The 60,948-nt window shown below is 41.3% G+C and overlaps 2 protein-coding genes across 10 annotated transcripts; one reads left to right on the top strand and one right to left on the bottom strand.

The window, feature by feature from the left end:
• Positions 1 to 529: 529 nt before the first annotated feature.
• PIAS2 (protein inhibitor of activated STAT 2) lies at positions 530 to 54,893 on the top strand. 9 transcript variants are annotated; one of them, XR_012158838.2, is made up of 16 exons: positions 542 to 644; positions 5,380 to 5,535; positions 12,690 to 13,164; positions 25,668 to 25,752; positions 27,216 to 27,266; positions 27,390 to 27,480; positions 28,584 to 28,718; positions 33,634 to 33,739; positions 34,395 to 34,468; positions 35,636 to 35,796; positions 36,549 to 36,682; positions 37,391 to 37,562; positions 39,825 to 39,964; positions 42,086 to 42,123; positions 44,181 to 44,833; positions 54,322 to 54,340. XR_012158838.2 is itself a non-coding variant. In XM_073343475.1 (16 exons), exons 2-16 carry the CDS (start codon positions 5,413 to 5,415, stop codon positions 54,585 to 54,587), a joined length of 1,932 nt encoding a protein of 643 aa, XP_073199576.1. In that variant the 5' UTR covers positions 542 to 644; positions 5,380 to 5,412; the 3' UTR covers positions 54,588 to 54,893. The 9 variants fall into 9 exon arrangements, 8 of the variants coding, with proteins under 8 accessions (XP_073199571.1, XP_073199576.1, XP_073199569.1 ...); XM_073343475.1 differs by lacking the exon at positions 44,181 to 44,833 and adding an exon at positions 54,552 to 54,893 and having other exon boundaries at positions 54,322 to 54,432; XM_073343468.1 differs by lacking the exon at positions 44,181 to 44,833 and having other exon boundaries at positions 54,322 to 54,893.
• On the bottom strand, positions 17,850 to 54,360 carry LOC140911119 (uncharacterized). The gene is made up of 4 exons (XM_073343478.2): positions 53,513 to 54,360; positions 51,916 to 52,048; positions 51,635 to 51,751; positions 17,850 to 18,736 (listed from the first exon to the last, which is right to left on the bottom strand). Exons 1-4 carry the CDS (start codon positions 53,672 to 53,674, stop codon positions 18,537 to 18,539), a joined length of 612 nt encoding a protein of 203 aa, XP_073199579.1. The 5' UTR covers positions 53,675 to 54,360; the 3' UTR covers positions 17,850 to 18,536.
• Positions 54,894 to 60,948: the final 6,055 nt, after the last annotated feature.

Raw genomic sequence — 60,948 nt, 5'->3', positions numbered from 1 at the left:
GGGGCGGGGGATGCTGTCGGGTGGGTGTGAGGGGGCAGGGGGTGCTGTGGGGCGGGGATGCTGTCGGGTGGGTGTGAGGGGGCAGGGGGTGCTGTGGGGCGGGGGATGCTGTCGGGTGGGTGTGAGGGGGCAGGGGGTGCTGTGGGGCGGGGATGCTGTCGGGTGGGTGTGAGGGGCCATGCGGTGCTGTGGGGCGGGGGATGCTGTCGGGTGGGGGTGAGGGGGCATGGGGTGCTGTGGGGCGGGGATGCTGTCGGGTGGGTGTGAGGGGCCATGCGGTGCTGTGGGGCGGGGGATGCTGTCGGGTGGGTGTGAGGGGCCATGCGGTGCTGTGGGGCGGGGGATGCTGTCGGGTGGGGGTGCTGTGGGGAGGGGCTGCTGTCGGAGGGGGTATAGGGATGCTGTGGGGCGGCGATGGCCTGGGCACGGAACCACCCCTTCTCCCCACCCCCTGCGGGGCCCGTGGCCGAGCGCCCGCCCCGCCCCGCCCCGCCCCGCTCCGCCCCCGTGCGCAGCGGGGCCGGATGGGCTGCGGAGCCCGCCCCGTCACGTGGGGAGCGCACAGAGGGTGCAGGATGGTGGCGGCTGCGGCGGCGCCCGGCGGCGGCAGCGGGTAGAAAATGGCGGATTTCGAGGCGCTGAGGGTGAGGACAAAACTCGTCGCTACCCCGAGCGCCGGCCTCCCCGCGCCCACAGCTCGGGCTGGCCCCCTGAGCCGGGGCCGGTCACTGATATAGAGTCTACCCCCCCTCCCCCGCCGGCTCCCACTGGCCTTTTGGGGGTCACCACCTCCTCTGCCAGCCCCCACCAGGGTCTTCCCTCCCCCGCGTCCTTCCAGCCCCTCAGGGTCTTGACCCACTAGCCCGGATCTCCCCCCCCCCCCACCGCGTCTCCTTCCCAATCTGCCGCCTCAGGGTGTGCGCCCCCCCCCCCCCCCAAGTGCTCGCACACTGCTGAGGGCCCAGGTTACATTCATACTTCCCAAACGGGGATCGGGGGCGGGGGCAGTCTAAGTGGAGGTGTCCTGCCCTTGCTCCCCAGATTTGGAGCTTTCTGTGATTGCATGCCCGGGCATTGATCTCTCGAATTGTTATTTGCCAAAGTTAGGTGGGGGAGAGGAGAGGACCCCCCGCCCCCTTCTCACACACACACACACACACACAATTCATTGTGAATGTGGCTTTTTTTTTTTTAATCTAAAAAGGGAGAACACTTAAGCTGTCTTTTAAATGTGACTTGAAGTTAGAGATGAATGCAGGCCTCAAGTTAAGGCGCTTTGTGCGGGCACACACACTATCTTTCATTAGCACATCTCAATGACCTTGTAGTCCTCACCTGTATGTTCTTTGACTTCAAGAAAAATGCTTTCTATTGTCTTACTTTTTTTAGAGGTAGAGGAGTGGAAAACTTGTAAATCCTGGTTTCCATTTTCATGTTGAGATTGTTTTCCGACATCTTGAAATCATCCTTATGATTACATCCAGTTTACACTAGTATAGAAAATTTCTGCCTACTAAGTGAGATGATTTGTAATTGAGATCTGAAAGGAGACAATTATGCAGTCACGTATGGTACCTTTTTTCTCTATTTCACAGAAATGTGTATCATTTTGTATTGATTGGGGGCTAGGAGGACTCTCAAACTGATTTTTAAAATCAGATTTGAGAGGTTAAATTTGCCATCCAAATATATTAATTGAATGAATTTGTGAACAGTATACCAATTTCCATAGCCCTTGCATTTGTGTATTTTTTTGTGGCAGAACTATTCCATTTACCCTTTTTCACTCGATATCTTTTTACACCATTACATTGAACTCCTATAAACACTTTCAACATCAAGCACATTTCTTCCTTTGAAATATCTGTTAAAAGTCTAATACAAAGAGCTTGTTTTTTAATATCTTTTTAATTTCCTTAAAGCATCTGCAAACATCTTTTTTTGGTATATGACATTTTCCTTCATATTCTTATTTTTAGTAAATACAGCCCAAGTCTGCAAGAGTGCCATGCTTGCAGTGGGAGTTCTGTGTGTAGGTTTGCAAAACCACTCTTAAACTTTGTCTACGGTAGGGATTTCTGCTGTCACCAATTAACATGAACCCCAGTGCTAGCACCAGTGGGAGCCCTGGTGTAGAGAAGACTCTAGTAGGTAGGCTCCTTTTCACCAGGCTTAACTAACATGTGGGAAATGCTGGCAGTTGCCAGAGCTCTGCCTGTGTTAGGGCTCCCGCCAGTGCTCACATTGGTTCAAACAAATTGGTCACAGCCCTGGTGGGGAATTTTCCTAATCCAGATAGGATTTGAGGGAAGAGCAGAGTTTGGTCTTCCTGAATATGAGCTTTCTTTCTGAATTGATTTAGTAAGATTTTTTCTTTTTTCTCTTTTTTTTTTTTTTTTTTCAGGCAATATAGGTGTGGTTTGGTTTTGTTGGCTTTTTTGGGTTTGCTCGTTTGGTGTTCCAACCCCCCTTCCCATGTCCTACTATTGATGGTCTTGTCTCCCTGCAAACTCTACACCAGGGAACTTCAGTCTCTTGTTTTAGCTCACTTGCAGTTTGCAATAGAAAGGAGGATATAGCAAAATGGGTGTTGTCTCAAAGGAGGTATAAGATAAAAGGTTCCCATAAAGTTCATTCCATCTAGCCCCTAATTACATTCCGAATGAATTGGAAATATACATCTGAAATGTCCAGTGTAGAGGTGGACATCCTGAATTTCTTCACTAGACAATGTAGGTTTTGACACGGCTTAAATTGTCTGGAAGGGACTCTTCCTTCTCCATACTTCTATAGATAGAAACTTCTGTAAATTCTCCCCTTCTACAATTTGATTGTTGGTTGTGCTGCTTTATCTTCCCCTCTATTTTTATCTCCTCATAACGCCAGATAGCAGGAAGTAAGTTATATGTGGTCTTTAAGCATATTACTACTGTGCAGGAGCATAGCTAAAGTAGCTTTAACTGTAAGCCCTTTGAGGGATGTGATTTGTATGGTTCATTAATAAACTATACACATCTATGTAGATTGTCCCTTGCTATGGCTGATAGAGGGCTGTATGATCCAAGAAAGCTTTATATTATTACTAGTCTGGTGAATTAAATGATCCAGGAGAGCAGTGGTTTTCAAACTGGGATACGCATACCCTTTAGTGGTACGTAAGATTTCATTGAGGCATGTGAGAAAGATCCTGTATTGGCAGACACGCATGATGTTATCCCTTACAGACCGTATCTCTCTTCTCTCCCCCCCCCCTTCATAGGTATATGGTGACCCTATCTCCAATGGGGGTACACAGTAGACTGCATTATTTGGAAAGCAGGATACACAGTTTAAAAAGTTTGAAAACCATTGCAGTGGAGAATAGGGGCAGGATCACATTCATTGTAAATTATAGGAGCCTCCAACTTCCATGATGAGGGTAGGATTTGATGAGGAAAACTATGCTTTCCCTTATCCTCATACCCAGTTTATATTCCTGCCTCAGTTATTGGTTTAGATAAGATATATTGCTAGGGGAAAAAAAAAATCCCCATTGTCGAGGCACCTCAGTGACTCTCAATCCTCAATGTAGATATTTTCAGAACACTTCCTCTGAGTGGAAATGTTGTTACCCCCATTTTACAGATAAGACAGTGGGGCCAGAAAGACTCAGGCACAGATTTTTAAAAAGAAAAGGACTACTTGTGGCACCTTAGAGACAAATTTGTTTGTCTCTAAGGTGCCACAAGTGCTCCTTTTCTTTTTGCGAATACAGACTAACACGGCTGCTACTCTGAAACCAGATTTTTAAGAAGTGTTTCAGCATTGCTCTGCTCAACATTGCAAGACCTAAGTACCATTAACTTCAGTGAGACTTAGGCTCCTAAGTGACATAGGCCTTGCATTGCTGAGTGAGTAATGTTCATATTTTTAGAGGCATTTAGGTCGTAATGACTTGCCCAAGGTCACACAAGAAGTTTGTAGTGGAGTAGAGACCTGGGTCTCTTCAGTTCCAGGCTAGTGCCTAACCCCTGGATTGCCCTTTCTTTGTAAGAGTTCTAGGGTAATGCTAGATAGTGACTGTTGGTCCAAAGTGATGGCTCTGATGTTTCAATTTCTATTTATCTTATTTGTAAACTAGGCTGTCTGTGATCTGGATCCTCTAGTCCAGAGACTATCTTGATGTCTGTTTAGCACAGGGAAGGTGGTGGTTTATGAGCCCTTTTTGTGATCCCATGTTGCTGCTGGAGAGAGTGCAATGCAGTGCATGTCTAGCCATTAAGGCCTTTATTCCCATTGATAGATCACAGTTTAAAAGACGGAGCATGAAGCTCACCTGTTTGGATTAGTGATCTGAATTACAGAAATTCAATTCACAGATATCCTTTTCTTTTAGACAGTTTCTTTTTGACAGCCACTCCTGCATGCCCCACAGTCAAGAAGGAGAATGTCGTCTTCTCAAACTGCTTTTATGGATAAACCTCCAAAAATTTCCTCCCTAAATTACTGTTTTGTGGATTAATCTACAGTATTGTCTGTGGCAGAGTTACTTGCTACACTGATGCTGAGCAAGCTGTTCACTTCAATATGTGGTCTCTACCTGTCTTGTGAAGGGACATTAGGGCAGCTTGGAAAGCTCAATTTTTATAAGTAAGGTCACTGGCAGTTTAGAAGCAGCAGATCAGAGTTCAGGCTTCAAGCTTGATTCTGGGGTTTTTTAGGCCAACAGAGTGTGAGAATGCTGTAGAGGCAGTGTGCTCAGCTTTCTGGGGTGAAAAGGCATTTTTATGTTGTGTTTTATGATTGTGGTATTAACATACTGTGTGGGGAACCATTACCAAAAGGTTGGGGGCAGTAAGCCTTTCATTGTGGTTAAAGAAAACCAGGAGATCTTGTAGCCACCATATTCCCAATTTTTTTGGAGGGGTGTCACGGATTGTCACGGTACTCTATTTGTTTTGTAAAATTGAATGCTTTTTATTATACTTTGGTGTATTTGTATAAAGACTATTGCATTAAAGTATAAGCTTTTGTTGTCTCTCATACAAATGGTCATTGTCGTTCCTGAGCAAAACAATGCTCTGAACGTAGTTTCAAGAAAGTCTTGAGAAAAGTTGTTACCAAAAACATCCAGAGTAAGCCTTACCGTTCACAGACCTTAACATTGTGGAAAGATAAGGTGAATATTGATCAAGATGGTTTAACTGCATAGTGTATAATGGTATTTCTTTTAAAAGCATTGTGGCAATCTGAGGAACTCTAAGGTTTAGGTTGAAAGAAGCACACATTTGTGCTTATCTCTTAATATTTTGTGTTTTTAGAAGGAAGACTTCCATCTGTGTGGACAATAGAAAAGTTTTAGGTGAACAAGAATATACATGTTCATTCCTTTTATATTAGGAAACAAATTAGGTGTGACATTGGGAACCTGTCATGCCATTTGGAAGGAAAGAAGAATGTGCCAGCAGAAAGAAATTCAAGTGGATCCACATTTCTGTACCTAAAAAGAAGTTTGAATCCACATCAGGTTTCGTTAGGGCTTGTAAACAATGGAAAGTAAGTAGCATCTCATTTTAATAACTACATCTGCTTTCTGACTGGGTAATACTTGCTGAGACGCATCTAATCAGTGAACAGAGCAAGGGACTAATAATATCCTACTCAAAAGACACAGTGGCTGAGAGGAGTGCATGCAAGTTTGGAAGTCTCAAACTTCTGAGTTTTAAACTTCAGTTCCACAACAGAATCCTTGTGCAGCCATAGACAAGATACTTAACTTTTCTGCATCCATTTCCACACTTTGTAAAATGGGGAGAATAGTTGCCTACTTAACGAGAATATTGTGAGGATTAGTTAGTATTCGTACAATGTTTACAACATGTAAAGTGCTATATGTGTCCTTAGTATTAAGAAATAGAGGAAGAAAATGGTAATAGGATGTGCAGGTATACAAAACATTTTTGTATATCTACAGTAAACTGTACTATTGCCATACTGTGTAACATTAGTTGTTCAAGTATAAAATTAAAACCACTGCACTTAACCCATTTAATTTTATCCAGTATAATAATGCATTTTAAAGCATGGGTTCTCAATTGCTAGCTAGGAAGGAAACAGCATATTATAAAGTGGATGAATTTTGTTTATCTTATGTCCCATTGTGCACATCTTTCAGTTTTTGTCATGTATTACTTGCATCAAGGGCTCTGGGTTTATGATTTCTAACCCAAAGCCAATGTGTAATTCTTGATAAAACTTGAGTGGTGGAATGCAGCTGTGACTAGACAGTGAACAGTTGTTTGTAACTATATGATGGAGAGATCTCAACATTGTTTAGAACATTCCATTCATTCAGTTTAATAAAATAACTGATTAATTGTAGATGGAAGATAATCTGTAATACTTTGGACTTTATCCTGCAGTCCCTGCACACAAGTATCCCACTGATTTGAACGGATTTTGTGTTACAGGTTTGGTACCTTAGATATTAAATTGCAGGGCGGGGCGGGGGGGAAGATGAATGGTAATACTCCTAGATTTTTAAAATCCAGTAATGCACACAAGCGATATTTAAAGAATGTTAACGGGGGGGAAAAAAGTGAGACAATCCATTTCATAGGGTAAAAAAGCTATGGGTTGCTCCTTAATACCTGAGTGGTGAGCATGTAGGGCCAAGTTTTCAGAGATTTGTGGGCATCCAACACAAGCATGCAATTATGGTTTACAATACTATGCACTGGGATGCATGCAGCTTTGAAAACCTAGTGCTTAATTTCTGCATTTCCTCATTAGCTATACATTGCATTGTTTTTCTTGCCCTCCCTATTAGGGCTAGATAATCAGATGGTGTAAACAAGAATAGCTCCATTTATTTCAGTGCACGTACTTATTTTTGAGTTAAACTTGCTAACATAATTTTTGTTACATGAGTGTAGAGTAGAGAACTAGAATGAGGAGGCCTTGTTCTGTTCATGAGTCTGTCACAGTGTTGCTGAGCCACCTTGGCCAAATCACGTAAACTCTCATTGCTAGGGCCCTTCCAAATTCATGGCCATGAAACATGTCACAGACCATGAAATCTAGCTATTGCAGGGGAGGGGCAGTGATGGGGGCACCCCAGCCAGGGGCTCCTACTGGGCCCGTGGCTCCTGCTGCTAGTCCACCCCTGGACTGGGAATAGACGAGACTTAATCTTCCCCTGCACAGCTGCTCTGGGCAGGGAGATCAGACCCACCTCGGGCTACCTACCCCAGCTGCAGGAAGCTCCGGGGCTGGGCAGAGAAGAGCAAGTCCTGTCCCTCCCCAGCCCGGCTGGGACTAGCAGCTAGGAGCCCCTGGGGCACCCCCAGCAGTATGGGGGAGATCAGACTTACCTCCACCTCCGGTAACCTCCTGTGACTGCAGGAAGCTCCAGGGCTGCTGCCTTCAGAACCTAGCTCTGAAGGCAGCGGAGAAGTGAGGATGGCAATCCCATGGATCATGCCTTCTCGTACTTACACACACACATGCTTTGCCACCTTCCCCCATGACTCCCTTTTGGGTCGGGACCTCCACTGTTACAACACCCTGAAATTTCAGATGTAAACATCTGAAACTGTGAAATTGACTAATTTTCAAATTCTGTGGCCATGATATTGACTAGAATGGACTGTGAATTTGATAAGGCCCTACTCATTGCCTGTGACAGTCTTGAGATCTTTGGCTGAAAGGTGGTATGTAAGTGCATTAGCAGCACTATTAGCAGTCTGCAGAGTAAAAGATGAGTTGGGAAAAAGAATGTAGAGATTCAAGTACTACTTGGTTGAGTTTTTTTCCAAGTGGAGTAGTGGATTTAGACATGTGCTTTCCATTAATTTCAGTGGAAAATACCTAAATTCCCTAGATTACTTTGGAAAGCTCAGTCACTGTTCACCTGCTACACTTAAAGCTTGAATTGAAACAACCATGTCTAGTTTTTGAATAGTAACTACTACTTAGGAAAAGGAAGAACTACTTTGATTTCAACTTCTTTTTAAATGGGTGAAACTTTCCTGTCTATATTATTTGGATCTATTGACCTTCAAAATCTTGTTTTTGCAAAAACACACTTGAATTATAAAAGCACAGGAAAAACCACTTGAAGTTCCCAGACTATTTTTCCTGTTTTAAAACTTAAACATGGTCCAACAGAACTTCCTTCAAACTTTCTCCTGCCCGCCGCAACACCCTCCACCCTCTCCCCTCCCCCCCAAAGAAAAAGGAAAGAAGCTGATCGGGTGCAACTTTGACAAAGCATGAAGTCATAGCTGGAAGAGATTTGATTTTTACATCTGAAGCTTGCATCCGTGTTTAAAAAGGGTGATGGTGGTTATATGTAAGAGAGACTAGAAATTAAAACTAAATCATGAAAACACCATCAATAGCCCATATCAGATCAGTAGTGTGAAAAACACACTGGTAACTAGGCTATAGTTTTGCAGTGTCTAGAGAACAAACAAAAAATGAAAACAACTTTTTGGAACCTACATTAGGTATAACTTGTAAATGGAAATATTTACTGGAAATTACTAAGGCATGATCTTGCAAATAGATCCACAAGAGTAGATGCTTATGCCCGTACAGTTCCTGTTGATTTTAATGGGAATCCATAGAAACATAAGGTCCGTTCTGATGGATCTGTTTGCAGGATCAGGAAGTAAATTATGAAATAGGGACTTGATCCTGCATTCCTTACACATCCAAAACTACTGTTGACTTAAAGGGAAAGCAGAATCCAGCTCTAAGTGGGATGCTCTGTTAATGAGAGTGTTTAATCACTTGCAGTAAAATCAGTGTTAGCAATATTTTTCTTCAAAAGCACAAGTTTCGTACATCAGTGCAGTGTACATATTTTTCTACTTACAAGATGTATCTGAGGTGCATTGACTCTCCATTTAACATGGGGGTTGTGACATTGATACCAATATGCAATAGCAAAATCTAGTCTTTAGAATTTCCACATTAAGCATGAGTTGTTTCTAGACATGCTTGACTGCAAATTTTGCCTTGATTAATTTTCAGGAATGCACACAAGCAGCAATAAGAGAAATGGAAAACATACTGCAAGACATAGCCAGTTTCTTTAATCCTTGATCAAAAGAGTTTCCACATTACATTTTGGTTTAAATTCTGTTAGTATTTATGGAATCCATTGTGACTAGGTTTAGGGAACAAAACTTTTTGCTGATAAAGTAAGAATTTCACAATGCTATAACATTTCTTTGTTGCATTTGGTATATAAACAGTCTGACCTCCAAGAGCATGTTAAGTCAATAAAGCATTTTTCTTTTTAATATTAAAATTTTATTATTTTCTTATATTTTTCTAAATTTCAAATACATTGCAAGACTCTTAATTATACTGTTAATGTAAGCTAATTTTTTTAAAGCCCCAATGTTTTCTTTAAATCTCCATCCCAGGCCCAAAAATAAACCTTAAAAATTTTACTTCATAGGGAGCATGATTGGACCTGAAGGAGGGAAATATGTCAAAGGATTTAAAATGTATATGTCCTTTTGACAGTTTGAAAGTCATTTCTGGATGGCTGGATATGTATATTTATCTCGAATCCATTTTTTTCATGTTCAGTTTTTGGAGATTTTCCGCTTTAACTGAAGGGAGTGAGAATTTGAGGTGACACTTTTTTTTTTTTGGGCAGTCAACTTGAGAATTCTGAGTGTGCTAATTTTAGCAGATGTATTATACTGTATAGTGGGAGAATAATTGCATATCTACAGTAAAATTGTTTGAAAAATAGAAGTTCAAAGATCATGTCAATACCTGCAATATGGCTAATAACTGCTGACAGCCAATTTGATTACAGTGATTCTAATACCAAGTTGTTACGGAGAAATAACTGTATAGTGCGTGATGTGAATTGGACATACAGAGCTGGGAACTATACAACCATGGGGTTGGGGGGGGGAAGACTAGGATAACAAATCAGTAACTCGTTTCAGAGTAGCAGCCGTGTTAGTCTGTATTTGCAAAAAGAAAAGGAGTACTTGTGGCACCTTACAGACTAACAAATTTATTTGAGCATAAGCTTTCATGAGCTACAACTCACTTGCTGTAGCTCATGAAAGCTTATGCTCAAATAAATTTGTTAGTCTGTAAGGTGCCACAAGAACGCCTTTTCTTAAATCAGTAACTGTGTTACATCTCTGCTCTGGTGGAGGCAACTGTGGTTTAGACTAAAAATAACTTTTTCCCTACTTACCTAGTCCACAATTATATGATGGATTTATCTGCTCTAATACCAAAATAAGGGATAAAACTATCTTGAAATGTATTGTCAACAGTTTCCAATATCAATATTTTATTTACTTTCAAAAATTCCAAGACCATTTAGGAGTTGGCAGTAAACAAATAACATTTTATAGAATCCTAGGTCCCTGTCATTTCAAACTCCTATTTAGGTCATCTGGTTATCTCCCTGGCTAGTTAGTATTGTTACTTACAGTACATTTATGGCTATCCTGGACAAAATACTAGAATGTGTCAGATCATGGGACTTCCTCTACTTCCTCTGGAAGACTTCCACATTGCACACCTTACTGTGTTTCAGTCTCATGAAATCTCTCCTGTTAGTCACCCTAATTCTTCCCTTCAGCAGTTTTTTGATTCTGTAACTTCTAGCAATATCATGTATCATTCTACATAATTCCTCTCCACCTTTTACTGTTCAAATAACTGTAGCCAGTTATCATAGTACCTTTAGATGGCATCTGTTAGCCAAGTATTAATGGGAATTCCCACTAAAAAGATGTATCAAGACTGTCCAAGACTTTATCACACACTTATGAGAAACTACCTTTCCAATCACAATTACTGTCAACTGCTAATAGTCTAGGAAAAACACACCCCACTTCAAACATTTTAGATTGTAAATATTCAAGATGAGTAATTAAAGGATAATTGTTTAATGGTGATGGGAAGAAATAATAGAAACGTATGGTCTGATTTTCCTGTTTTCCCTTCATCTTTCTCCCTCAATTCCAGCTGAAGTCAATGGGAAGTGTGGGTGCTTCACACCTTTGAAAATGAGGCCCTTAGTTGTGATCATAATAAGATAGAAGGGCGTGGTTTACAGAACATTGTCTGGGAACCAGGAATAAACTACAGTAGAACCCCATTTAACTGAGCCTCCATTATACAGCTCTCCATATTTATCAAAGCACCAGCTGCCTGGGGCAGACAGTGGCCAGGGCTCAGGAAACCATTCTCTGGGTTATTTGGATTTTTGGTTATCTGATCTGGCCCCAGTCCCAATTAGATCGGATAATCTGGGTTCCACTGGAATTTTAACACCAGCTCAGCAACTGGTCCCCCTGTTGTGTTGAGTGAATCTTTTCAAGGAACTCTCAACTTTCAATTTTTTGTTAAACTGACTAGATTTCAAGTAGCTTTATGTATTAACCTGCCTCTGGCAGGGGGGAAATAAATCAGTCTTGTGGTTTTGCATACACATTTTCCAGTCATGTTTCCCTCTTTCTCAAAATTATCTTCTCTGTGGAATAGTCCTCTACAAACAGGAAAACTGACCGACTAGCTGAATATACAGGTGAAATAGTAAACGGTCTAAATACAGAGAACTCTCAAATTCACAGAGTAAACAAGCTGAAGAAAGACTTTATTTTTTTTAAAAAGAAAAGGAGTACTTGTGGCACCTTAGAGAATAACCAATTTATATGAGCATAAGCTTTCGTGAGCTACAGCTCACTGTAGCTCACGAAAGCTTATGCTCAAATAAATTGGTTATTCTCTAAGGTGCCACAAGTACTCCTTTTCTTTTTGCGAATACAGACTAACATGGCTGTTACTCTGAAACCTTTATTTTTTTAGGTGCTACTTGTGATAATAGGAGGGGAAAGGTCAGGTGGGTGTGAAGTTTTAAGTTGACAGTATCCTTTTAATTTTCTAAAGCATGAAATCAGATCTGAAAATTAATGAGTTAATTATGAAATGGCATGTAGTAACTATTGTTTGGGACCTAGATGCACTTTAGAAAAAAAAAGGTAATCAAAATTACCTTTAAATGAGCACTAATCCTTTTTAAAATGTTGTTTTACTTTGAAAAAATCAGTGACGTTGAATAGTAACAATTCATAATTCATATAAATTTTTGCAAAATTAGTTATCTATCTAGTTCATGGTTTCCCTAACTCTGGAAAGCTGAGCCCTTCTTCAGGAGAAGAAACCAACTGCACCTCCTTTTGATCCTACCTGAGGAAAGAAAAGGAGTACTTGTGGCACTTTAGAGACTAACAAATTTATTTGAGCATAAGCTTTTGTGAGCTACAGCTCACTTCATCGGATGCATTCAGTGGATTCCATCCGATGAAGTGAGCTGTAGCTCACAAAAGCTTATGCTCAAATAAATTTGTTAGTCTCTAAAGTGCCACAAGTACTCCTTTTCTTTTTGCAGATATAGACTAACACAGCTGCTACTCTGATACCTGAGGAAGTGATCCCGCTCTTTAGCAAATACTGGTCTAGTTGAATAGGCAAGATCATACTCAAATTTTGGAAATGCGCAAGGGGCAAAGCTATACTTAGGGAGAGGCACTACTGGTTTTTAAAGAATAAATACTAAACCTGAGCAATAAAAATCTATGTACTTGCAGAAATGAATTTTATATGCTGTACATATTGGGAGTACTGTGCTAACCTTAACTTTTTTCTCCCTTTAGAATATGGTATCAAGTTTTCGAGTTTCTGAACTACAAGTGTTGTTGGGCTTTGCTGGACGTAATAAAAGTGGGCGCAAACATGACCTCCTGATGAGGGCACTGCATTTATTGAAGAGTGGCTGCAGCCCAGCCGTTCAAATTAAAATCCGAGAGCTCTATAGGCGTCGGTACCCAAGGACAATTGAAAGTCTGTCTGACTTGTCACCTGTAAAACCTTCAGTTTTCAATTTGGATAGTAGCTCCTCTCCTGTGGAACCTGACTTGGCTGTTTCTGGAATCCACCCACTACCTTCTACTTCAGTCACCCCTCAATCCCCTTCGTCGCCTGTTGGTTCTGTGCTGCTTCAAGACACTAAGCCTCACTTTGAGATGCAGCAACCATCACCTCCAATTCCACCTGTCCATCCTGATGTTCAGCTAAAAAGCCTCCCATTTTATGATGTGCTTGATGTTCTCATTAAACCTACAAGTTTAGGTAAGTGTTAAATTAAGCAATCTGTAGAGTTTGTTGTTAAGACTGACTAAAGCAACCATCATTTGATCATTACATCTGATCAGTAAATCCAGATCCATAAAATAGTGAGCTTCCCACATTAGACACTTGTATAGAGGTCAACATTTCCACTTTTTGAAGACAGACAGTGCTGCTTGTCATTTTATAAATTGCTCTAATTTCCACTCCCAGAAGCAATAATGTTCTTTACCTGCAGCCAAGTGACACTCAAAATCATGGTTCTCTTCTGCCTTTGAAAATACTAAAGAAATGACTTCCTGTATGATCTTTGCAGCAAAACGTACCTATGATCAGTATAACCAAGAAGCAAACCTATCAGGGCCAGTAGAAAATGGATTTTGGAAATAATTTTTGATCCATGTGGGTGATCACAAATTGCGCCGTCGTGTTGCTAGAAGGAAGTTGTCAAGGCTAGCAAACTGTCCTCCAGCTACAGAAAATTTGAGATGTTTGTTTTCAGGGTAGGCTATGAAGAGCCCAGCTCTTCCATAATGAATGTGACATTATACCAAATGAGTGAAGTAGATTTAATCACTTGATGAATGTTGGTTGTGCAGAAATGATTGTTCACCTTACCTGTTGTTGACTGAGGCTGTGGCTACATTTGCAGAGTTTTTACACGGTCAGTTTCACCAGTGGTAGGGAACTGGTAAAAGAAAAGTGCTGGTTTGTGTTCTCGCTTACTTCCACAGGCATCAGATCATGTTCACATTTGTAACACTTACATTGCCAATGAGAGCAGTGCATTGAGGGCAATTATCCCACAGTGCAGCTCTCTCCATTTTGAGGATAGGTCTGGTGGGAAGGAGGGGTGATCGCGGGGCATCCTGGGTCTCTGCACAGTCTCCTCTCCCCAAACACTGGTCAGCTCCAGTAGCTCAGCACTGCTCTAAGCAGGGGATCATTTGCTCTGATAAGTGAGCATGTGCCAAGAAAACAGGAAGGGGAGTTTTAAAGGTCCTGAGGCTTTACAGCGGGAGGGGTAGGACATCTGTTTACATGGTGTCAGAGCTGCTGGCCAGAGTGGTCACCTTAGGCACTGTGGGATATCCTCAGGAGGCTAAAAGCCATGTGAACAGGAAGAATGTGTCTTCACTTGCACATCACCACAAAAGTGTCACCTGTAAGAACTGTACGCCTCTTGTGGAGGTGGTTTTCTGTTTGCGGTGAAACGTCTGAGTTTCACAGCAAAAAGTCATTGGCAAGTGTAAATGCTCTCGTGGTTTTTGCGCAAAAAAGGGACTTTTTGCGCTTTAAATGACAAGTATAGACATGCCGTGACTGTTTTTATTGGAGTACAGAATAGAACTGTTGTGTGCACTTCAGCAATTTGAAGTCCTGCTTATCCTCAAAGGCACAGATTTTAAAGGTATTTAGGCCTTGGCGCACTCAGTGTTGCAATGCTTATGCGATTTAGGGACCTAAATCTCATTTTCAGAAGTGTTGTAGGCACTTATAGCCTTAGACTAGATCACTTCTGAAAATGAGATTTAGGCTCCTAAATGATGTAGGCATTGCAACGCTGAGTGCACCAGTGCTTAAATACCTTCAAAATCTGGGTCTAAATTCAGCTCCTGTAAAACATATTGTATCTTTATGAATGTTGGTTTCTGCTTTTTTTTTTTTTTTTTTTTTTTTGAACTTCAGTTTGTTGCATCACATTTAATATTCATGCCTCCGAGACTGCGCATAAGATGGTCCCTACCTCCATCTTTGCTCTCATTTTCTCTCGCGCTCACTGCTAATTGTGGGCATTTTTCTTGTCCTAATTCCTTTGTTTTTTCCCTTCACTCTTCTGTACCTGCCCCCATGACTATGATAGACTTTTTTATCATTTGTTAGTAGCTCCCTCTTTCCTTAAAAACCCATTTCTTCACACAATCTCTTATAAGTGATCACTATACTCTTCCCTCAGTTGAACTTAATCTTTTGGATTGTAAACTCCACAAGGCAAGGATTGTGTCATTTTCTGTTTTTGTACAGTACCAAGCACACTGGTGTTGAGCAAGTAATATAATAACTAGGGCTGTTGATCACAGTTAACTCACACAATTAACTCAAAAAATTGCGATTAATTGCAGTTTAATCACACTGTTAAACAATACCAATTGAAATTTATTAAATATTTGTGAATGTTTTTCTACATTTTCAAATATATTGATTTCAATTACAACACAGAAAACTAAGTGTATACTGCTTACTTTATTATCATATTTGATTACAAATATTTACACTATAAAAATGATAAAATAAATAGTATTTTTCAGTTCAGCTCATACAAGTACTACAGTGCAATTTCTATGGTGAATGTGCAGTTTACAAATGTAGATTTTTGTTTGTTACAGAACTGCATTCAAACAAAACAATGTAAAACTTTAGCGCCTACAAGTCCGCTCAGTCCTACTTCTTGTTCAGCCAATTGTTAAGACAAACAAGTTTGTTTACATTTACAGGAGATAATGCTGTCCGCTGCTTCTTTACATTGTCACCTGATTGTGAGAACAGGCCTTCACATGGCACTTTTGTAGCCTGCATTGCAAGGTATTTACGTGCCATATATGCTAAACGTTCATATGCCCCTTCATGCTTCGGCCACCATTCCAGAGGACATGCTTCTATGCTGATGATGCTTATTTAAAAAAAAAAAATGCATTAAATTGGTGATTGAACTCCTTGCTGGGAGAATTGCATGTCTCCTGCTCCTTTTTTACCTACATTCTACCATATACTTCATGTTATAACAGTCTTGGATGATGACCCAGCAAATGTTATTTGTTTTAAGAACATTTTCACTGCAAATCTGACAAAACGCAAAGAAGGTACCAATGTGAGATTTCTAAAGATAGTGACAGCACTTGACCCAAGGTTTAAAAATCTGAAGTGCCTTCCAAAATCTGAGGGATGAGGTATGGAGCATGCTTTCAGAAGTCTTAAAAGACCAACACTCCGATGCAGAATCTCTAAAACCTGAACCCTCAAAACAGAAAATCAGCCTTCTGCTAGTGGCATCTGACTCTGATGATGAAAATGAACATGCACTGCTTTGGATCGTTATCGAGCAGAACCCATCATCAGCATGGACACGTACTCTGGAATGGTGGTTGAAGCATGAAGGGACATACGAATCTTTACCGCATCTGGCATGTAAATATCTTGTGACACTGGCTACAACAGTGCCATGCGAACGCCTGTTCTCCCTTTCAGGTGATATAAACAAGAAGTGGGCAGCATTATCTCCCGCAAATGTAAACCGATATAAACAAGAAGTAGGACTGAGTGGACTTGTAGGCTCTAAAGTTTTACATTGTTTTATTTTTGAATGCAGGGGGTTTTTTTGTACATAATTCTACATTTGTAAGTTCAACTTTCATTGATAAAGAGATTACACTACGGTACTTGTGTTAGGTGAATTGAAAAATACTATTTCTTTTGTTTTTTACAGTGCAAATATTTGTAATCAAAAATAAATATAAAGTGAGTGCTTGTACACTTTGTAGTTTGTTGTAATTGAAATCAATATATTTGAAAATGTAGAAAACATCCAAAAATATTTAAATAAATGGTATTCTCTTATTGTTTAACCATGATTAATGACACGATTAATCACAGTTAATTTTTTTAATCGCTTTACAGCCCTAATAATAACTGTTAATTTTTCGGAGTTGTGAACATGTCTTAATGATTTAATAAATTTGTTGATTGTAAATAATGGCTTCTCCAGTAGTGTGAATAACTACCAGTTAGATTTTTAGCATGATTGTGTTCAACTGGCAAACTTCAGAAAAATACTTCTATATGGGTACAGAATTACTTTACACAAGGATAGGTTTCAGAGTAGCAGCCGTGTTAGTCTGTATTCGCAAAAAGAAAAGGAGTACTTGTGGCACCTTAGACGGATGAAGTGAGCTGTAGCTCACGAAAGCTTATGCTCAAGTAAATTGGTTAGTCTCTAAGGTGCCACAAGTACTCCTTTTCTTTTTACACAAGGATGTAAGTGTAATCGAGCTATTTATATATCACTATAGCATGCTTTATTGGGTTACTACTAACCAGGTAGTCTAAAGCACTTTCTCTGTATATTGGTATAGCCTGGAAGAGAGTAGTGCACCTGTCTTGATTTTTAGCCAGTGGCTAGATCTAGTTTTGGAAACTTTTTGGATGTTCCAGGTGTTGGGGTTGGTTTGTATGGTAGCATACGTAATTTTTCTGGGTTGGTTTGTTTTTTGAGGAGGAAGGTGTGACGGGTTGGATCACAGAAGACCCCTTGGGAACTGCCAACTGATGTGCTTAGACTACCTCTAAGCCTGTGTCCCCTGCCAGCTTGGGACTTCAGAGCCCTGCCTGGTTTGAGCCAGACACGCTTGCCTGCTACAGACCCAGACCCAGGTCTGAACAACGTCCCACAAAAGCTGCAGGCTAAACTGGAAACCGCTTAAGAAGTGTTCCTGTCTCTAACACTCAGATGCCCAGCTCCCAGTGGGGTCCAAACCCCAAATAAATCCATTTTTATCCTGTATAAAACTTATACAGGGTAAATTCCTAAATTGTTCACCCTCTATAACACTGATAGAGAGAGATGCACAGCTGTCCCATCCCCCAGTATTAGTACATACTCTTGGTTAATTAATAAGTGTAAAGTGATTTTATTAACTACAAAAGGTAGGATTTAAGTGGTCCCAAGTAATAACAGACAGAACAAAGTAAGTTACCAAACAAAATAAAATAACAGACAAGTCTAAACCTAATACAGTAAGACAGTGATTACAGATTAAATCTCACCCTCAGAGATGTTCCAGTAAGCTTCTTTTATAGATTAGCCTCCTTCTAGTCTGGGTCCAGCAATCGCTCTCACCCCTGTGGTTACTGTCCTTTGTTCCAGTTTCTTTCAGGTAGCCTCTCCACCCCGAAAGGATATCTCTTGAGACAGCTGAAGACAAAATGGAGGGGTTTCCAGGGGCTTAAATAGACTTCCTCTTGTGGGTGGACACCCCTCCCTCCCCCTGTGTAGAATCCCAGCTACAAGATGGAGTTTTGGAGTCACATGGGCAAGTCACATGTCCATGCATGACTCAGTTTCTTACAAGTGGCAGCCATTGTTTACATGCTACCTTGAACATCCTCAGGTAGACTTCTTATGTGGATTGGAGTCTTCCAAGATCCATTGTCCATTTAAGTGTTTGACTGGGCACTTAACTTGCAAATTCCTTTCTAAAGAAGCTGACCAAATGCCTTACTAAGGCTGCTTAAAATCAAACAAGTAACACAGCCAATATTCATAACTTCGAATGCAAAAATGATACACGCATACAAATAGGATGAATATATTCAGTAGATCATAACCTTTGCAGAGATATGTTACATGGCATATGTAGCATAAAACATATTCCAGTTATGTCATATTTACATTCATAAGCATATTTCCATAAAGCATTATGGGGTGCAACATCACAGAAGGTAGCAAACCTGCATGAAATTTTTGTTTTCCAATATTTCAACCAGCTCTGGCAGTGTCCATATCTTCCAGGGTGCACTGCTGTAAGTGAAAAAAGAAAAGGAGTACTTGTGGCACCTTAGCGACTAACCAATTTATTTGAGCATGAGCTTTCGTGAGCTACAGCAGTTTGCTGACAGAGAAACGTGAGGCAGTGAAAATGCTAAGTTTTTGAATCTACGTAAATGTGAACTGTTGCTCTACAATGGCTATGATTAAAAAGGAAACTGATTAGGTTTTGAAAATGACTTGATAATTGAGTATTACAAGCACTGAACCAAGAACAAACAAATCAACATACTGCAAGGAAGTTGTAATTGAGATTTGGTGGTTGTGTCAAATTTTCTTTTAAGACATTTATTAATATAAAGTTTGCTTAAAGTTTTGTGGATTCTTTGTTTATAAACCATCTATACATGTTACTATTCTTAAATGGCAGGGTACAGGATAACTTCTGTTTTTTCATTGTTGTATAACATGAACCAAAAGTTTAAACTGGTCTGAAGTACTCTTCAGGAAAATATGGCTATATGCAGTAGGTACTCTAGCCATGGCTCAAATGAAAGTCCCCATGTAGATTGAAGACGGATGTCCTAGTCTTTGTATATATTGGATGCTTATATACTATGGTGTTGGGTGCCAGTATAAGGACACAATAACATAAGAATGGCCATACTTGATCAGACCAATGATCTATCTAACCCAGTATCCTGTCTACTACCAGATATTGAGGGAATGAAGAGAGGCAATTATTGGGTGATCCATCCCCAGTCATCCAGTCCCAGCTTCTGGCAGTCAGAGGCTTAGGGACATTGGAGCATGGGGTTGCATCCCTTACCATCTTGGTTAATAGTCGTTGATGGACCTACCCTCCATAGAATAACCTAGTTATTCTTTTGACCTTCACAACATCCCCTGGCAACGAGGTCCATAGGTTGACTGCATTGTACAAAGTACTTCCTTATGTTTGTTTAAAACCTGCTGCCTATTTATTTCATTGGGTGACCCCTGGTTCTTGTGTTATGTGAAGTGGTAAATAACACTTTCTTATTCACTTTCTCTAATCCATTCATGATTTTTTCAGACCTTTCTCAAGACCTCTTCTGCCACCGCTCCCTCAGTTGTCTCTTTCCTAAACTGAACTGTCCCAGTCTTTTTAATCTCTCCTCGAATGGAAGCTGTTCCATACCCCTAATAATTTTTGTTGCCCTTCTCTGTACCGTTTTAAATTCTAGTATGTCTCTCTTGTCATGGGATGGCCAGAACTACATGCAGTATGCAAGGGGTGGGCATACTATGGGTTTATATAGTGGCATTATATTTTCTCTTCTTACGTATCCATTTCCTAATGGGCTCTAACAAGGACCACTTTTGCTTTTATAATAGTAATGTCAGTTAGTAGCGTCAGCATAGGAAACCTTTCCAAAGAGATCTGGGGTCAAATTTTGATGTACATGTGCATGGCTTGTTGGCGGGGATAGCATTTTCCTCACAGAACTCAGTACGTACTCTTTTAAAAAATGACTCCAATATTAGAGTGAAATTTCACTTTTTTTTTTTTTTTTTTGCATCTGTATACCCTTGCAAACCATGAAAGTGAAACCATATTTTGCAGCTGCAATGAGTTATGGCATCCCAGCTGTACGTTTTGAGCAATGCTAGTTAAGTACCTCTGTATCTTCTAGTGGTATTGAAACTTCATTTTGTTAGTATTTCTGTAGGGCATTAAATTTTAAAAGTACTGTGCATTGTGCCTCTAGTGATCTCCACTTTTGGGTGGCTTGTGGAGCTGCTTTTGTTTTAGTCATGATGAAATACTTAATTTTGATTTAGGGATATTCTTTTGTAACCAAGTGCAGATTTCATACACGATTTTTAGAAGGCTTCTTTACCATATAAACTACCTAAACCAGAACACGAACCAGGAGTTTTTCTATCTGTTGGAGGTGTGTGTTTGTAAAAGCAACTGATAGTCTTGAAAGATAATGTTAAATTAGACATAGTATAGAACCAAACCGTAGAATTTCCTTGAATGATTACTACAGTGGGAACTGCCAGCAATAAGGGGAGACTTGATAAAAATTAATGCTAAATCCAGGAAGAGGAAATGGACAAGTATTCCCACCTTGAGAATCTGGCCACAATATAAAAGCACAATTGTGCTACATGTTTGCATTCCTGAAGCAATTAAACCCTTCTCCTTGCTGGGTATCATGCTTATGAATTCACTTTTTAAAAAATGTTTTCAACTGCAATATTTTTCAGCCTTTCAAAGCCATAAGCATCCGCAAAGATAGGGTGAGACGGGCCAGTAAGACCCTTTCAATTAACTTGCAAATTGTGAAGAGGAGTGATATTGAGCAATTGTTGGCAGTATCATTTGTTGGCTTCCCATGTTTGAAGAGGGCAATGACTGTCACTTCATGACAGCTTTTTAGGCTTGTCACCTGCTAAGTATGACTGTCTTTTAAGAGTTCTCAAGGTGAATAACGATGATGATCTACTAAGAAACTCATGCTGCAGACTACAAGCAAACTGCAAGATGCAATATTAATGGTTATGAACTCATTGCTGCTGTGAATGATGTTCAGTGCGGCCTGGGCAGGGTCTTAAAGATGTCTCAGTCCTGAAGGATCCCAAGACCATGGGAATTTCTATTGCTGCAGTAAGAACTTGGACAACTGACCGTAATGAATGCGTGCAAACCTCCAAATCTTGAATGGCTGAAGCCTGCATTTCCATTTTTTCCCCATTTGGCTGTGTACCTTGGTAACTTAAATAGCCACCACTCAGAATAGGGCTATAGCAGACATGATGCAGCTGGTGGACCTCATTTTGCAGATGTCTACCATCTTTGTTTAGGTTCAAAATCAGGGACTTCTTGCTTTGGCAGATAGAACACTGAACGCAAACTGGACCTCTGCTTTCTGATGAAAGACAATAGTGGTTTTCCTCTGAAAACTCAGACAGTGCTTGGAGACTTTGCTTGCAGCCAACACTGTTCTGCTATTCTGCAAGTCAGTTTAGATGTGCATTGCATATGCCGCAGTAATTGTAGAAAGGATACACCATATCTGATCAATCCCAGGACTCTCTGATCGCCTTGTTTATGTTCTTACCAAAGGTGCTGTGAAACATATTTCTCACAGCTATCACATGGTCTATGCTCCTTGTGGCAGCTGAAGAGTATGAGAAGAACTATGATCTGGACACAGCAAAAGCACTAATTGTCATGGAACGCTGCATGCCTGAAAAGATGGAACAAAATAATGGAGGGTCTTCGCTACGCTCATTCTAGTAGTAAAGCCTGGGCACTCCTCTGTGAGCTTGAAGTCACTGACCTGGGAAAAACACTGTCAACCAAAAGTGACAGCCAATGCGACCTCTTGTAGTTCGAAAACCAAAACTGACCTGTTTGGCTAGACAGAAGGTTTAGAAAGAGCTCTTTCTAAACATCCAACAAAGTTCTGCCACTTAACCTGTATATCCCCGTATTCCATAGTAGAAAAACTGAAGGGTCTTGTGGCTACTAAAAAAGGAAAAGCTGCTCGCAAGGATAGCATTGTTAGCATGTTAGAGTAAGGCTGTAGAAGTGATTTTGGGCAGTTGGGAGGAACATCACCACTTTTTACTTAACAGATGTGTTCTCTGTGCATATTCTGATTTAATAGAAGTCAATAGAAGTGTTTTACTTCTGTTAGTCCTGCACAATTGTCAGTGAGTCCAAGAATTTTGCCTGATGAATTATTACCAGTGATGACGCAAAAGTCAAGAATTTTTGCTTGATGTTCAGATCCCAGGCTGTTTGCAGGACTGACAGGAAAAACACTTAAAATAAAATAAAATTTTAAAAAAAAATTTGTAAACCAGGCATGCTTGAGCTAGCGTTTTATTGAGAGAGAGTGAACCCTTAAAACGCCATTTTTACTGTCAGTTTGAAGTACACATCAAGCTCTACAAATTAATATTTAGAGGTTGGCTGCAGCCAAGCCCTAAACAGAGCTTTACTTGGTGTAATTAGTTCCATATGAGTTTTTTACATGAAATATATCAAGATAATTAACTACTGATTTTGTGTGTGAAAGAGAACTGGTTTTAAAATAAAACAGACTTGGATTATGCATAATCCCATTTAGTAGACCCAGGAAGGCTCTTGAGACTGAAAACAAACAACTCGCTGTGTGTATTTGAGAATTAAGGATTTGGAGGGCAAATAGACTCTTATGGTTGATTTTAGAGTAACAGCCGTGTTAGTCTGTATTCGCAAAAAGAAAAGGAGTACTTGTGGCACCTTAGAGACTAACCAATTTATTTGAGCGTAAGCTTTCGTGAGCTACAGCTCACTTCATCGGATGCATCCGATGAAGTGAGCTGTAGCTCACGAAAGCTCATGCTCAGATAAATTGGTTAGCCTCTAAGGTGCCACAAGTACTCCTTTTCTTTTTTCTTATGGTTGAGCAGCTAAGGAGTATAGTTATTTCCATATGACTTTTTGAAGGGATGAGTAGTTCATATATTTGCATACTAGCAATGTAGTGGTTTTTTTTTTTTTATCTTAAAAAACCAAACCACATGTAGGCTAATGTAATACTCCTGCCTTTCCAAATGATCATGAGACTTTTACCAGCTCAGGCTCCCCCTCAACCCCCCCAAAACAAAAACAGCCTATGGGCCCACCCTTGGCTCCCTTTCTGCATAGTAAGAAAAACTTGTTTATTATTTGTTTAATATTTAATAAAACTTGTTTAATATTTTATGGATCCTGATCCTTCCCAAAATCTGAGATTTCTGGACTACTGCCCTCTTTAGATGCTGGCAGCCCAGGCTGTTATGCGGCTCAGAGACTTGGCCATGCCACTTATGACCTTGCCCCCAAATTCTCTGCCTCCAGTGGTACAATCAACATGGCAGTTCAGGGCTTCCAAGTTGCCTGTTGCAATCCTAGTTTTTATAGGCAATCTTTGGAGCCATAGCGGCAAAACCCACACCCACTCTTTTCTACTTTTAAGAGATGAAAATTTCATGGGCCTTTTCTCACTGACAGGGAGGACAAATGGAGAGCCCCCAGACTTGTAAACAAGTCTGAACTGCTTCAGTATTATGGGTGAGATTGGTCCCAGAAAAGAAATCCATAAGGTAACACATTTTGCACCCTGTTCTCATGTTAAAATAATTACCACCACAAATGGCCAAGTAGGAGTCAGTAAGAGGATTCTGCCATTAGTCTGATTTCCTCCCTGCCTCCTTAAATATTCATAAGGGGGATCTCCAGGCATATTTAGGCCTTGTCTACACTACAAAGTTTTGTTGGCAAAAGTTATGCCGCTTTAATTAAAGCTCTGTGGCATGTCTACACTAGCTCCTTGTGTCACCAGAGTGCATCCACATTCTTGCATCAACAGAGAGCAGTGCATTGTGGGTAGCTATCCCACTGTGCAACTAGCCGCAGGGTGCTTTGGGAAGGGTTTGCAATGCCTCGGGGGGAGGAATAGCTCAGTGGTTTGAGCTTTGGCCTGCTAAACCCAAGGATTGTGAGTTCAATCCTTGAGGGGGCCATTTAGGGATCTGGGGCAAAAATTGGGGATTGGCCCTGCTTTGAGCAGGGGGTTGGACTAGATGACCTCCTGAGGTCCCTTCCAACCCTGATATTCTGTGATTGGGCAGGTACAATGTCACATGACACAGATTTCTCAATCCCATGTTCCAGGTATCCTAGTAGATTGTCAGCTGCTTTTCAATTGAAATGTTGGGGGGAGGTAGAGGAGAGTGGTGTGTGTGGGGCAGGGGAGACATCAGGCTGACTGACCTATCCTATCAGACCCCAGCTCGGCTAAGCAGTCTCTTCCCCAAGTCTCTTCTGGCCTGCCTGCCTGGGGTTTTCTGTGATTCCCTCCGAATTCTCCCACAGCCTCTTCAGCTGCTGGAAGTGACATCCTGAGCAGCTCTGTGAGCTCTCCCTGCTGAGGAATGTCAAAGCAGCACAGCAGTTGTCCTGTTCTCCCCCGCTCCCCTGTGTTCCTAGTGCAGGGCAGAACAGGAGCATTCCACATTAATGATTTGCTCTTTGTTCCCCAAAGGGAGCTGCACGCTCAGCTGTCAGATACTTCCTGGAGCTTTGAAAGGGAAGGGGCGCAGGGCAGCAGAGTTCAAAACAGTGAGCAGAGAGGTCACGGCAGGCATTGTGGGATACTGGTGGAAGCCAGTTATGTCGACAAAACAAACAGCAGTGTCTACACTGATGCCTTGTCACTTTGCCACAAAAAGCTTTATGCCTCTCGTTGAGGTGGTTTTATTTTGGCTGCAAAACAGCTGAGTTTTGCCACCAAAATAGCTAAGTAGTGTGTGCATGCCTCCCGTGTTGTTGGCAAAAGCTTTATATTGTAGACAAGGTCTTCGTATAGATGGTTTTCTTTAGCATTGAGGTCTGGTAGTTTCCAAAGGTGTAACTTTCTTCACCACTCCTGGGATTAAAGCAGTTTTCCAGTGAATCGTTGTTCTCCACCTGGCCAATAACAGCTTGTGCACATGCTTGTCTGATAACTACTTACTGTAATATCTCAAACTCTACTTATATTTTTATGAGGATATGTGGGAGGAAATGCAGGGTTGATGTTTGCTTTGCATGTTCGCCTGACACCCAGCGAAAATTTTGGGACACTTCAACCCTGTATAGTCCCTTGTAAAATCTAGGAATAAAATAAACCTAGTTTTCCAAGCTTCTGAAGAGGGCAAAAATGTCATTTTAGTATTAAATGTAATTTTAATATTAAGCTATCTGACTATAATTGAATGATTCATATCCATTTCTCATTGATAATTGCATGCAATCAGCAGCAACTCCATTATTATGTGACCTTTGTTTTGTTCAAGAAAGCAGAGTTGTGGACTCTATTAACTCACCACCCATGCAATCATTTGGACTTTTATTAGTGGACCATTCTGTTTTAAAGCTGCTTTGCATGTCTTCTCTCAGTACAGAGCAGTATTCAGAGGTTCCAAGAGAAGTTTTTTATCTTTGCTTTAACACCTCAGCAAGTCAGAGAAATCTGCATTTCCAGGTAAGAGGGAGTGCCTGGCATTCATTTGTGAGCATGTGTTAAATCACTGCTTTTGCAAAGTTGCAGGGGAGTTTCAGAAAAATCTTCCTTCACATCTCTTCGCCTGTGGAACAACCTTTCAAGTAAAGTGGTGGGTGGGAGCCTATTATTCAGTACACCTAAAACTAGTGTTTGTACAAACACATAATGGTTATGTTGGGGGACAATCCTACATCATCAGGGAGTTAGATAAGAAGATGGGACCTGATTATTTGAAATCAAATAGCCTTCATGGCTGCTGCAAGAGTGGCAGACTGTTTTCTTCCCATGTTCCCTGGTTGCTGGTAGGGATGTAAAATATTAACTGGTTAACCGGTAAGTATTAGTCTAACCGTTAACCCACCCTAACCATTAACCCCATGTGTGCGGGTCTCGACCAGGTTCTGGCAAGAGGTGATTATGGCAACCAAGAAAGGGTAGGCATCACGAGGGTCAGTGGGAGCCTACCCCTGTCTTAAAGGGGCTGCGTTGATATTAATGCTCTAGCCCAACAGGGTTTTTGTCCCAGGGGCTTTGCAGGGATGGGGGAGGGTGGGCACGGCCAGCCAGGCAGGGTGTGCGTGTTTGGCCAGGGAGGTGGGCAAGGGCTGCGGGCCCTGTCGGAGGGGGGTAAAGTCGTCCCCTGGCTTCTCCCTGTGCCACTGGAAGGGGTTTGGCTGCAGAGGCAGTCTGCACACTGGTAAGGAAAGCTGCTGCTGGGGTGGCATGGAGTGTGTGCGGACGCCGCATCGGGACAAACTAGGTACCTGTGGCCCCTATCCCTTTTCCTGGGTACTGAGGATGTGAGGGAGGTCCTGGGCCCCCTCAACTACTCTAGGCTCTCTTGGCTAGGCCTGTTGTCACCCCTGGTATGAGCTCAGCTGCCCTTCCCATCTGTCTGGGGCAAGGCAGGGAGGGGAGATACGCCATCCTCGGAACAAAGGTGCTGCCTGAAATGGAGAGAGTCCTGCACATGAGGCCCGAATCTCTGTTTAAACTATTAAATCTGTTATCTTTTAAAACGATATTTACATCACTAGTTGCTGGGGTGGGATGCTGCTTCTACCCTCTATCCTTGTTTGTCAGTGGAGTGCGGTAGGGAGGACCTCCTTTGGGCTGGTTTTCCCGCCTCAGGTGGCATCGGATTTTTTTTTCTCCCCTCTCTCTTCACGACTTCCTTGGAGTCCCAAGACCTTGCACAGACCTAGTTTATCCTTTTAATTAATACAAATAGATTGTTTTGGTTACAAGTGCTTTGTTCTTGTACTACATGGGTAGTGTAGTAATGAGAAACTTCAGAGTCTTGAAAGTAACTAGAGATGTTGGAGCAGGTCTGTCCTTTTTTAAAATGTGATAAATTGGGGTGTGAGATTTTGTTTCCCCTCCAATCCCTGCCCCTCTCTTTCTCTCAATGGACTTCCTTTTTTTTCTTTTTCCCTCAACAGGGACTTCTTGCCAGGGGGCAGGAGGGACTACACAGTCCAAGTTCAGCTAAGGTGATATAAGGTTTTTCTTACATTAAGTTTGTACTTGATTATTTTAATTCAAATATATTTTAACACATATAAATAGTTTTGAGTGTAACTCACTTAAAAATGAAATTTCTCTTTTGGAAATAGGTTATGCTTAGCAGAGACTAGCTGCCCTCAAGAAGATAACTATCCCAATAGTTTGTGCATTAAAGTAAATGGGAAGTTATTTCCATTGCCGGTAAGTTGTTGAAATTCTATTCAATATGTAGCTTTTGCTGATAGATTTGTGTCCTTAAAGTCTAAAGTGGGGGAGAAAAAGGGCCTGACTTTTTTCAAAAATATGCTCACAAATTTATGCCTAATTTGCCTGTACAGTTACTGATCTATACATCGGGCATTTTTAGGCACTGATGATCACTAAGATACCAATGCTAATATTTATCATTTTACATGTTAAAAGTACTATGTAGATATTAATTAATTTTGGTCCATTTGTGACAAAGATAAATTGCAGCATAAAGATTCATCTTAAAAATTCTGACTGTGGCTGTGAGGGAAGCCTCTCTACTTAGCATCTGCAAAATCTTATCAGGTTTGCTTTGGTTGTATGCAGTCTGTTTTTAATCTGAGTGTGCTTTCTTTTTTTTTGTGCTCAGTAGATGGCTTGAATTCCTGGAGTTGTGAGGAAATTTGGCTCCAAAATTTGAGCCATTTATAGCTGTTGGTATATAGCAATATTCATGGTGAGGATGAAGGACAGACAAATACTAGGCCAATAGACAAATACAAACATTGACAAAAAGTGGTGGAGCCAAACAATGTTAGCAACTGTGGGAAACTTTTTTTGCAAAATCTCCCAAGCACAAAGAAGGCTAATGTGAGACTCATTTCTACGGGCAGGTGTTTTCATAACAGTTAACATTTGGGCAAGGTCGTGACTTGTATGCACTAGAACTCTGAAGCTTGAGGGTAGATGAAAATGGAGGAGAACATTTCCCATTTACAGATGATCTTTGTACAGCTCTGTAAAGCTGTACAGAACTTTTCTATATTGATAACCGTTTCGGGACAGAGCATGGAACTTGATGCATACCCAATCACTAGACTGAAGTAAAGATCTCTTTGCTAGTGATTAAAAGAGACTTATTGGGATGGGAGAGAAGGGTAGGTTTGTAACTGATTTGTGATGGCAAAATACAAAATGAGTGCCAAAAAATAACTCTGTATAAAAACTTCTGTTTTCCAAAAACCTTGTAATGGTGTCTCTTTGGTAGATTTCAGAGTACAGTCAGAGGAGTTCCTAAAATTTTAGAGAGACATTTCTTTTCTTCCTTATTGCAGGGATATGCTCCACCACCAAAAAATGGAATTGAGCAGAAGCGACCCGGCCGCCCGTTGAATATTACATCTCTAGTTAGATTATCATCAGCAGTGCCAAATCAGATCTCCATTTCTTGGGCATCTGAAATTGGAAAGGTAAACTATGTTCTTTGAAGTATGAGATTTCCACTCTCTTCCCATCCAGTAGCTTGCTAGGAAGAAAACATTTATCTTAGAAGCTTTAATAAAAAGTTAAATAGTTTACAGGAATGTAGGGCTTGCAGAAAAGTTCCATAGAGCGTGTGCATGATTAATGACTATAGGAGAAAATCTGGTGCCGTTGAAGTCAATGGCAAAACTCCAATGAGTTCAGCAGTGCCAGCATTTCACCTGAAACTTATTAAAGTAAAACAATAATGTAAAAGGATTTAGAATTCCTTCAGAGAACAGTTTTTTTATTCTTCACTGTTTGTAGTGAGATGAATAATAAAAATGACTAGTAATGAAAGGAACTTGCCATTTCCTAACTTGATATAGTTTGTGACAAAGAAAATGCTCTGTAGCATGAGTCTTCTATGAGGCAGTTGGCCATTAAGATCAGTGAGAGAAATCAGTGGGCACAGGAGCAGACATTTTGAAAATGACCAGACATGCCTTGTCTCCAGCCACCCTCATACAGACATGCATTTGAGTTTCCTATTTTCTACCCAAATGCTGTTCATTTTTCAGTAATGTTTTCATGAAACCAATTTTAATTTCACAATTTAGTAAATAAAAGAAGTTACTTGAACATAGCTAAGTCTCCGGTTTTTCTCTCACACTAAGTTCAGTGGCACTGCTCATGATAAAACTGAGCATGTGCATAATTATCTGTGGTTATAATGAGTAGCATATCATCCTCTGTTGCAAATAGAGCCTGGTCCCTCAAGGGGCTGAGTGACTTCAGGGTGGGTGGAGAGGAAGAGACTCAAAGTAATTCTCTCCTTTCCCTAGTCTCCATTTTTCTAAGGGAGCTGTGGTATACCTTTTAATTTATATAAGCTTTAATTGTTTCTAGTGGAAAAGAGTATTTTGAACTCCAAGTGGCAGGGAGGCCAGCGTGCGTGAGCACCACCACCCCCCGCACTCCAGCCCCCCCCACCCCCCCCCCAAAAGCAGCTCTAGAAAATCTCACTTTCTTGTGAAAATACAAAGGCCACTGTCAAGTAATTTAGGATTTAAGATTTTTTTTTCAAAAGAGACATATATTAATAGAACTGTTTTCATGATCCTTTTTAAAAATTCACATGAAAACTGTTTGTTAGAATTGAAACTTATCTTCAGTGTGTGTGCAGTTCAGATATTAAAGCATTCTACCCATGCATGGAAACCAGAAAGATAAACTGATCAGTTTATTTTCACTGCCTGTGATGAAAGTGGAGTGCAATAAGTAAGCCACATAAATTGTGTAAAGTAAAATGAGACTAGGAACTGCTGAAAGATGAGGCTTTTTTAAAAAACAAAACACTGCAAGTGGAAAAAGAGGGAGTCAGCCATACAAAGTTATAGACTCATGTAAATTTTCATGGAGAAGACAAATAAGCAAAAAGAACAGACTGAGTTTGAGCTACGCTATCAAAAAAAGTGTGCTTACGGTGGGTTTGTTAACCTATACTAGCTAATGTAAGTTAAAGTAGCAATGAAGACATGACAACTCTGACTTGATCTTGGGTTAGTAGCTCAAGTTCAGCCCCAGGCTCCCATATGGGCTTTAGCTTTAAGTTGCTACCTCGAGTTAAAAGCAGAGTTGCCATGTCTTCATTGCTTATTTTAACCCGAGTTAATACATTTATTTGTAGTGTAGACATACTTTCAAGAGGCTAAAGGGAACAAGGGTGTTTTAGAAAAAAATGTATTAGAGGAAAAATTAGTTCTAAAAGGAATTTGGTTTTAATAAAGGAGGGAAATCAATGATGGCTGAAAGGTTGATACTGAATTTGTTTTTTAAAATGTCTTTGACAAGAAAGCTAAAGGAAAGAGTTCGGACAACTAGGAGGTGAGGAAGACCATATTAAAATGGCTATTGATAAAGAGCAGGTAAGGGATACTTGAAAAATTTCAAGATCTATAATTTAGTTGGTGTGGAAGATAGTCGCCCTGTGATTATTAAGTGAAGTTAGCAAGGAACTTGCTGTATGACTGACACCCCAGTTCTAAAGTTGGGAAAACTGATGAGATGCCAGAAACATGTAGTATCTTTACTCAAAAAAGGAACAAGGTTTGATCTTGACAACTACATTCTGTAAAATAAATATTAGAGAGGAAGACAACCTGTAATGATTCCCTCATAGTATTCAGCATTTATGTGAAGCCAGTGGGAAAGCTGGTTAGACAACTTAGGTCTAGTGACATTATAGCCCATCTCATTTCAAATATACTACAACTGATGCTAAACGCATCAAGCCATCTGCATAGCAACATGGATTGCTGCAGATACATCAATGCGGTATTCTCTGTGCACTGGTTCCCAAGGCTCCTTTTGTGCAAAGTGTGAAGTACTCTGACACTGAAGCCTGTGGGACTACTTATAAGATGTAATCTAAGCACACGGTGAAGTCCTTTGCTAGATCCAAGTCAGAATGCTCAACATCTTGCAGGATTGAGCCCTGAATTCAGTAGTCTGGTTCAAGGTCTCTGTCATGAAATTAGAAACCTTTCATGGTATTGATCCCAGCTTCTGAGAAATCCCCTCTCCCTCAGTGATCATAACCTCCCACAATAGCTACATTCACCGGTGATAAATCTGTTAACTGATAGTGGAAGTCTTGTGAATGCAGAACTTTCACAGGAGCTGGATCTACACTCTGGAAATTGTGCCTGCAAGAGACAAGTATGATCACAGACTGCTTTAGAACTCATTCAAAAACTCTCTCTCCCCCTTCCCCCCGGCTTCCCTCAGTCCCCTCACATGCATGTAGACAACTTTTGTGCACCCAGACATGACTATTCCTTCAACAGGTTTCAAAGGAAGAAATGTTTTTGTTTCTATTTTTAAATACTTAGGAGTGTTTCTGTATTTAAATAGGAGGCACTCTGATACTACAGTGATGGGAGCCATAAGACCACAGCTAAAAGAAAAGAAAACTGGCTGTGAAGAACTGTAAACAAAGGGTTATAAGCAGCACATTTTGTTGGAGGGGAAGTGTCTTTTGGGGGTACTGTAGTGTCTTAACCTTCATCAGTGAGCTGAAAGAAGTGATAAGTGAGTTAATGAAATGAGCAGATGGTATGAATTAGGGAGCAGTGGTAAACACCAGTGAGGACCGAAAATTGCAAACTGAGATCTGATTTAGAAAATATAAGCAAGGAAAAATAGACCAAAACAGGTCAATAATGGAGAAACCTCAAAAGTAGTAATAGTACAAGAATACACCAGACTAGGCTTGATTTTGCTATGAAACAGTAGTAAATAGACCAATACCTTCACATATGTGGCGCAAAGTTATATCATAGCCCAGGAAGGTAATGGGTGTGACCACACCTGAAATAGTGTGCTCTGTTCTGAGTTTGACCAAAAAGATGGTGACAAATTGAAGGGAGTTCAGAGGAGAGCATCTAAAGTTATTTGAGGCCAAGAGTGCTAAATTTGCAGGAAGAGTGAGTTAAATATTGTTTCATTCATTTGAGTGATAGTTATGTGTGGGATATGCCTTCTAACATTGCCAGCATATAAATAACAAGAACAGGTGGAGGTATTGTTTGACATTGTAAAAGGAAGTATAACTGGGAGTACAGGGTTGCAGGTAAGAAGGGGAAAACTTAGGGTAAATCGGGGAAAATTTTCTGCTGGTGAGATCTGTAGTACTGAGGAATAGTCTTTCAAGTGAAGTATCAGAGTTCAGTTCTTCTAATACAATTTAGACAATACGAGATATTAATAACTACTACAGAGAACTATTGCACACTGGAGGTAGGATAGAAGAAATTAAATAATCTATCTCTACATTATTACTTTTTCCCTGAAGCAAACTCCCGTCTTGAGCTCTGATCCACTCTGCTACTGGTATTGGAGATGTCTAGACATATTACTCTCCTGCAGTTGTTCATTTGGGAGCCTGCTAAAGAGATGTGGGAGAAAGTAATAGTGTTAGAATTAGTCTGAAATCTGCACTAATAATGATTATGTGGGCAGGCATGTGCTTTTGTATAAACAGTTTTATATTCTGTTTTGGGTCACCTTTTGAGATACCTACCATAAAACTGACAAACACATGACTTGACATTTGGCCAAGTTCTCTGTTGGTGTAAGAGGGTGGAACTTTGTGAAGAGGTGCACTGTCTTGAACCAATTGTGAATTTATCCCACTGATTGCAATAGCTTCAAACTTTGGTCAGCAAATTAATAAATGGCTTTATTTAGGAAGAAATTCCATTTCTGCACCATCATTAATCTATAGAAATATTTCAAAAAGGTGTGACCAACGGAGAACTGATTTACATTTAATTCTACTAGCATATTTAAATCTTACTGTATTGTGAGGTATGTCTGTTACTGCATGAAATAAAACTGGTTGTTTTTGTATTTTTTTTGTTTTTGATTTAAAAGGCAGGGAAACAAAAATGATTAGGGGACTGGAACACATGAGTTATGAGGAGAGGCTGAGGAAACTGGGGATGTTTAGTCTACAGAAGAGAAGAATGAGGGGGGATTTGATAACTGCTTTCAACTCCTTAAAGGGGGTTCCAAAGAGGATGGCTCTAGACTGTTCTCAATGGTAGCAGATGACAGAACAAGGAGTAATGGTCTCAAGTTGCAGTGGGGAGATTTAGTTTGGATATTAGGAAAAACTTTTTCACTAGGAGGGTGGTGAAACACTGGAATGCGTTACCTAGGGAGGTGGTGGAATCTCCTTCCTTAGAAGTTTTTAAGGTCAGGCTTGACAAAGCCCTGGCTGGGATGATTTAATTGGGGATCAGTCCTGCTTTGAGCAGGGGGTTGGACTAGATGACCTCCTGAGGTCCCTTCCAACCGTGATATTCTATGATTCTATGAAACTTTTCCATCCTTAATCATATTTTTCTTCCTTTGTAGAATTACTCCATGTCTGTATATCTTGTTCGGCAGCTCACTTCAGCCATGCTTTTGCAGAGGTTAAAAATGAAAGGTATCAGAAACCCAGACCATTCCAGAGCACTAAGTAAGTTGGTTGAATTTTTCTAATTTTTTGGTTTTTTTTTTTTAGAGAGATCTAGAATTGGTGAAAGGTACCAGATTTACAGAAGTCTTCTATCCCCAGTAGAGAGAGAGCTTGCACTGCTTTTGCTCATTCCAGACCATGTGGGAACACCTACTCAATGCCTGGATACTCTCCTGATATTGCTAAGAGCACCTCTGCAGTGGTGGGCTGTAAAATATAGCACTTCTGTTGGCATCAATATCCATTAATCTCTCCACATGTATGAGGTGCCGTTCACCTTCCTGTGACGTGTAAAGAATTTTTTGGAGGCCCCCTTCAAAGGTTGTACTTGATTCAGCCTATATATAGGTTAGGGCCTGCTCTTGCAAACAATACTGTGTCTAGTGCTAACTGCTGTGGGTCATCGGTGGGATTACTCTTGATGGCAGTAAGTACTCTGCCTGCCAGTGTTTGCAGGTTTGGGCCTTAAGCAAGGAAATCAATGCAAATTTGATACTTGCTGCAAGCAGATTTCCCAGCTTCTCAATATAGATGGCTTTACATGAAAATTAAACCGTATATTAATGAGTATCTACTCAAACACCTGAGTGGTAAGAGTGGCATTTTTAAAAATGATTATGTAATATAATTTAAATTGTGTTTTTCATTGTACTAGTTAAAGAAAAGCTTACTGCCGATCCTGATAGTGAAATTGCCACAACCAGTTTGCGGGTATCTCTGATGTGTCCTGTAAGTAAAGTTGTGAAGTATAATATGCAATTAAATTTTGGGGGGAATCATTCTTTATTTTCGTTCATCTTAAATTCAAAGTTGGATTATTGTAAAAAGTACCCACAACTCAGAACTCTGTAAAATAGCTTTTACTGTAAGAGGGATTTCTATAATATAGTAAGTGGTATGTTGTTTTTTAAATACAAACAGTAGTCAACAAGTGAGAGCATTAAAGTGCTGTGAGAGCATCCAGTGCAACATACTTGATCATGTGTACCTCTCAAGACCTTTTAAACAGGAGAAGATGTATTATCATCTCTCCCCACCCTTACCCCCCCTTTTTTTTAAGAGGGTGAAACTGAGGCATTAAAATTGACATGACTCATCTAGAGTTTCTCAGCAGATAAATGGCAGAGCTGAGCATAGAAATTAGATCTCCTGACTCAAATGTTCTACCTACTATACCACACTACCACCTTTTTATAAGAATAAGCCAACTCTTGAGCACTTTGTCACTGAATGTTACCCAAGCATAAGACCTACAAATAACTTTGGGATTCTCTTTCAGCCTATTTAAATTGAAATCATGCAGGAAATAATGCTTCAGTCTGTAGTATTGTAATCTTTTTAACAAGAACACGATGCCTGGGAATCAGAACTCTTTTTAAGTTTTATTCTCGGCTCAGTCATGATTTGTTTGTGTGACTGTGACCAGCTGAGTGATCTGCTTTGTTCAGTTTACCCATTATAAAGTGGGTATAATACCAATTCAGAAGTCAGACTTCACTAATCAGTGTTCATAAAGCACTTTGAGATCCTGGGATAAAAGGTACAAAATATTATGACTACTTCAAACATTTTACCATAACAAAATTTTAGCAATAGAACACGGACATAGGGCCAGCACAATCTGCTATTAAAAATGTCTGTGCTGGGCCTTGACATTTAGAAACATTGGTTTTGCCTCTGTGAATGACACAATCCTGTATTCTTTCTGCACATGCAACTCCTGTTGATTTTGATAGGATTTATGGGCATACCAGGACCTTGGGACTGGGCACTTATTTACCAACAGGAAACCATTCTTATCCCGTGATTGGTTTATTTCATTGTTATCTCTGAAAATGTATTTCAGTTCCCTCTTGTCTGTCATGCTGATACTTGTTTCTATTGCATCTCTTGCAGCTGGGAAAAATGAGACTGACAATCCCATGCCGTGCTGTTACCTGCACACATCTGCAATGTTTTGATGCTGCTCTTTACCTACAAATGAATGAAAAGAAACCCACCTGGATTTGTCCTGTCTGTGACAAAAAGGCAGCTTATGAGAGTTTAATATTAGATGGGTAAGAGATTGAGTTTGTCACTTAGCTTTTTTACAGTAGTTCTGTATCTTAGAATGTGAATATAGCAAGTACAAACCTATGCTATGCTTTCAACATTGAGATTTTCAGTTTCTGGCTATCTTATTTCAGTGTTACTTTATTTCCTTGAATATTCAGAGATGTCAGTGCCAGAAGGGACCATTTATGATCATCTAAGCTCACCTTTTACATAACACCAGACCACAGAGCCTCCTCCATAATTCCTGCATGAAGCCTATAACTTCTGTTTGAGCTATAGCAGATCTCTTAGAAACACATGAGTCTTGACTTAGACATCAAGTGATGGAGAATCCACCATGTCACTAGGTGTTTACATAGGCAGGCTGTACTTCTGAAATCTTTGCATGGAATTGGACTGTAAAATATTCTGTAACTGCTTCAATCAATGTCAAGCATTTATTCCAAGGCTATAATTTTATCTTTAATCCCTATTACTCCCCTGAAAAGGTTCATAAATACCAGTAATGCTCCCCAGGTGGAGTGGGTGTAGGCTGTGGTATTCTGAACAGAGTTGAAATCTATAGAGAAGGACAGCTGTAGTGGTGTGATTGTAGAATAATGTTGTAATACCCCAGGTAGATGAAATTTTTTTTTTCTCTCCGTAGCTTCCTTGATGTAATTCACACTCCATCATAGCTGGCTTTTAACTTCATTACTTCTGATTTAGCTCAGGACTGCAAACAAAACCAAAGCAACTCAACTTTATTTTCCAGGCTCTTTATGGAAATCCTCAATGAATGTTCCGATGTGGATGAGATTAAATTTCAAGAGGATGGTTCTTGGTGTCCTATGAGGCCTAAGAAGGAAGCCCTGAAAGTGTCCAGTCCTCAGTGTACCAAAATAGAAAGTATGTATATTTGGGTACTGAATATCAAACGGATAAAAATATCCAAACATTATAGACTCTCAGATGTAATGAGGATAACCCTTTTAGCTACCAGCAAAGACTATGGGAGCTTAGTATCCTGGCCCTTCACCCATTCAGATTTTAAAAGAACATCCCTTTCTCTCTCAGAATATTCTTTCATGTTGATTCTTTTGGGAAATGGACCGTTCATTATTCCTGGGAGAGGCCCAAGAAGCAGTTTGTTCCCCTCGGTTTAACACAGAGATGCACTGGATGATCCAGGTCTTTCTGGGGCTGGTCTTCACTATGGCACTAAATCAGCACCACTGCGATTGATTCAGTGGCGTCAATTTAGCGGGTCTGCTGAAGACACAATAAGTCAATGGGAGAGCGCTCTCCTAGCGACATAGCATGGTGTAGACACTGCAGGAAGTTGATGTAAGTTACGTCACTTGAGTGTGGTCTTTTTACACCCCTGAGCGACGTAATGTACGTCGACTTAGGCGGTAGTGTAGACAAGCCTTTGTAGCACCTAATCTTTGGTGTAGGGAGTAGAAATCCCAAGGTTGCTTCTGAATTCTGATTTCATATATAGAGGCCAGAAGGGCAATGTTTCAGGTCAGTAGGGTAGAATTTGAGAAGCTATTCGTACCACAAATGGAAATGGCTTATGTTAACATCGCTTAAACAATCATGCTTTTTCTTTAGGTTCCAGTGTTGTCAGCAAACCATGTTCTGTGACAGTGGCCAATGAATTAAACAAGAAGAAAGTAGATGTTATCGACTTGACAATAGAAAGCTCTTCTGATGAAGAGGAAGATCCTCCTGCCAAAAGGAAATGCCTATTTATGTCTGAAACACAAGGAAGCCCAACCAAAGGGTTTGTTAATTTTAAAGTTAGTTGTTATTCTGTAATGTCTCAGATAAGCTAACATGTGGATGGACTTATAAATATCTCTTCTGGATGCAGTTCCAAATTTCCACATCAGAACTTTTGTTAGCCTTCTGCAAGAAGTAGCCTGTATTAATATATGGTATCTTCGTACAGGTGATTATTTTATATAGTTTTACATCACACAGAGATTTGCCCTCACTTGCTGTGTATGCAGTAATGTACTCTCTTGGTGTGATAGCTGTGGCAGTGGGGGTTCCCTGTGCAAAATGCTAATGCGTTCCTGCTAAACTAGCTTTCGTTTAAGGGTTGAAAATACCACAAATAGTAAAGGGCCTGCCTCCTGAATATCTGTAGTGCTGTTTCATTGATATGCTTAAGTCCAGCATGTCAGCCTTAGAAGGGGAAACCCTATACTGTGTTGAATCAACTCCTAGATTTTCCTTCCAAAGTCTGCATGCAGCTGAATTTCTTAAACCTGATAATCAGCCAGAAGAGAGACAGGGAACACTGTGTGTGAGAGAGAAAAGTTAAGTGGGATAGAAGAAGCAGCAATGGGAGTTAAGGACCAAAAAAACAACCACCACCCCAGAAGATTGGCGAAGATGGCAAAAAGCCATCCTGCTAAAAACAAGAAGGCCATATTCACTCCTGGTTACAATTCTGTTGCTTGAGTAGAGTTACAAGGGGGATGGATTTTGTTCAGTGGCTCTTGTCAGGCACAGTCAGAAGTGCTGCTTCCTAAAAGTTCTCTTATCTCCTCATCTCCACGTTTTTCCCAGGTAGACACAGGATTCCTAACTTCCAGTGAAGTTCTTACCATTACCAACATTTCTTTCTCTTCTGGGTCCCTCCCATTTTTTACATCACTCAACTGCAGTCCCTGACTACAACTTCCCATCAGGGCTTTTCAGTTGGAGTACTCTGGGGTCCTGAGAGACTTTCAGTTACTCATCTAAAGAAGGGGAGTATTTGTTAGGCTGACCATTATTAGAGCTGAGCATTGCTCCACCAACCCATTCCAGAGGGTCAACCTTCTGGCATTACTGACTGGTCACAATCAAATTTCCTACAACATTTGAGAGTCACAGCATAGTCACTCATGTCTTTCCTCAAGTCAATTCTTCACCCCATGCCCAAAACTTACTACTTTTCTCCCTTCTGCCACCTGATGAAATATTGAGCATGCCCTGTTCACACTGCAGCAACGGGTGTTTACTGCTCTTTTGCAAGTCTATAGTTGAAATTACTTTTTCATAGATTTCCAGTGGAGACCCTCTTTGAATTCCCATCACTTGTTGTGAGAGCAGCAGAGGAGTCAGACTTCTTCCCCTCTCAGTACTGATTGCAAATGTAAATAGTCCTAAATATCTTCAGGAAAGAATAGGTTTAATAGTAACCTCAGATGCCAGTGACTTCCTTTCATAGTGCTGCTGCTGCCACTTTTTGGCAAGATGGGTGGAACCAGCCATATGTTTATGTCCTATGTTGGTCTGAAGTATTCCTGTCTGTTTTCTGAGCACAAAAACATCAGCTCTACTTCTGTAGAATTAAGGTGTCTCTTAAGCCATATTTTCAGTGTCTAGAAATGTGTGCATTGTGGCATCTTTCGTGTGTAAGTTTCTATCACTGACTTGGGGTTACAAAAAGATCTTCAAATATTTGAGGGGATAGTTGGCCCTGTGAGTTACTGTACTGTCTTGGACCTTTGGAGAGCTGAATTTAACTCTTGCTTTAAGTTGTGAATGAAGATGAGTTTGGTCTTTTCATACCATACATTGGTAAGAGAGGACTGATAAATGCTGGACCAACTTTGTGGCACTAGAGATCAGCATTGAGAAACATGGGCGTAGCGATACGTGGGGAAGCTTAAACAAGTGCCAGCTTGGTCGTGGCTCCAGCTGGTTCTGTCAGTTCCTCACTTCCCCAGAGTACTTAATTCACTTACAAATATCCATTTATATTCCTGGATGATAGTGTTATAAATGACCTGAAGCCCTGTACTTTGTTTTAATGCCAACTTGCTCCTATGTCACAGCTGCTGTTGAGAGCCAAGATACGTTCATGTTATAATGAAGACTGTTATGAAAGAGGAGATTAGAGTGGAATACTGTGTAGTGAGTAGCCACACTATAGTTGTGTTGTAACATAGTGACCTTGTGAATGAGAATGCGCTGTGGTGCAGAATTTCTCTCCTCTTAACTAACAGCCAGATTGTTTGTTTGTAATTTCCCATGTTGTTTAAAACAGGGTTCTCATGTATCAGCCATCTACTGTAAGAGTGCCCAGTGTGACAACAGTTGATCCTGCTGCTATTCCTCCTTCGTTAACAGACTACTCAGTACCATTCCACCACTCACAGATATCCAGTATGTCATCAGACTTGCCAGGTAGGTGGTGGTGAATTTTTTTTTTTTAAACCTGTTCCAACACTCTGATAACTGAGGTATTGCCTTACTGAGCCAGATTACACTGAGTGCTGCACTGATGCTACATCTAAACAAGAACAGTGCAAGCAGGTCACAAGGGTGTCTTTCCACACTCAGATTCCAGGCGTATAGCTTCCAAAATGGTGATGTCAAAAACAATGCTCTAATGAGCACAAACTCGAGTTTGTGTGTTGGTAAATCAGCTAGAGGAGAAGCCTCACCATGATGGATTAGGTTTTGTTAGTGTGATCACCTGGCTGATGTGCTTTAAAAACACGAGACAGGAAGAGTATAAGCATCTAAAGTTGTGACAGCTCACCTCAACCTTATCTTGCCTCTAGACAAGGAGAGAAACCTTTTACTTCTATCTAGCTGGTTGAGGTTTGCTCCTAGTGTTACTCTGTCTAGCCTAGGAAAAAGGTTAAGGTGTGAGCTACAATGTGTAAGCTCTGACCTCTGTTGCCTTTTTTTATCTAGACATACCCTAAATGCCCATGATGCATTCTTCAACACTGCTGCTAATAGCAATCAGAAGGTGGGAAATGGTGGTATTTTCTATCCTTGCTCTTTACAAGAATGCTGTTTGTGAGGATTCTTGGAATTCTTTCTACCTACACTAGTACACAGAGCCTTGGAAAATGGTTTCAGCCAACACCCACCCCTTTCCCTGACCTGTCCGTGTCCTCCCTGCTGCACTTGTGCCTTTTTTTTCCCCTGTTCCAGCCCCCACCTGGATGATGGTATCGGGATAGATCTCCTCCTCTGTGTTTCACTGCGCTCTCTGGTTCTTTTATTGCTCCCTCCCTCCCAACATGCCTCCCTTAAGAAAACCCAGTGTCTTTCTGTAGAATACTTAGAAAAGCCTTCAGTTCACCTTTAATTCTCTCCTTAAGGTTAAAGTGAATTAAAGTTCTAGAATTTCACAATGAGTTGTGGATCCCTTATGGGCGCTGTAGAGAAATCTCCTGAAACAAATCTCCCATCCATTTTTCTCAGTGGGTGGGGGGAGAGACAGCCTGCTGGTGAGGGAACACCATTGCCTAGATCCAGTTGGAGGTGAGGGCTGGCTGGCAAGGGAGGGAGTAGGAGGTGAGTTCTACAGTAGCCCATTCCATTCTCTATTCTTTTGTCTTTCTTTCTGTCAATATGGGGAAGGCAAGGCCAGGATTTTCAAAAATACAAGACTAAAGTCTCTCTAGCATTGGTAGGCTTCTGTTTTTGAAAGTTCTACCCTAAATGCTTAAGCACTGAAGGTGTATAGGATGGAAGAAATTCAGTCACTGCCCCTTGAAGCTTGTAGTTTGAACTGCTTCTGCATTCCTAATGTTTCCAGACAGCTTTAACACCATAGGGATGATGTTAGAAGTGTTTCCTTGCTGGCTGCTGTTGGATGGAGGAGAGGCCTGCTGTTTGGTGGTGGACTTACTTCTCTACAGCATGCTTAATATTATGACTCACTTTATGTCCAATTGATAAGTTATGGTCACACAGTGAATCTTGTGCTATGCTAAACTTGCGCTATGCTAAACTTGCATACACTTGCAATATCTCCAATTAGCTACCTCCTCATCTATGCAACTATGTTAAAATCACCCCAGTATATCCAGTGCCTTGCATAATGACAGGTTTCAGAGTAGCAGCTGTTGAGAGTCAAAAAGAAAAGGAGGACTTGTGACACCTTCGAGACTAACAAATTTATTTGAGCATAAGCTTTCGTGAGCTACAGCTCACTTCATCAGATGGAATCCACTGAATGCATCCGATGAAGTGAGCTGTAGCTCACGAAAGCACATGCTCAAATAAATTTGTTAGTCTCTAAAGTGCCACAAGCACTCCTTTTCTTTTTCCAGTATATCCAGTGAATCACCATCATCGCTGTACCTTCATGTAGGGGAAAAACCCACTTATAACTAGACAACTTTATTTTTCCTGGCTCCTGATAATTTGAGACGGGTGTTATCACATGTCCTTCACTAAGTACTCTATAGCTAACACTAAGCAATTTAACTATGATAAAACGTTTCTTAAAGCTGTACAACTCTTGATAACAGAGGAGACAACATTAATCTCTTATCTTTTTAGGTTTGGATTTTCTTTCACTAATCCCAGTTGATCCACAGGTATGTTTCCTGGCTGCACTGATGGCCTTTAATTTTTTAATGTTTTGTTTTTCATGGTTATACACTTCAGAAAAATGAATTGCAAACTATCCGGACTAGTCGGGTCCTCCTCTTAGTCTGATTAGTGGTCCGATTAGTCAGGAATCCTTCTTAAACAGTGGCTAGTATCAAACTTTGAGAGGAAGGCACAAAGCATCCCATGATAGACCAGTATAGAATCCCTTTTCAATAAGGGAAGACTCCCTCTCTCCCCTCCCCCCAAATCCTCAGGTAGGTAGGTAGCTAGTGTCCTTTTCCCAGAAACATGAAAGTTTCTGTCCCTTTGTAATGTAACTGACTCTAGGTCGGGTATCAGACGTATTACAATCCAGTCCCCTGCATAGGCAGGAGGCTATATCAGATATTAAATAGATACTACACTTGATCTTGATCTTAATTAAATGGCCAAGACAAGAGTAGGATTTGAGACAGATTCTGATCCTCTCCTGAGCTTTCAGGACAACTGTCATCTGTCCAGTCCTTGGAGAAAAAGGAAGTACTTAATGTTGCGGTGTCCGATAGTACTTTGTGTCAGATGGGCAGGGGCATGCCCAGGAATTTAAATGTGAACACTTTTGGAGGGACACTAAACACACACAAATGACAGGTTTGAGTGGACCCCCGCCCCCGTTTCTCGCAATGCCCAGCAGCATCTCCCCCTGCAGCCTGGGCAAGGAGGAAGCAGCAGGGCACCTGGTCACAGGCTCCTCCTCCCCCCGTCGTTTCTCTCCCCCCTTCCCCCCACTCCTACAGCTGCAACCTACTGCTGCTTCTGTGCTCCTGGAGTCCCAGTGCTGCTGCCTGCTTTGCAGACACAGCTGAGGTGAGTCAGGGGCTGGAGGCAGAGGCAACATGGACTCCCAGTAGCAGGGAAGGAGAAGCAGCAGGCTGCAGCTGTAGGGATGGGGGCAGGAGGAGCTCAGCCAGCAGCCCTGCCACTTTCTCCTGGCCCAAGGCTGCAGAAACACACATATGGGGGGGGGCTCTTGCCCTCCTTTTTGCATGTCCCTGCAGATGGACCCTATAGCAGGGGACTCAGTTGGGGATCCAAAGGCTGCCAAGCTGGGACTGATAGAGGCTGTACACACAGGATATAGATTGAATATATTGGTGTAAATCAACTTCTCCAGCCAATTCAGACATTACAGTCTGATTCCAAACACTTGCTGTGACCTGAGGTCCCAGGGTGGGATGGTTTTGAAGACACCACAACAGTATGAATCCATTTAAAAACTAGTATAGTACGTTTTTAGAGTGCATCAAGTAGGTAAAGACTGAAGATGTTCTGATCCCTTTTGGGTATGAACTCATTCAAACCTGCTAGAGATTAGTAGTGCCTTAAACATTCCTCCCTGTATTCAACCATAATAATGCTAGTTTAAAAGGAGGTTCTGCCAATTCAGGAAACCTGTTTCGAATTTGCATGAGTTTAGTATACAAAAAAAAAAAATCCGACTTACAGCCCATTTGTCATTGGTAAAATGTTCTTAGAGTCAAGTATCTCTTCCTGTTAAGTGGCTGCACTTCAGTGGCGTGGATGAACTGATTCTTGTAGACACACAATTTGCAAAGCACTCTTGTGTCATTCAGGATTAAAAGTGCTATGTAAATATAAGGTGATTACACAAATGACAGGAGACCCTCTTATACTTGCACATCTGCAAATTATGAGGTAAATTTTCCACTATGAGATGTCATAGCAACACAAGACCTTGCCACAGCTCCGTACTAAGATTTCATAGTATGCCAGTAAATGTTCTGTAGCATATGTATTAGAAGTAGTGAAGTGTTGTTAAAACTAACCTAGCCTCAAATAAATGAGCAGAATATATTTTGATGCATTCTTTGCTTGCTGTGTTCTTGCTTGCTGGTTTGTAAAAGTCTGGTTCTTATTATGCATGTATTAGCAAGTTTCTGTTGTAGTTAACTAACTTGTTGTAGGGAAGATGCATCCTCAGAGCTTATTTTCCCTTGTGCAGTTAAGTCTCTTCCTTATCGGCATCATTGTTTGTTTCAAGCAGTACTGTCCTCCTATGTTTTTGGATAGTCTCACTTCAACCTTAACAAGCAGCACCCCTGGCAATATCATCACATCTACCAGCCACCAGGAGAGCAGCACTCACGTTAGTTCTTCAAGCAGGAGTGAGACAGGAGTCATAACCAGCAGTGGGAGCAGCATTCCTGACATCATCTCATTGGACTGAAACGCTGGCAGCAAAAAACTCTAGGAGTAATTGCACAGAGCTGCTCGTCATGACTAGAGAAGGAACTGCAGTGTCTTGGAAGCTATTTTGATATTTATTAAAGAGACAGATTGATTCTGTTGCCTTCTGAAAGTCGAGTAAAACTACATCTACAGTAGGAACAGATATGATTAGAACTCTCTCCCCCCTTTCCCCCCACGGTCATAAAATATTTGGAGTAAAAAAGATCGTCAGAACAAATGTACTGTTTGGCTTGTTCTGGGGAAACTGACTTTGTTTTGTTGTTGGATGGATTCCTACACAGCAATAATGTAAAAAACAACTTTTTTTTAAATAAAGAAGGCACTTAACCACTCTAGAATGAAAACAGCATATGTTTATCCTGGATACAAGAGAGAGGTGCAGAAGTCTGCATTGCTGAATTCTTTCACTGCAGCCTGTAATAAACTTCATTTAGAATAATGAAGGTTTGTGAAATAGCCATGATTTGTGCTATATTTGTTTGTTCCTTACATCCTTCTTTCCCCTTCTTCCCCCTTCCATGGGGGGGAAAAAATCCTGTAAATTGGTTCCGGACTGTGTTATTTACTTATGAATGCAAATTCCTAAAGTGTTCTTCCTTGTGTATTTTGGAGAAAAACTATGCAAACCCTTCATCATACAGATGTTAATGTGTGCTTTCAATTCACAAACAAACTGCTATGCAGAACCTGGCTTTGGTCCTTTAACTTCTGGCCAGGCCTCTTCTATAAGGTGGAAAGTAAAAAAACAAACAAAAAAACCCTGTTCAGACGATGAAATCCTTTTTCTTCCTTCATGTAATTGCCTACCCATACTAGTTCATAAAACTAAACTGTGTCCTTCAGTGCAGCTGTTGGAATCACGAAGTAGTTACTTATCTGTCTAGTCTGTCTTTGGTCCAGTGCAGGATTGTTCTCTGTGCATATTTGCCAAAGCTTTGTCTAGTTGAGCTTTAAATGATTCAAACGGCTTCACCCGCCTTTTTGGCTACTGCACAGTTTGACACTACGTTTGGGAAACTTTCTTTACTCTTTCAGCCCATTACTCCTTGTTAAACTTCATGGTAGACTAGAGGGTTTCTTTGTTGTGATAATTGTCAAACAGGTGTAGACACTGTCCCTGCCTAGCCAAAATATACATATAGGGCCAAATCATGCAAGGTTTCTTAACAGTCCTATTGTGTATAGTGTCTAGAAGGGTTTGCTGATCAGGACTATAATTAATCTTTCCTCCTAATCCCTCCCTTTTAATATTTTTGATCTTTGCCTTCCTCTTCCCTGATATTTTCTTTGGTGGTACCCAGAATTTTACACAGTATTCTATGGATGTTCTCAGTGCTGCATGTTGGAAGGGGTTACAGACCAGGAAAGTGGTAAGGAAATGCTTTGCTTTAGAGCTGGAATCTTGGTATTGTCTGTATATCTTGACATTGCAACTTCTCCAAGTATAGTGTTTCTATTTACTATATTTAAAATTCTTCCCCTAACAACTCATTTTCATTCTTTCCTGTCTCTTCCCTAATATATTTTATTTATTTTTGATACTAATGAGGAAGTGTTGCATTTAGTTCAGTGTGCTTTATGCCTTCCGAAAGCCATACTCATGGCACTTGTTTCCATAGTATTTGAACTAAGTGTAAATACAGGAGATGTTAAAACAGGGCTGATTTCAGATCCCTTTTGTCATCCTCCACTCCCACCCCAAATTATCGGCATTCCTGTTACTTGTAGCTTTTTTGTATGCTCTTTCAGCCAGTCTTCAGTTCATCCCCTACTCTTTTCCCTTTGTCTACTTACTAACTTTGTACCTATTAAATGAGCAAGTTTTTTCTGGCATGATTTGTTAATAAAGCCAAGCTGCTTATTGTTTCTAATTTTCTTTAGGTGATTAGTGTTTTTCTCTATACTAATTGCATATTTGAAGTAAAAATAGCATAGTCCTGCTAATGTTGAGACACTAAAGATAAACAATATTTTTAAAAGTTCTCTTGTACTAAGAACATCTGGTACTTTGCAGATGCTGGCATGGATCAGTATTTGTCACACACACTCAGTACCTGGCCTGGGCCGGGGAAGCTAACGATCCAACCAGCAGACTAAATTCAGTGGTGAATCCTGGTTATGTGCCACCTGAGGCATGTTGTGCATACGACAGCTGGAGTAGAAGTCAGTGACCAAGACTGGTATTCTGATACACTGGATCATAAACTAACATGTGAAGCACTGAATTGCAATATGCAATTCTATAATTTCCTAGTCTGTTGTATCTGCTCAATTAGAAAAAAAGATTTCCTTTTCTCAGAGCAGCAGATAACTGAGGAAACATACTTAAGAATTGCCCAGGATCAGATTTGTTCAGTGCTCCCTTCCATTTGAGCAGGGTGGAAGGGTATGCACAGTATACCTGTGCCTCATCTGCTTGCTTGGAACATCCATACTGCAGCAGTGAAATGAAGTGACAAGCTGTCCCTTCACAATTTGAGAACTTTATGCAGAAGGTTTTGCCAGTGATGCCTGCAGTTCTACAGCAACTAGTATAGTCTGTTTTTCACTTCTCAGATGGAAGTCTAGTGCATTGATTTCAGTTGCCGGAAGCCAAAGTTGTGTGGTATAACTACCTTAGTCCTAGTCCAAAAAGAAATTTCTGGTTTGACCTGTATAGTTGCGTGAAGATTATTTACAGTATGTAAAACTGGATGGAGAGCCAAAAGCCCACAACAACCCTTTGACCTGGACTGGATTTTAAGAACTGGCTGTGCAGCAATGAGAAATGGACTTCACCAGCGCATAGCCACAGGACAGATTGTGCCACTTCTCCAGGAGTCCCAGCACCAAACATACCCAAGAGGCAAAAGGTGGCTTTAAGCCACACTTTTTCCCTCTGCCCAATGCTTGGTTGGCAGGAAACCTGCTGTGGGCCGAGTGTAAATTAGAGCTACCATGGGGATATACTAGTATACAAGGGGCTCCAGAGGGCTGCTCTGCAACCAGGGACAAGAAAAAATGACTCACCTGGCAAACCCACTCCAACTTAGCGCAGCAGGTAACGGTGGGCTGCGTCATGGGTGCATGATGGCCAATGTATCCTGACAGACAGAGCTCCCTACAGAGGCTGTAGTAGAAGGGATAATCCCTCTCAGCTTTCATGCTTTGATCAGTGCTCAGTTTCTCAACAGTACATTCTTTGTGAGAGACTCAGTAATGGAATTTATAACAGAACTGAAGTATTTCCTTGGCACCACTAGTTGGTATGTAGCAAACACTTCATTAGTAAAAATCAGGTGCAGGGGGAGAGGAGCTATTCAGCCATATAACAATGATCATTATGTTAAGTAATTGGGGCAAATGCAGTCTCCACTTTCAAACACTGCTCTTCTCGGATAAGTTTAGAAGCACTGAGAGGAAGTCAAGTTTGAGCTGTGTGTGATTTTTAGCTTGACAAATGTAATTCAATTTCATCCATCGCTGTTTTCGTTGGTTGCAAACTGGTAATTGTAGAATGAGATGAGTTATCGCAGCAGTTTTTCAAAGTTGGGCTTCTTTTGTTTTAAAAACTGGCAAAACTTTTTGATGGAAGTCCTATGCAAGGTTTACATTCAATTAATAGGAAAGCATAGTTCTAAATATCAGGCCCAACAGTACAGTGAGAGCCATAAATGCAAGTGAAAGACTTCCATGGACAAATTATAGCTGGCTACAGTTCTAATACTATACAGATGTACATATAGCAGCTACTAGCTAAGATATTTGTGGATGGTTCCTAACAGACTGCTTTGACATGTCAGCCATACCAACCCTTCTGCTAGAAAGTTTATACTGAATATTTTGAGTACTCTAGGGAACGCAGTTTGCAGTGTTGGAGAACATGCTGGATTGGGCAGCATAGGGTACCCTTATTGCACCCATGCAATAGGGGGAACATTTAAGGCTTTGTACTTCAGCATGTTCCTCGCTTCATAGCAAGATTGATGTATATTGAGGGTTTTTTTAGTGTAATAAAATGTAAGCACTTCCATTTAGCTTCCACTGTAAAAGAACCTTTTTTTTTTTTTTTTTTGCTTGGAGTGTAACTTAATTGAACTGAACAGAGCCAGATACTGTTCAGCTGCTAGAGGAAAGTAGTTTCTACCACTTTAAAAAAAAAAATCCCTACATTATTACATACTCTGAGGGGTAGAGAAAATAGTGGTAGATAAAAGCAAAACTAGCCTCACCCCCACAAACTGATGATGGCTATTATTTGGAGCAGCTCGGGTGAAGGCTTTCCCAAACACCTTTTTAGTTACATTATTAAATTCTTTCAGAAACTGGAACAGGCTAGTAAGAAATTGGGGGCTGTTTTTTCTAATTGTCTACTTCAGTTTCCCTAATACCAAAATAGATAATCTAAGTTCATTCAAAACTTTAATCTTGTGTTAAAAGGCTTGGTTTCTAAGATCACTTTCACTATATCATCAAGAACATGTACGTTTTCAAAGGGGTAAGTGAAATAGATTATTAGCTTTAAGGGGACTAAGAAGAAAAACTTAAATTTAGTTAAGAATTCCTGCATAATTCTATAGTAAAGCAGCTGCCTCCACTGTTTTCTACATCAGGACAGTTCTGAAACAGACTACGTGTTAATGGAAATAATCTCTTTTGTGAAAGTTGTAGGTAACTACTGAGTGGCCTGCTTACAAAAATAACCCCTCTAGTCAGTCAACATAACTTTTTTTTTTTCAGGTTTTTTTTTGGGGGGGGGGAATGAACATGATATAATTGCAATATGCTGGATTGTTTGTATTCAATGTGATATTCTCAAAGCTTACTACTTCCTTCCTGGTTTTGAGGAAATGTAACAAGGTGAAACTGGGCATTGTAACATGATAAACAGAGAAGGTGGTTACAACTTATCTAAGAAGTTGTCTAGAGGTGGAATACCCTCCTTCAAGCCTTTGCGCTTGCATATTTCAGCCACAACTTGCCAAAGACTAATAGTTGTATCATAAGGATCTCCAGGCAAAATTTGCCAATGATCAAAGATATGTTGTGGAAAAGCTTGACCACCAGTGCTGGACCTCAAGTCAGCAGTGAAACCTGGGGAGGAGGAAAGCAAAGTCAGCCAGTCATACCTGCTGTGTCTAGGCAGAGTTGGAAGCCCTACTGTGGATTGAATAGTTTTTTGCTAGAATGGCACAGTGGAGTGAGATTCTTGAGGTGTGTTTGGCTCTAGAGCAGAATACTCAGAGAGACAAAACATTGAACTCCAGTTCCGGAACAAGAGAGAGCCTCTCCTTTCTAAGTGTGTAAACACCGAGAAGCTAAGCTCAACTTGGGCAAGAGCGTGATTAGAAAGCATGTTAAACCATTACAATAGCCAGTGTTGTATTGTAATCCCCTCATTGTCCACTGTTTAATTCTTAGAACATCAGTGACAATCACACAAGGCACCTGGTTACTTCACACAGGAGTCTGGCACCTCTAATCCTTCCTTCACACCTACCGCTTGTGCTCCTGCTGCAATCGGTTGCTCTGTGCTGGTTTCTTAGTGGAAAGCAACAGCCATGAAATCAGAAAAAAGGTTAGGGGATAGGGTGGAGCAGTCCTAGCTCAACCCTTCCTTTCCAACAGCTAGGAAGTCTTGTGTGGTACAGTGCTGTACATATGCTGTCCCAATTACAACCTCTGGGAAACTGACCACCCTGAAGTTTACCATTTTGTTTTTTTCCAGGTTTCTAATTGAGCACATTAACCTCTTGTTTACTTTTCACCTAACTGTAATTACAAGTGAACGACTAGTAACTGTATTGTAATGGTTAACTTCCTGGTGGAATCTCAGCCTCGACTTAGGCACCCGTATTCATTGTACGATGCACAGGGGAGACCTAAGCACCGCAGAAGCTAGCAAGCTGAATGGGGAGCTGCCTAAATTAGCCATGAGTGAAATGCTAAGAAGAGGAGGTGGATGGGGGAGAAGAGAACCCCTCCATTACATGCAGGGTACTCACCTGGGCTGAGGGCAAGTCAGGTTCAATCCCTGCTGGGGACTTGAACCTTACTCCCTCATCACAGGTGAGAGTACACTGACTCCTGGGTTATTGTGCATTCTGGACATACACACCTGTCTCATGGATCGGGGCTAACCCCACAGGTGTGCTCTGAGAGTGCCTATACCATCAGGCCCTAGGGGGAGACAGGTGAAGAACACGAGCCTGAAAAACTGCAGGGTTTCAGCAAGAGCTGTGGTCCAGTGTCAGGACTGCTGCTGGCTTTTATACATGCCCATCAGCAGAAATGCAGCTGGCAGCTGAATGGCAGACACACCTAAATGATGGACTTAAGTACCTTTGTGGATCTTGCCCTTTCTCCTAGATGAGTGAGTCACATGCATCAGAACTACTTTGGATGTAAGTATACTTATTAAAGAAGGATGACTAACTTATTTCACCTTTCCCTCTTCACCAAACAACGACTGCCTCCTTTTTTCTTTTCCAGCTGCAGCAATTCAGCCATGTGACTAGCTCCTTCCCAACTGCGATATCAGTACTCCTGGGAATGCAACTTAGTATGAGCTGTACGGAAAATATCAGTTTTTGGAACAGCTTCAGTTCCTCAGCTGAGAATGACAAGCCTTACCTATACCAAGGAAATCGAGGAGCAACTGTTTCAGCATTTGGGTTTCTACAAGATGCTCAAGGTGCAGAATAATGTGCAACCTCCACAATGTATCCTATCATTAGAAAAAGTTCAAACTTCTGATTGCAAATAGCACCTTCCAAATAGGAAACAAAGAAACCCATGTACTGTCTGTCTGAATCTCGAGACACAAACAATAGTTCTGATGTGTTAATTGTCTCCTTACAATGTTAACTCTGAAATCTAAAGATGATCCTTTAAATACTCATTTCATATTGATAATTTCAGCAGAACTATCCAGTTAATGTGCTTCTCACACTATGTCAAAAGCCCATCTGTTATCTTGTCCCCCGCCCCACAGCTGGCAAAACCTCCAGCTTCACTACTAAACACATCCCCACTGCGAAAGGGCAGTTTCAGTTTATATATATTTAAAAAAAAAAAAAGCGCACTGAAAATTGACAAGTTATGGGCAGTGAAAGGAAAGGGATATAATATCAAGTTAATCAGTAAGGCTATGTAGATTGGGTTATTGGTTTAAAACATCAGGCTACCTCCTCGGCTGTGGTAAGCTGGTATAGCTCTGTGTTACACAAGTTTGCTAGAGCATAAGATCCTGCTTTTAATAAATACCTTTAGTGACAGAAGTAGGGTCCTGGTCACCCCGGAATGTCCTCAGCTGAGAAGAGTAAGTTGCATGTGTCCACACAGGGTGCCAAGAAGACATTAAAGCCCAGCGGAGAAGGCTGCCTGTCAGCACAATGAGTTGAAGATGCAAAAAATACCAGGAACGAAGTCAGATGTAAGAAGTCCCATTTCATTAACTCCCAGCCACGTTGGAAGCCCTCCCCCACCATCCAGACATACTTAAGGAAGGTACAAGGAGTTGTCTAAAGACAATATGGCCTCCTTACCAAAAGACTCATTTACATGTAGATAAGCCTTGACCACAAACATCGGGGTTCCTGCCATTTGGAATTTGTCAAAGACATGGCCCCGTTTCCTGTTCAGCACACCATGGATACCTCCAACCACTTGTTCGGGGCACTATGAAGAAAAATGTTACTTAGTTACATACAAATAGCAGTGGCTTGGTCATTGAACATAGCAGCACTATGTTCTTAGCACTTAGCACCAGACAATCCCTTTGGATTCTTCTCCCACCCTGGAACCACATCTATGTGTGCCTGCCTCCCTTCTCCAAGGCGTTTCCTCACCAATGTCTGCACCAGTTTCGGGTTGTACAATCCCCAGCGTGTCATTTGTGTCTGCAATAGACCACACTGCAGCATATGTTTGTGCAGCGCTGTCCAAAGGTTGTGTGTTCAGTAAAGAACTTGTGCTCACTTTTTGCCCCAGAATAATAATTCTCTACGTCTTTTAGTGAAAGGGCAGATCAGTGAGAGGCAGGGCTCCCATCATTTGTCTAAAACTAAATGCACACTAAGGTAAATATGTAAATGGAATTATTTAAAAGAATGCTTGACACACACTGATAACGCTATGTTAAAACAGTCAAGGCACTACTTCAGGTGCTAAAAAGAACGGCTTTGCAGCAGTAGCCACAGCAAGCAGATCCAATTGTTCATTGCAATGCCCTCACTTGGCTGGGGGGACTGTGGGAAAGTGATGTGATTCAAGCAACTCTGCTGTTAGAGTGTTTTCTGGTAGGGGATTTTTACCACTACACATTTCTAAATTATGGCAGGCATTGAACTTGAGGGCCTTTTTTTTTTTAAAAAAAGGCAAACCAGTATGTGTTTTGCTGTAGAAAGTAATACATACTTTTAGTACAAATAGAAATTTCCTGAGGTCTTGCATTTACCAAACAAAGTAATTTGAACCCTTCCTCTCCCCAAAACAAAACAAGAGAAGTGAGTGTTAGGCTTGGTCTACACTACAGAGTTAGGTCGACATAAGGCAGCTTATGTCAACCTAACTATGTCAGTGTCTACGCTATAGCCTTGCTCCCACCCATGTATGTGCCCTACTATACCGCCATAACTCCATCTCCACAAGAGGCGTAGTGTTTAGTGTCTAGGTAGACACTGTGTTCCTTACGTCGGAGTTGTGAAATTGATAAGAAAGCCGGCTCCCAGCTGGGCTGCCACCCAGGCTCCCAGCTTGGGCTGCTGCCTGCCCCTCTTCAGTTGGTGGAAGTGCTCCTGGTGGCTATATAGGTTGATTTAAGATCATAGTGTAGACACAGAGTAGGTCAAAACTCTAGAAAAACTGCTGTTTAAGTATACAGAGACATATTTAGAAATAGAGCTGCTTATACTGAGTGGCACTGGCAGTTCATGAAGAACAGTGTGATTTAACCCAATGCATGTAGCTCTCACTGCTCAAACTCTACCCTGTTCCAGACACACACAGCTCCAACTCTACCATCCTCAGAAAACAGGACCAACTTCCTAAAAAAACCCAAAACCATAGCAAGTGCAACTTTCTTAACAGTACTTGTACAATTACATTCCTTTCATGTCTCCTCTAGCTCACCCTCTTACATACCTGGATCTCCACGAGATAGATGGGCTCCATAAGTCTGGGTTGTGCTGTAAGAGCAGAGGCATACAGGACACTTCTGACCGTGGGAAGAATTTGTGCACCACCACGGTGGACCGCATTGGCATGCAGAGTAACATCATGGATATCAAAACGAATGCCCCTCATGTTCTCCCCACACAACACACCCTGCAAGAGAGTCAGTGACCTTTTACAGAATTGAAAGGAAAATGGTGGATTTGATACTGTCACTTTTTACTACTTTGAACGTTTTTACAGATATGGGAGTTCACGTGGAAATACATTTGACAGTGTGCTTACACTGACACTTTGACCTTCAACTTAAGAGTCATGAACACTTCTTTTGGTACTGAGCAGGTATCCTGAAGGAATAGAGGAACTATTCATTGCAACATGGAAATGCAAGTTTTAAGAACACAGGCGTTTTCACAACAAAGCTGCACTTGGAATCAAAGTTCAACCACTCGCAGACTGCAAACTATTTAATATTTGGGTGGAGGAATTCCATGCATTTACAATCACTAGAAATCATTCATCTAAATAGAGTTTCAATTTTTTTTCTGTTCTTTGCTGAAACTGTTCATAGTTTTGTGTAATTTCCTAACAGTTCTAATAAATAAGTTGTCTTTTCCTAAAGGTTACATATATATTCTATCCGTAGCTAAAAAGGTGTTTGGATAACGTCAGAGATTTTTAATATCTAATAATATCCTGCATGTAAACTATTATTCATACTTAACTTCTTTTGTTGCCCATTGGAAGCCAGCAACAACACTGTCTTTGATTTCATTTAGGTACTGGACACCCCTGGTGATATTGACCAAGATATTTGGACCAGTTCCATCAGGTCCAAAGCACCAGATCTTACGAACTTCAGAAACATCCCACTCATATTTCTCTGCCAGGTAATGGGCACGCTGCTTCAGTTCTTGATGGGAACTGACTTCTCCTTTGTCTATGTCCTCTGCCAAGCCATCGGGGAAGGGCCGAGCTTTCATATACAGCCTGTTGTGTTTATTGGCAGATTTGGACAAGCACATCTGGCTCGATTCTTCACTGACTGTTTTACGATAAGATACAACTGGGTCTGATTTCTGCGAGGTAGCAAATAAATTCCAATAAGATTGTAATAGTGAACATCCAACATTTTACACTAAAATTACAAAAGGAACCTACTATGTCTCGTCATTCCTACATCTGTATTATTTGCCCTTTTTATAACAAAGTTCTAAATCATTTCTTTGCCTTAGGTAGCAGGTTTTATTTTGTACTCCTGGGGGGAATTCTATGCCACTGCGCGTGCGCACACACACACAGAGTAATCATGTCCGGTGCAGATTCCCCCCACGCCCCCTAAAATACATTCTACCCAAGAAGTCCTGCAGTTCTGCCTTTCGACCACCAGAAGCTGCTGTGCTGCCAGAACACCTGGTTGACCTGCAGAAACGGCGTTCATCTGCCTGTGGAACCAGGTTCAGAGGCAGAGTGGGGCACATGGGGCTGTTGGGATGTGTGTCACAGACTGAGGTTCAGAAGGGCTAGTGGGGTGGACAGACTGGGGTGCAGGCTCAGGAGCAAGTGGGGTGACAGCATTGAGCCAGGGGCTGAATGGGAGGTGGACTCCAGGACCACCTGGCGATAGGGGCAGATGTGCCTGACTGAATGGGAGAGGCTCGAGGTCAGCTGGTGTCTGCATGTGGGAGGCTTCCCAACTCTCTAACAATCTCCTCCCCAAAAAGAAACTGTTCCATACTTTTCCCACCCACACCCAACAGTCCTCCAGGGTTCACTCCCAGGCTCCTTCCCTCTACCTCAGCTCCTCTATTACCCCTGGCTTCCCCATGCCTTTGCACTGCTTCGGAGGGGTGCAGGAAATACTTTTCTGTATTGTAGTTTAAATGAATTACCCAAAGTTCTGTATTAATATGCCTAGTAAGGAATCTTTGTAAAAAAAAAAAAATTTCCTAAAACTTTTTTTTTGTCTGTATTGTTACAGACATACTTGCTAACAAGTATTTTGAAATAAATTATCAAAATAATTGAAACTGGTGTGATTATATTGTGTTATTTTGACAAATAAAATATGCAGAATTTTGCAGAATTTTAAAATATTGTGCACAGAATTTTTAATTTTTTGGCGCAGAACTCCCCCAGGAGTAATTTTGTTCAAGGTAGACTTTAAAGTCAGTTTCATTCACTAGTACAAGTGTTCCCTGACACAGACCACAGACTGCTAATTTCACTGAGACAATAAAATGCAGCTGAAGAACTGTGCTGTATTGACAAGTAGAATCATTATCTTCTGATTCCAAGATTTTCTGTGGAAAAAACCTCAGGACTTATAAATATGGAAATATCCTGTGAGAAGGAATCCTAGTAACAGAAATATTTTTCCATGGCCAAATAAGTTTTAGTGCAAATGAAGATGTCTGATATTTGGATGGTATTTTCAAAGAAGCTTAAGGAAGTTAGATGCCCAATTTGTATCAAATACCCTTTGAAAATCCCATCCTTAATGTGTAATCATCTTCTGTACATTGCAGATCTAGACACAAAAGAAGCCTTTTATACCTTGATTGGAATGCAAGCATGATCTTCTTCCAGATCTTTAAGGCAAATATCTAGATGCAACTCATAAGCTCCAGCAATGATATGCTCACTCGACTCTTCAATAATACACTAGAACATGAAATACTAGTTGTGTAAGAGTAAAAAAATATTTTCTTAAATTAATTTAAATCAGAACATTCCACAGGCATTTTCTATTAGATTATTCTGTGACTTATTTTTTTCCAAAATTGCTTAGCAATAGCTGTTATTGTGAAGGTTAACCAAATATCATTACATTTATGAAGTGCCTTTCATCCCAATGACTTAACAATGAATCACCTGACTCACCAGTGAAATGTTGCAGGTGGTCTAACATCATACAGCAAAACTACATAATAGCTTACAATAGGAAGTGAAGAGCGCTCCATAACATTGGAACTGTATATGGAATTCAGACAGGCAGAAACTGCCCACGCTAATTTAGCCAGACACTAAGCCCTAGTCTACACTACAGGGTTAGGTCGAATTTAGCTGCATTAGGTCGATTTAAAAATGACTGCGTCCACACAACGAACCCCGTTCCGTCGACCTAAAGGGTTCTTAAAGTCGACTTTTGTACTCCTCCCCGATGAGGGGAGTAGTGCTAAAATCGACCTTGCTGGGTCAAGTTTGGGGTAGTGTGGATGCAAATCAACGGTATTGGCCTCTGGGAGTTATCCCAGAGTGCTCCATTGTGACCGCTCTGGACAGCACTTTGAACTCCGATGCAGTAGCCAGACACACAGGAAAAGCCCCGGGACCTTTTGAATTTCATTTCCTGTTTGCTCAGCGTGGCGAAGTCAGCAGCACAGGTGACCATGCAGTCCCCCCAGAATTGTAGAGCATAGAATGTTTCTACGCTCCTCCTATTATCTCCATCCCTGAGGTTATCACAGATTAGGAGGCAAAAAAACTGCACTCAGGATGACATGTTTTCCGAGCTCATGCAGTCCTCCCGCACTGATAGGGCGTAGCTTAATGCATGGAGGCATTCAGTGGCCGAGGCCAGGAAAGAATTAAGTGAGCACGAAGAGCGGAGGCAGGACGCGATGCTGAGGCTAATGGGGGAGCAAACGAACATGATGAAGTGTCTGTTGGGGGAGCAAAATAGACATGATGAAGCAAGAAAGCCAAAAAGAGCACAGATCCTCGCTGCATCCACTGTATAACTGCCTACCCTCCTCCCCATGTTCCATAGCCTCCTCACCCCGACACCCAAGAACGCGGAGTGGGAGGCTACGGGCACCCAGCCACTCCACTCCAGAGGATGGCCCAAGCAACAGAAGACTGTCATTCAAACAGTTTGATTTTTAGTATGGCTACAATAAGCAATGTGGCCTTGTCCTTCCCTCCTCCTCCACCCACCTGGGCTACCTTGTCCGTTATCTCATTTTTAAAAAATTAATAAGAATGCATGGTTTCAAAACAATAGTTACTTTATTTCGAAGGGGGGAGGGTGGTTGGCTTACAGGGAATTAAAATCAACAAAGGGGGCGAGTTTGCATCAAGGAGAAACACACACAACTGTCACAGCAAAGCCTGGCCAGTCATGAAACTTGTTTTCAAAGCCTCTCTGATGCGCAGCGCGCCTACCTGTGCTCTTCTAATCGGTGTCTGGCTGCTCAAAATCGGACGCCAGGCGGTTTGCTTCAACCTCCCACCCCGCCATAAACGTCCCCCCCCCCTTACTCTCACAGATAGTATGGAGCAAGCAGCAATAACGATGGGACTGTTGGTTGCGCTGAAGTCTGACCAACAACGCCAGCAAGCTTTTAAACATCCAAAGGCACATTCTACCACCATTCTGCACTTGCTCAGCCTATAGTTGAACTGCTCCTTACTACTGTCCAGGCTTAATGAGCCATGGGAGCAAGGGGTAGGCTGGGGTAGGTGCAACCATGTGGTGCTGCTAACTGGGAGAGCAGCCTGGGGCAGAAGCTTGCAGGAGAACAGAAGAGGAGAGTTGCAGCGGAAGCGGTGGAGCCGTACACCATGCCCTGGAAGTTGCTAGGAACCGGGCAGGGAAGACGTTCCCAGAACCCTCGGCCAAGCTACATGTCCGAGAATGACTACCAGTCCTACTACACCGTCTGCTGCGGAGTTGCAGAAGAGCAGAGTTGCAGCGGAAGAAGTGGAGCCATACACCATGGATGAGGACAGCTAGCAGTCCTACTGCACCATCTGCTGCGAAGGCACCCAGGAGCAATCCCAGCTGCTGAAGGTGCTTCTGTGTCGAATGCTTGGAGGTTCTGGTAGGGCAAGGTACCTCGGCCAAGGCAAAAGAGCAAGAGCCCTGGAGCTGTTATATGTGTCAACCACAGAAGTGTTATGGGGTGTTACAACGTCGACCGGACTGGAATGTACGGCTGTAAGACTTCTTCACCAGCAACAAAGGACAACAATATGATGCACCTAAAATCTAAAAAGGCCCGCACATTTCCCAGAGTCACTACCCTTGATAACAGAACATCAATGATTGCATTGGCTACTTGGATCACAGCAGCCCCCACAGTAGACTTGCCCACAACAGAAGTGGTGACGGTAAGCTGAGCAGGCTCCATGCTTGCCGTGGTATGGCGTCTGCACGGGTAACCCAGAAAAAAAGGAGCGAAACGATTGTCTGCTGTTGCTTTCATGGAGGGAGGGGCGACTGACGACATGTACCCAAAACCACCCACGACAATGTTTTTGCCCCATCAGACATTGGGAGCTTAACCCAGAATTCCAATGGGCGGCGGAGACTGCGAGAACTGTGGGATAGCTACCCACAGTGCACCGCTCCGTACGTCAATGCTAGCCACGGTAGTGAGGACGCACTCCGCCGACTTAACGCGCTTAGTGTGGACATATGCAATTGACTGTATAAAATCGAATTCTAAAAATCGACTTCTATAAAATCGACCTAATTTTGTAGTGTAGACATACCCTAAGACTAATAACATCCCCACATCCCCACACTTGGAAAATCTGTAATGACAAGTAGTCAGGATCTCGGTTTTACAATCTCATCTGAAAAGCAACTGCCAACATCATGCTGGGACATTGTTTCAATGCTAAATCAGAGGGAAGAGTGCTGCCTAATGAATAACCAATACTACTCATTGCAAAACCTGGGTTTTCCTTAGAGACTTCCTATCCAATTTCTGACTAGGCCCATCCCTGCTTAGCTTGTTCAGTCTCATATGATTACAATGTATGTGGTATGGCTGCAGATTCTAAATGTCAGATTATGAAAGCTATCATGAATAAGTATCTTTTTGAGTTAAGTCTAGTCCCTCAGGAGTACTTCACTGAAAACCAGCAACTCTAAAACTAACACTCACCTGAACCATGGGATCAGACTTGGCCAGACGCTTTAGACCTTCAACTAGTTTTGGTAGATCAGCAGGGTTTTTTTGCTTCAACAGCAACACGTACAACAGGACTAACACTAAATTTCATCACTCGCATGTTGTGTGCATGCTCAAAGGTGGTAATTGTACCCGTCTTCACCAAAAACTGGTCAACACCAACTAGACCAACAATGTTGCCACAAGGTACCTTCTCAATGGGCTCAACATAACGACCCATCATCAAAATGGTTCTATAAAGACAGAGGTTGGGTAACAATCCTTATATATCTGTTGAAACTATGCCTTTTTTTATCTTAGGAAGTTTCTGTAACTGCCTTTTATTTGCCTGCATTCCCTCTGGTACTCATTTTGTTACGTAAGCCAAAAAAAAAAATCATACAAATCTGGTATTTTCATTGACAAAAGTAAACAATGCTCCTTTTATTAGGTTCCCAAAATAGGCTTTGCAAGCATCTTGACTTTTTTTTTTTTTTGCATGCATTCTTCAACAGAAGCAAACTATTTCCATCTACCTTTGAACAGATTTTAGGAAGAGATCTTCCTTTTTGCCAGGTGTGTAGTTTGGTCCCATGATTCGAACTTTCTGTCCAGTGGAAACAATACCAGAGAAGACTCTTCCAAAGGCATAGAAACGTCCCTTATCAGATGTGGGGACCATTTTGGAGATATACATCATCAGAGGGCCCTTGGGATCATAGTTTTTGACACCTACAGTAAAACAATGCATTTCAATGAGTCTTCAAAAGCTGTTTAAAACTAGGCCTAACGCTTTACTGAGCATTTCCTTCCCCTTCCACTTTATAAGCCTTGTTTTTCATATGGTACCCATTATTGTGAATGCCTCCCATGCATCCGATGAAGTGAGCTGTAGCTCACGAAAGCTTACGCTCAAATAAATTTGTTAGTCTCTAAGGTGCACAAGTACTCCTTTTCATTTTGCGAATACAGACTAACACGGCTGCTCTGAAACCTCCCAAAATTAAATATGCCTAAAGTTATAATTAACAGCTCTTCTACTTTCCAGTCCAGAGGTCACAGGTCTGTGTTTGTGTGTGGCAGGTGTATAATGTGGTAGACTAGCTCAAAGGAGTGGGTTTTGGTTTCTGCTCTTTGGACACAGTGGTTTGTGGTCAACATTATGTCTTCCAGGTGTGAGTTCCACAATTCGGCCAGTCATCAGTAAATCTCTGTCTCCTGCAAGCACAAGTTTTACTTTTCTGGTTGCAAGTTCCATTGCTCCAGTAGAACGCACGTGTTATGGAAAGCCAAGATCACAGAGTGAGGTGGTCCCTCATGTAACTTGGCCTACTTGGACGTAGATCTTGAAGAGGAGGGCAAAAACTTTGATTTTGACTCACCAGGAACCAAAGCAGCATACTGTGCACAGAAGTGACATGTTGCCAGTGGACTGTACAGAGGAGACTGCCTGACATTAGTGACCAACTGATTTTTTTTTTAAGTGGTCACCTGTTTCAGACG

The sequence above is a fragment of the Lepidochelys kempii genome, chromosome 5 (genome assembly GCF_965140285.1).
Source record: "Lepidochelys kempii isolate rLepKem1 chromosome 5, rLepKem1.hap1, whole genome shotgun sequence".
Classification (NCBI taxonomy): Eukaryota; Metazoa; Chordata; order Testudines; family Cheloniidae; genus Lepidochelys; species Lepidochelys kempii.
The sequence above is the reverse complement of the archived record's forward strand: the minus strand, read 5'-3'. Positions and strand labels throughout refer to the sequence as shown.

Excerpts from the sequence above, each read along its gene's own strand:
- PIAS2 (XM_073343468.1), top strand. The coding sequence starts at position 5,413 with ATGCCATTTGGAAGGAAAGAAGAATGTGCCAGCAGAAAGAAATTCAAG. Across the intron at positions 5,536-12,689 it reads GGGCTTGTAAACAATGGAAA|AATATGGTATCAAGTTTTCG; the intron begins GTAAGTAGCATC and ends TTCTCCCTTTAG. Across the intron at positions 42,124-54,321 it reads TAATCCCAGTTGATCCACAG|GTACTGGACACCCCTGGTGA; the intron begins GTATGTTTCCTG and ends GATTTCATTTAG.
- LOC140911119 (XM_073343478.2), bottom strand. The coding sequence starts at position 53,674 with ATGAGGGGCATTCGTTTTGATATCCATGATGTTACTCTGCATGCCAAT. Across the intron at positions 52,049-53,512 it reads TCTATCTCGTGGAGATCCAG|TGCCCCGAACAAGTGGTTGG; the intron begins GTATGTAAGAGG and ends TTTTCTTCATAG. Across the intron at positions 51,752-51,915 it reads ACATGTAAATGAGTCTTTTG|GCAGCCTTCTCCGCTGGGCT; the intron begins GTAAGGAGGCCA and ends TTGTGCTGACAG.